Raw genomic sequence first — 72,089 nt, forward strand, 5'->3', positions numbered from 1 at the left:
TTCTCCCCCACTGACCCCAGTGTGTGATGTTCCCCTCCCTGTGTCCATGTGTTCTCATTGTTCAACACTCACCTATGAGTGAGAACGTGAGGTGTTTGATTTTCTGTTCTTGTGTCAGTTTGCTGAGAATGATGGTTTCCAGTTTCATCCATGTCCCTACAAAGGACACGAACTCATTGTTTTTGATGGCCGCATAGTATTCCATGGTGTATATGTGCCACATTTTCCCTGTCCAGTCTATCATCGATGGGCATTTGGGTTGGTTCCAGGTCTTTGCTATTGTAAACTGTGCTGCAGTGAACATTCGTGTGCATGTGTCCTTATAGTAGAACGATTTATAATCCTTTGGGTATATACCCAGTAATGGGATTGCTGGGTCAAATGGAATTTCTATTTCTAGGTCCTTGAGGAATCACCACACTGTCTTCCACAATGGTTGAACTAATTTACACTCCCACCAACAGTGTAAAAGTGTTCCTATTTCTCCACATCCTCTCCAGCATTTGTTGTCTCCAGATTTTTTAATGATCGCCATTCTAATTGGCGTGAGATGGTATCTCAATGTGATTTTGATTTGCATTTCTCTAATGACCAGTGATCATGAGCATTTTTTCATATGTTTGTTGGCCTCATATATGTCTTCTTTTGTAAAGTGTCTGTTCATATCCTTCACCCACTTTTGAATGAGTTTTTTTTTTCTTGTAAATCTGTTTTAGTTCTTTGTAGATTCTGGATATTAGCCCTTTGTCAGATGGGTAGATAGCAAAAATTTTTTCCCATTCTGTTGGTTGCTGATTCACTCTAATGACTGTTTCTTTTGCTGTGCAGAAGCTGTGGAGTTTGATTAGGTCCCATTTGCCTATTTTGGCTTTCGTTGCCAATGCTTTTGGTGTTTTAGTCATGAAGTCCTTGCCTATGCCTATGTCCTGAATGGTTTTGCCTAGATTTTCTTTTAGGGTTTTTATGGTGTTAGGTCTTATGTTTAAGTCTTTAATCCATCTGGTCAATTGTTATAGTTAGTGATTGACTTGGCAAGTGATTACTGTGCTTATTCTTATTATCAGAGACTGATGTAATACCTACTCTATTGAAGCCATTAAAGTCAGTCATTTTATTGCACAATGAACAGATATACCTATTTTAGTGCAACCAATGCACTTGATTAATGTGGGTACTTCCCTGATGACTTGTGAAATAGGAAAAAAAAAAATTTTTTTTTTAAATGTGGATAGAAATCCCAGGATCAAATTTTAAAGTCTTTTGCCACAGTTTACAGTTCTTAGATTGCACTGCCTTTTAAAAATCATAACTAATATTTAAGGATTAAGCATTTCAATATACTTAAACATTGTCCTGGATGGAAGTATTATCTCTTGTACAAGGTCCTTGAAACTTTAGTAGTTTGGATGATAACCCTGAATTTGCTCAACCAGCCCTCACTTTCGTGATCATCAAAAATCCTGTGGTGCTTGTTAACAGTGCTGATCTCTGGGCTCACCCCCAAATTCTGATTAAGTAGCTATTGGGAAAGTCTGCATTTTAATGAGATCCCCAGGAGGTTCAGGAGCAAGTGGCCAAGGGACTGCAGCGAGAAACACTGGGTTAACATATTTCATTCAAGCCTAGAAGAGTTCCTAAGCTGTAGTCAGTCATTTTTGGTCATATGCAAGTTTGAATTGGTCATTAAGACCCAACAAAGCTGTTAAAATCTAGAAAATCACGTGTTGACCCTTGGCTGCCAATGCCTGTAATTATAGGACAGATGTGTTGGTTTGCTCATCAACATTCATTTGTCAAGACTGTGCTAGTGTGTCTTGAAGGGGTGGCAGCAAAGTTAGAACTCTGGTAGACCAGACAGAGCTGGTAGCAAGCTGTTTCCCAGGGTGCCAGCTGGATGGGCCAGGCCTTTGAGCAGAAACATATTTGGGTTTGGCTGTCTAGTATGCTTATTAAGTAGGACTGAGAAGTGACTAGGGACAGACTGAGGACATGTGCGCCCCAATTGCTGGTGAAAGTCTGTTTTCTTCTTCTTAGGATAAGGACAGATGACTGAATAAATTATACTCTTCAGCAGAAAGAAAGCCAATGATTGGTCAGCACTTATTTAATCAGCGACGCTAAGTGCTTTCACAGAGTATTGCATTCGATCGTCATAAATTACGTGGTGGATAGGTGCCTTCATCATCACATTCCACAGATGAGGAAAGGGGAGGGTGGAGCAAGATGGCAGAAGAGAAGGCTCCACAGATTGTCCCCCACCCCCTCTGCAAGGACACCAATTTAACAACTATCTACACACACACACACACACACACACACACACACACACACACCCCTTTATAAGAACCAAAAATCAGGTGACCACTCACAGTACCTAGTTTTGGTTTGTATCACTGGAAGAAGCACTGAAGAGGTGGAGAAAACAGCCTTGAATCACCAGTGCCACCTGTTCCCGATCCCCTGCAGTGGCTGCATGTGCGGAGAGCATCTCTGGGTACCTGGGAAAGAGAGCACAGCAACTGTGAGGCATTGAACTCAGTTCTGTCCTGTTACAGCAGAAGGGAAAACTGGATCAAACTTAGCTGTTGCCTGCCCACAGAGGGCACTTTTAAACCAGCCCAAACCAGGGGGAACTGCTGATCCCAATGGACGAACTTGAGTTCTCACAAACCTTGCCACCAAAGTCTAAAGTGCTTAGGGTCTCTAAATAAACTTGAAAAGCAGTCTGAGTCACAAGAACTGCAACTTTTAGATGAGTCCTAGTGCTGAACTGGGCCCAGAACCAGAGGACTGAGAGGGCATGTGACCTACTGAGACATCAGCTGCAGTGTCTAAGGGCATGCTGGCATCACCCCTCCCCAACCCCAGGATGCATAGCTCCCAGCTCCAAAAGAGACCCCTTCCTTCTACCTGAGGAGAGGAGACGGTAGAGTGGGGAGGACTTTGTCTTTCATCTTGGGTACCAGCTGAGCCACAGCAGGATAGAGGCACCGATTAAAGTTGTGAGGCCCCCATTCCAGGCTCTAGCCCCTGGACTACATTTCTAGTGGGCCGGAAGGGAATCCACTGCCTTGAATGAAAGGACCTAGTTCTGGCAATTTTGGAGAAACGGGGATAGGTGACTTTTCAGACAGAGAATCCGAAATAGCCATTTTGAGGAAACTCGAAGAAATTCAAGACACCACAGATGAGGAAAGGGAAATGAGTGTATGACGTTTGCATATGATCACACAGCTCATAAGCATCACGAAGAGTTTGGCCCTTGGTCTTTTGTCTTTAAATTCAGTCCTTTGTGCAATAAACACTATACGGGGCAACATCTTGTATTTTGACTTTGTTTTTCCTCCCCAGAGGCAGCTATTCAGGAAAACATAGACACTATCTTACATGAAAGTGTAAAGCTAGGAAGACTGCGACATAAGCCTAATAATAGCCTCACCCCTTCCATGACTTTTGCCCAACCTAAATAGAATCCCATTGAGATATCAATTCACAATATTCTTCTGCCTTGTTTCCGATACAGAGGGACAAGATTGTCTATAAATTGCATGTATTAAAGCAAAATAGTGATTTATAGATACTACATGTATCCTTACATTGCTGCAGAAAAATCATTACATACCAATAACAGAGGATCTCAGACCCCAGATAGGAAATTCTTCTGAATTAAATTTTTATTGAATAATCTTACTCCATGGGGTTGAGAGGATGAATGAGATAATCCATCATGCTTGGCACGCTGGCTGGTACAGATCGAGTAATTGACACTAATATTATCAACAGTAATATTATCAATGTTAATTTTAGCCATAATTGTTTTTAACATATTATTATTGTGAAAGAATGTAAAAATACATTATCTATACGTTATTTGGTTTACTAAAAATGTTTCTTTTTAATTTTTCATTTTTGTGCATACATAGCAGGTGTATATATTTATGGGGAACATGAGATATTTTGATACAGGCATACAATGCATAATAATCACATCAGGATAAATGGAAGTGCTCATCTCAAGCATTTATCCTTTGTATTATAACAATCAAATTATATTATTTTACTTATTTAAAAATATACAATGAAATTATTATTGACTACAGTCACCCTGTTGTGCTATCAAATACTAGATCTTACTCATTTTTTAACTATTTTTTTGTGCCCCTTAGCCATTCTCACTTTCCCTGGACCACCCCCCACCCTTCCCAGCCTCTTATAAGCATCATTCTACTCTCTCTCCATGAGTTCAGTTGTTTTAGTTTTTAGCTCCTGAAAATAAGTGAGAACATACAAAGTTTGTTTTTCTGTGCCTGGCTTACTTCACTTAACATGATGACCTCAGGTTCCATCCATGCTCTTGCAAATGACAGGATATCTTTCTTTTTTATGGCTGAATAGTACTCTATTGTGTATATGTACCATGTTTTCTTTATCCATTCATCAGTTGATGGACACTGAGGCTGCTTCCAAATCATAGCCATTGTGAATAGTTCTGCAGTAAACATAGGAGTGCAGCTATCTCTTCAATAGGCTGATTTTCTTTCTTTTGGGTATATACCTAGGAGTGGAATTGCTGAATCATATGGTAGCTCTATTTTTAGTTTTTTGAGGAACCTCCAAACTGTTCTTCATAGTGGTTGTACTAATTTACGTTCCCAACAACAGTGTGCAAGGGTTCCCTTTTCTCCACATTCTTGCCAGCATTTGTTACTGCCTATCTTTTGGATAAAATTCATTTTAACTGGGGTGAGATAATATTTCATGGTAGTTTTGATTTGCCATTTCTCTGATGATCAGTGATGTTGAGCACCTTTTTATATGCCTGTTTGCCAATTGTTTGTCTTCTGAGAAATGTCTATTCAGGTGATTTTTTTTTAACCTACTGATTTTTGAATGCTGAACCAGTCTTGCACACCTGGGATAGATCCCAATTGGTCATGAAGTATAATTATTTTTATGCATTGTTGGATTCAATTTAATAATGGTTTATTGAGGATTTTTGCATCTATAATCATGAGAGATGTTGCTCTGTAGTTTTCTTGTAATGTCTTAGTGTGGTTTTGGTGTTAGTGTAATGATGGCCTCATAGGATGAGTTAAGAAGTATTCTCTCTGATTCTATCTTCTGAAAAAGATTGTAGAGAATTGATGTAATATCTCTCTTAAATGTTTGGCAGAATTCACAAGTAAACCTATCTGAGGCTTCTGCTGTTTTGGGGTTTACTAAATAGTATTTCAATTAGTTTAATAGAAATAGTGCTATTCAAATAGCCTATTTCTTTTCTTTTCTTTTTGATATAGAGTCTCACTCTGGTTCCCAGGCTGGAGTGCAGCGGCATGATCTTGGCTGACTGCAACCTCTGCCTCCTGGGCTCAAGTGATTCTCTTGCCTCAGCCTCTCTCAAGTATCTAGGATTACAGGTGCCCACCACCATGCCTGGCTAAATTGTTTGTATTTTCAGTAGAGACAGGGTTTCACCATATTGGTCAGGCTGGTCTCAAACTCCTGACCTCAAGTGATCCACTCCCCTTGGCCTCCCAAAGTGCTGGGATCACAGGTATGAGCCAATGTGCCTGTCCTCTGATAGTCTATTTCTTATGTTAGTTTTGACTTACTGTGTCTTCAAAGGAATTTGTCCATTTCAGTTAGGTTATCAAATTTGTAGGCATAGAATTGTGTATATTATTATTTTTTCTCCTTTTAATGTATGTGATTTGCAGTGATGTCTCCTCTTTTGTGATATTATTAATCTGTGTCCTCTCTCTTTTTTTTCTTTTTGCTTAGACAGGCTTATCAATTTCATTTATTTTTTCAAAGAACTTGCTTTTGGTTTTATTAATCATTGACTTTAGATTTTTCTCCTTTTCTAATATATACATTTAATGCTAGACATTTTCCTTATGGCATTCCCCAAATTTTGATATATTGTGTTTTTATTTTTATTTAGTTCAAAATATTAAAAAAATTTTATTGAAGTGTTTTTTCCCCATGTGTTATTTAGAAGTGTGCTGCTTAATCTCCAGGTATTTTGGGATTTTCCAGCTATTATTTTATCAACTTCTAGTTCAATTCCATTATGGTCTGAGAGGATGCATTGGGTAACTTCTATCCTTTTAAATTTGTTAAGTTGTGTTTTATCACCCAGAATGTGTTCTATTTTAGTGAATGTTTCATGTGAGCTTCTATGTATTTTGCTGTTGTTGGAGGAAATAATCTTACATGTTCATTGTATCCTATTGATTTATGGTGCTGTTGAGTTCAATTGTGTTCTTGCGGATTTTCTGCTTCCTGGATCTATCCATTTATGATATAGGGGTGCTGAAGTCTTCAATGGCAATAGTGGATTCATCTACTTCTTCTTGAAGTTCCATCATTTTTTGTCTCATGTATTTTGACACTCTGTTTTTAGGAAGATACACATTAAAAATTGTTATGTCTTCTTGGAGAAGATATAACATTTATCATTATGTAATGCCCTTTTTTGTCCCCGATAACTTTCCTTGCTCTGCAATTTCCTTATTCTGAAATTAATATAACTATTACTTTTAAAAATTAATGTTAGCATAGTATATTTTTCTTCATCCGTTTATTTTTAATCTATCTGTCTTTATATTTAAAGTCTGTTTCTTGTAGGCAACATATAATTGGATCTTGCTTTATGATCCACTCTGACAATCTCTGTCTTTTAATTTGTCTGTTTAGACCATTGACATTCAAAGTGATTATTGATACAATTGGATTAAGATATACTATATTGTTACTGTTTTTTATTTGTTGCCATTATTCTTTGTTCCTATTTTGTCTCCTTTTCTTTTTCCAACTTTTGTAGTTTTCAGCTGAGCATTTTATGATTCTATTTTCTTTGCTTTCTTAGCCTATCAGTTATATCTCTTTTTTCACTTTTTAAAGTGGTTGCCCTAAAGTTTGCAATATACATTTATAACTAATCCAAGTCTACTTTAAAATAGTACTCTCTACTTTTAAAAATGTATTATGAATATCTTATAAGAACAAAATAATTCTAATTCCTTCTTCATGTCCCATGTGTCATTACTGCCATTCATTTTACTTACACATGTACATAAACCTACATATGCATAGCTATCTATCTATTTATCTATCTATCTATGCAAGTAATCAAATACATTGTTACTCTCATTATTTTGGACAAACTGTTTTCATTTAGATTAATTAAGAATAAGAAAAATCAATGGTTCTATTTTCTGTTCATTCTTTGATGCCCCTGCTTTCTTTATGTAGACCCAAATTTCTGACCTGTATCATTTTTCTTCTCACTTACCACTTTTCTTCTCTCTGAAAAACTTTTAAACATATTTTTGCAAGGTATGTCTACTGGCAACAAATTCCTTCCAAGTTTGTTGGTGTGAGAAGGTTTTTATTTCTCCTTAACTTTCAAAGGATAATTTCAGAGTATAGAATTCTAGACTGGTGGTGTTTTTTTCTCAACCATTTAAATATTTCATTCCATTCCCTTCTTCCTTTCATGGCTTCTGAGAATACATTGGATATAATTCTTATCTATGCCACTCTATACATAGGTAGGTAAGGTCTGTTTTTTCTTGGTGTAGGTTTTTTTTTGTTGCTGTTGTTTTTGCATTTATCCTGCTTGGTGTTCTCTGAGCTTCCCGAATCTGTGGTTCTGTGTTCGGCATTGATTTTGGGGAAAGTCTCAGTCATTATTGCTTCAGACATTTCTCAGTTTCTTTGTTGCTTTCTTCTCCTTTTGGTATTCTCGTTACATATACTTTCATCTTTCCTCCTGTGCCTTTTTGTTTTTCTCTTGTTCATGAACTCTGTGAAGCAGAAGTTAAAATTGGTGTTGGGTGGTTAAGAAAAAGGAAAACTACCTCCAGTTTCTTTTCTAATTTTTCAATATCCACATTGTATTGGTCAAGCTACTTAATCTCTAAGGCTGATTTTTCACATATAAAAAGTAGGGGAAAATTTTAGAAATAGAAAAAATAGTACTTCTTCATAGGATTTTGAGAAGTAAGTTACATACATGCCATGCCTTGGTATATGTGATGGGATGGTTCTAGGACTTCCCCTCTACTCCCACGTATACCCAAATCCTCATATAGCCAAGTCTCTCAGCCCTGTGGAAGGAGTTTATAGGAAAATCAGCCCTCCAGATATTCTGGTTTTGTATCCTGCAAATACTGTATTTTCCATCTGCATTTGGTTGAAAAAACTCTGTATAAGTGAACCATTGCAGTTCAAACCTGTGTTGTTCAGATCTTTGCAGTTCAAGCCTGTGTTCAAGGGTCAACGGTGTATATATTTATATATATGACAAATATATGTTAGCTTTAAATCTCTGACCAGAGACAGTGGGTTTCTGTTTAGGGTTTCATGTAGCTGTGTTTCATCAAGGATTTCTGTTGTCTTACCATTTAGGCCAAGAAACTTTGACAGAAAATCACCTATATTCAAAAATTTCTGACTTTGACAATATTTTTCTTCACCGTATCTGTTGCAATCTCCCTATTCCTGGCCTTTGAGACTCCATGTAGTTTTGCTAATGTAATTTTATTATCACAATTATACCCCTCCAGAAGTGATAGTTCTTATATGCCAATCTTTTTTTTTTTCTTTCTTTCTTTTTTGAGGCGGAGTCTTCCTCTGTCACCAGCTGGAGTGCAGTGGCATGATCAGCTCACTGAAACCTCTGATTCCTGGGTTCAAGCGATTCCCCTGCCTCAGCCTCCCAAATAGCTGGGTCTACGGGTGTGTGCCACCACGCCCCTTTTTTTTTTTTTTTTTTGTATTTTAGGAGAGGTGGGGTTTCACCATGGCCAGAATGATCTTGATCTCCTGACCTTGTGATCCGCCTGCCTCGGCCCCCGAAAGTGCTGGGATTACAGGCGTGAGCCACCACATCGGCTTATAGGCCCATCTTCATTAACTAGTTTTCATTTATCAAAAGCCTTTCAGCTCATTTATATCTGTGCCAATTTTTTTTAAAGGTTTTTTGGCCGTAAGTTTATTCAATGCAAAATAATCCTCTCCAATTTTACTGAGGTGGCTACGTCCACGACCAAATCCGCCTCTAAACTGGAATTGTGTTGCTGACCCAGACCCCGCCTCGGCTTTCTTGTCGGCACCAGGCGGCACGGCACTCCATCTGTAGGTATCTCTGTCGGCTTCCCCTCTTGTGAGTCTTGCAGGTCACTCACCCTCCAGACCTTTAGGCCCAGGCCTGCCAGTTTCTGGATGGCTGCGGCATAGGGTGGCAGGCACAGTCTCCGGGGGCAGATGAAGGTAGTCACGGAGATACTGGATACCCTCATTGGTAAGGCACCAATAGAAACTCCTCCAGGCAAACTGTTCCTTCATGTAGCCTCAGGACTTGAGAGGCTGCATGGCCTTCATGACATGAAGGTTGGGCACATTGTTATCTGCCAGCTCCGGGTGCTTAGGCATGTGGGTATCCTTCTTGGCCACCATGACTCCCTCCTTAAAAAGGAGTTCATAAATGGCAATCCGGTTCTTCTTAGGCATCAACATCTCGGCAGCTGTAGGGTCTAGCGCCAGGGCTGGAAAGGCTGTGCTAATGTTTTAAATCAATTCTGCAGTGGGTTGATTTATCACCATAGAATCAGATGATCACAAAGGATTTCAGAAATCCTCTAGTCTTGCCCTTGCCCCACCCTAGTTCTGTTATGACACCATCCTTGATATATGGAGAGATTTTAATATTTTCCAATATTTACAGGGAAGATTCTAGCCTACAAGATAAAGTGAAAGAGATGCAGAGTAGTCCAACAGATTCTGCAGAGGAAATAGGAAAGGCAAAAAGATTAAAAACGGGGGTAAGGAAGGGATAATGAGTGGTGGGGACAGACTCTGCTATCAGGGTTTAGTGGATGATGTATCTTGACCTGACGTATTCACAACCTAGTCTGTAGAGGATCCCCATGTAATAACTGGGCATGGCTTTCGGTGCCCACCTCTAATTACTCTATTAGTAATTAGGCATTGTTTTGAAGACTTGGTATGCCTTTTATAGCCCATATTTCGGACCCCCCATAAAACATTAAGTCAGGAAATAAGTCATAAGCTAGATAACAGGAACTTTACAAATAATAATGGAGAAATTTGAAGCCAGTTCAGAACTAGACAGGTCAGGGCCAGATTTACCAAAGTGTTTTCTAAGAAAGGATAATAAGAAATGCCTGGCATCTGACTCAAACCCCAGGAAAGAAAGCAGGCAGGGGAAGAAATGCTGGAGTAGGGGAGAGGACTAGAAGCAGGAATGTCAGAAAAAATGTGTTCACTGTTCCCAAAGTTTTGTGATTGATTTTATCATTTTTTTAAAAAAGTAAGAAGTACTTTTAAAGAGAATGGTCAGCAGAGGGCCTTCAAATGAATATGAATGCTATAAAATATTCATGTAGGATCTTTGAGCTTTGGGTTTTCTTTCATACATATATATATATATATATGTATAGTACTTTGAGTTGCTGTTTTACTTATAGTTTTTTTTTAAGAAAAAAGAACAAAAATTTATATTTTATTGGAAAATAGTTGCAAAAGGCTACGGACCTCATTCTATGTACTGGCACTGATTTATAATTATTAGCAATATTTCATGGAGAACAAAATACTTCAGCAAAAAGTTAGTAGCTGACAAACTTCTACAACCCTTAGGTTGAGGAAGGCCTGTAATACATACAGGGGGTTCTTATTTCTTTTGGGGTATGAGTGGAGGTGGCTTATGTGTGTGTATCTGTGGTATGCTGCAAAAAACACTGAATGAAAAATAAGTCCCTTTTCAAATAGTTATGAAGACATTTACCAATTAAGCTAAATAAATATGCATTAGAATCAGCTGGTCAATCAATCTTTCTTGAGATTACATGTAAGTAACATGGTTATTTCAGTCCCTGTGGGAGGGAGGTTGAAATAGAAGCTTCTTAAATTCCTCGTCAGTCCTAGTAATGTGTGATTTCAGGTGTTCCATCTTGATCCTGAGTCTTACTTTTCCTTAATAAGCCAACCAATGTGTCATGAATGAAGTAGATTTAGGGGATTTCCAACTTTACACTGGTGGGGTAATGCTTGAATTTTACTTTTGGAAGACATTTTTTTGGGGGAAGATGTTGAAGGATAACAGGAACAGTTGAGTAAGTCCATTGGAGCACAAATAATATAATACTGTAAAATCACCTTTTGTTTCTTTACTGAAAACCTAGATTTGATGTTAAAATCTGTTTTTTTTTTTTTTTTTAATTCAAGGAATCCCAAAACGTAGATAAATTCTGGGGCAAAATTATTTCATCATTCATACTCTGAGAAAGTAAAATAAATTATTTCCAGCGCTAATAAGCTTTGCAAATGTTCTCTTTTCAATCTCCTCTATCATTGTCACGTTGTTCTTGGATAGGACCACACTATTACTATACTTCACACATGTGATGTGTTAGAGAGGTAGCCAGTCCCTTAGCATCCATTGGAAGTGGACGTCTGTTTTTATTCAATGTCCTCGAATCCCTTCTTTGAGAAATGACTACTCCTAAATCCATGTGATTCTGGCCAGACACAATCACGTGGTCCTGCCATCGCAAAGGGTGGGGAAGTGACTCATCATGACCATCAGATTCCTTTTTAGGGATTTATTTTCATGCTGGTGGTAGGGGGCATGAAAGATATCTTTTATTTCTGTTCTTGCTGAATTGGAGGGATATATAACTTTGGCTGCTAATGGCAGTCATGCCTGTTACATGTTCTTCAGTTTATTTTATCTGGTATTAATATGCCTACTCTAGCTTTTTTTGGATTACTTTTGGCATATTATCTTTTTCTGCTGTTTTTCTTCTTTTAACCTAGTTGTGTTTTTACATTTAAAGTGTGTTTCTTATAGATAGCATATAGCTGCTTTTTGCTTTTTTTTTTTTTCCAATTCTACATCTCTGCATTTAAATTGTGTTGTTAACCATTTACATTTAATATGATTATTTATATAGTTGGGTTTTTAGCTTTTTTATTTTAACAGAGACAGAGTCTTACCATGTTGCCCAGGCTAATCTCAAATCCTGGACTCAGGTGATCCTCCTGCCTTGGCCTCCCACAGTGCTAGGATTGTAGGCGTGAGCCATTGTGCCTGGCTGAAATAGATGGGTTTAAATCTGCTATCTTACTATTTGTGTTTATTTATTTATTTTTACCTCTTCTCTTTTTTCCACTCTCTTCCTCTTTTTCTGCCTGTTTTAGGATTATTTTTTATGATTTGATTTTGTCTCCTCTTATTAGCTTATTAAGTTATTAGCTATGCCTTTTTTTTAAGTGGTTGCTGTAAGGTCTGTAGTATATTTCTTTAGTTTAATACAGTCTATCTTCAAGTAATATTACTCATGAAAGAGACAACCTGCAGAATGGGAAAAAATATTTGCAAATATCTATCTGATAAGGAGTTAGTAGCCAAAATATATAAGGGACTCAAACTCAATAGCAAGAAAACAATAACCTGATTAAAAAATGAGAAAAGAACATGAGTAGACATTTCTCTAAAGAAGACATGTGGGCTGGGCATGGTGGCTCATGCCTGTAGTCCCAGCACTTCGGGAGCTGGGTAGATTACCTGAGGTCTGGAGTTTGAGACTAGCCTGGCCAACATGGTGAAACCCCATCTCTACTAAAAATACAAAAAATTAGCTGGGCGTGGTGGCGGACACCTGTAATCCCAGCTACTTGGGAGGCTGAGACAGGAGAATGGTTTGAACCTGGTGGGGGGGTGGGCAGAGGTTGCAGCGAGCTGAGATCAAGCCATTGCACTCTAGCCTAGGCAACAAGAGTGAAACTCCACTGCAAAAAAAAAAAAAAAAAAAATGGACATGTAAATTGCTAACAGGTATATAAAAAATGCTCTATATCACAAATCATCAGGGAAATGCAAATTAAAACTACAATGAGATATTACCTTATACCTGTTAGAATGGTTATTATCAAAAAGTCAAGAGATAACAAGTGCTGGCAATGATCTGGTGAAAAGGGGAACACTTGCACACTTTTGGCGGGAATGTAAATTAGTATAGCCATTATGGAAAACAGTATGGAGGTTTCTCAACAATTTAAAAATAGAACTACCTTATGATTCAGCAATTTTACTACTGCCTATATATCCAAAGTATATGAAATTAGTATGTTAAAAAGATATCTGCACTCCCATGTTTACAGCAGAATTATTCACAGTAACCAAAATACAGGGTCAACCTAAGTGTTCATCAATGAATAGGTGAATAAAGAAAATGTGGTATATATACACAATGGAATACTATTGAGTCTCAAAAATGAAAGAAATCCTGAAAGACATCATGTTAAGTGAAATAAGCTAGGCATAGAGTGACAGACACTGCATGATCTCACTTAAATGTAGAATCTAAAAAGGCCAAACTCTTAACAGCATAGAGTAGAATGGTGGTGACCAGGAGCTGGGTGAAGGGTGGATTGGGGAGATGTTGGACAAGGGATAAAAAATTTCAGTTAGATAGGAGGAATAAGTTCAAGAGATCTATTATACAACATGATGACTATAATTAATAACAATGTACTGCCTTCTTGAAAATTGCTGAGAGTAGGTTTTAAGTATTTTCACCACAAAAAATGATGTGAGGTAATAATGCATATCTTAATTCGTTTGATTTAGCCATTCCATGTTGTATACACATTTCAAAACATCATGTTGTACAATATAGACATATATTTTTTATTTGTCAGTTAAAAAATAAAATTTAAAAAGATTAGATAAATTTGGAATTCTTCTTTCAAGTTTCACCTCTCTCCAGTCCCACTGGGAATTAACATCCTGCAAACATTCTGAATTTCAAAACCCAGGAACTAGTTTTTCTTTTATTTTACTATTTATTTGTCTTTCTTAACAATGTTTTGTAGTTTTCTTCACATAGATTTCATACATTTTTGGTAAGATCAGTCCTAAAAAATTTATGTTCTTTGTTGTTATTATGAAGGATGTGTTTCATTCTTTTGCTTTTTCTTCTTCTTTTTTTTTTTTTTTTTTTAATTTTTTTAGGATGGAGTCTTACTCTGTCCCCCAGACTACAGTGCAGAGGCCTGATCTGGGCTCACTGCAACCTCCGCCTCCCGGTTCAAGTGATTCTCCTGCCTCAGCCTCCTGAATAGCTGGGACTACAGGCGTGTGCCACTACACCTGGCTAAGTGTTTTTTTTTTTTTTTGTATTTTTATTAGAGATGAGGTTTCACCATGTTGGCCAGGCTGGTCTCAATCTTCTGACCTCATGATCTGCCTGTCCCAGCCTCCCAAAGTGCTGGGATTACAGGTGTGCGCCACTGAGCTCGGCCATTTTATGCTTTTTCATATGACTGATTATTGTGGGCCTTTTTTGTGCATCTTTTTGCTAACTAATGCATTGGATATTCAGAAACATCTTCCTTTGAGATGGTTACTTGATTTGTGGGCTTGTGTTCAGTCCAAACCTAATTGCCCATCAGTGGATGAATGGATAAAGAAAACATGGTATATGTACACAATAGAATACTATTCAGCCATGAAAAGAAGAAAATTCTGTCATTTTGCAGCAATGCAGATAGGACTGGAGGGCATTATGTTTAGTGAAATAAGCCAGGCTCAGAAAGAGAAATATTGCATGTTTTCACTCATGTGGGAGTTTAAAAAGTTGATCTCAGGGAGGCAGAGAGTAGAATGGTGGCTACCAGAGGCTAGGAAAAGTGGAAGGGGGATGAAGAGAGGCTGGTTAATGAGTGTAAAATACAGTTAGATAGAAGAAACAAGTTCTAGTGTTTGATAGCACAGTAGGGTGACTATTAGTTAATAATAATTTATTGTATATTTCAAAATAACAAGAAGAGATTTAGGATGATCCTGACACAAATAAAGAAGTGTGTAAGCTGATGAATATCCCAGTTACCTTGATTTGACCACTGTACATTGTATGCATATATCACAGTATCACGTGTACACCATAAATATTTACAATTTTTATTTATAAATAAAAAAGTTGAATCATCTTTATTGGGGTGCTATAGTAGGGATATCCTTTCATTTTTCAATCATTGCTATAGGGTAATAGTAATATTACTTCAAATTTTTTGCTGCTGTAGTTAACTTGCAACCCTTGTTTTCAGAAACAAAGGTTGGAGACTTTTGCATTTTAAAATCTTCTCTTTAGATATTAAGAGCCACAGCCTGGAACTCTGAGAACACAGAGAACATAGCGTTTATGTTCTGAACACAGGGTGAAGAGGTAGCCAGATGATGACTCAGGAACAGACTTCCTACCACACAGAGAGGAAATAAAATTTCTTCTTGGGTTGGAAGAAACTGGGAGAAGAAAGCAAGAGAGCTTTGAAACTAATATGGAACCTTCTTCCTGGTCTTTCCTTTGGTTCAAAGTCCAAGAGGAAAGGCATATTCTGATTCAGTAAGTTAGGTTTAGAGGACCATGTTGGAGCCATTGATTGGTTGCTGCCCATGCTATGAGTATAGTTACATATTTTGACTATTATCCCTGCCTTCAGGAATATTTGTTGATCTAACAGCCGAAAAGCCTATGTCTCTGATTGCAAGGTGGACAGAAACACGTATTTTCGAGTGTCTTCTTTAAGAAAAAGCATAGGCCAGGCATGGTGGTTCATGCTTGTAATCCCAGCACTTTGGGAGGCTGAGGCAGGAGGATTGCTTGAGCCCAGGGGTTCAAGACCAGCCTGGGCAACATGGTGAGACCCCCCATCTAAATAAATAAATAAATAAAAATTCTGAATACAAAATTATACCTGAAAACAAATATGTATTGTAAGAAAAGTTGTAATCATAAATTTTAAAAAGTTGACAATTACCACAAATGTCACAGAAAACAGAGAAACAGTATAGTATTTCTATTAATTAACTGCCTGGTACACCACAGACTGACTAGCTTTTGGCATAACATATTTAAAACTTCATCTCCCCTCCGCTACTTTCATACTTCCAGTGCGTGGTGCTGTAGGGTATGTTCATATTGCAACACAACCTCTGTCCTCACATCTCTGGGCGGGTCAGTGGGCAGTGGTGGTGTGCCTCCAAGCCATTCCTTCATCACAATGGTTCCAGATAACAACTATACATAGAAGGGACTGGGAATCAAGTAATATATTCCACTAGACTCCAACTGAGTATAGCCCCAGCTGGACTTCCCTTTGGCCAGATTCTGAGATTGGCTGGTACTTTTCACATATTACCCAAGGAGAGGGAAGTGTGACAGAGGGGAAATTGGAGGGGAAAACATGACAGCATTTATTAACTAAAATTTTTTATTTTTATTAGACTTGTTTTGGAGTTTTGTTTTTATAGCAAATTTGAGACAAAGGTATAGAGATTTCCCAAATAACCTCTGCCCCCACATATGTACAGCTTGCCCATTACCAGCATCTCCCACCAGAGCAGCATATTAATTATAACTGATGAGCCTATGTTGACACATAATGCCCACCCAAAGTCCATAATTTACATGAGGGCTCACTCTTGGTGTGCATCCTATGGGTTTTTGACAAATGTATAATGACATGTATCCACCATTGTGGTATCATACAGAGTAGTTTCATTGCCCTAAAAATCCTGTCTGTGTTCCACCTATTCATCTTTTTCTCTCCCCTAATCCCTGGCGACCACTGATTTTTTTTTTTTCCTTACCATCTCCATAGTTTTGTCTTAAAGTTACTTTTGTACATTTTACACAAAAACATATAACCAGGTAAACATATAACCAGGTAAGCATATAACCAGGTAAGCACATAACCAGGTAAGCATATAACCAGGTAAACATATAACCAGGTAAGCATATAACCAGGTAAACATATAACCAGGTAAGCTCTTGGTGCCCCCATCCATATCCCCACAGGCCTTAATTTGGCTTGGCTTTTAGCAGCATCTGTATGTCTGAGCCTGAGAACTTCCCTCCGCAGATAGACCTGAGGACACATGGCATGTAAGAAGTTCCAGAAAATTAATTCTTACCTCGTGCTGTAGCAGTTATCAACCAATGACTGACTAAAGGTGGTGTATCAGAGCCCAGCACACTTCCTCCTCAGATGAGATAACATTGAGGCACGGAATTCCCCAACAGGATTAAGCCTGGTATCCAGAATAGTAACTTCCTTGATTATGCCCCTTGATTGGCAGCTTCCCCAGTCTCACTTTACTCCCCTACTGGTATTTTGTGGCATCGGCTCCTACATAAACTACTTGCCCTTTATCCCTGTGTGCTCCTGGGGGAACTGTAATGAAAACTCCCAGGGCAGAGGGCTGCGTGCATGAGGGGCCTTGAAGCTTAAGCTTCCTGAGCTTCATGGTACACTGCCTCCACCTGTTTGCTACTTCAGGAAGGCAACACGTGTGGACTGCAGCATGGTAATAATGGCAGCAAGACATGTTGTGGTAGAGTGGGCCTGAGATAGGCCTTCCACCTCCCCACCCCACAGGTTATGGAGAATATTTAAAAAGTTCCAAAGCTTTCCAAAGCAGAGTAAGGGGAGGGGAGCTGAGAATTGAGAGCCATGGGGATTTCTTAACACACCATGAGGCATGGACAGCCTACCCTGGGAACTATATAGAAGATATAGTTGATTATTAAAGGATGAGTCACACCCTCTAGATTGAGGTGGTAATCACCTCAGCAGGAGAAAACCACTGGGCTTCTTCCTGAGCAATCATTATACAAGGCTAGTGTTAAGAGAAGTGACACCAGCCAGGGAGACTGGGTAGATGCTTAGGAGAGGAAGGCAGATGCCCAAGATCATCAAGATGGGTATCGCTCAGCTTGAACAAAGGATGGCACCGATGAGCTCGTCTCCACATGCCCAAAGGATAGCATCATAATCAAGGCTCGTATGTCTTCCCCCAGACATGGACCCTGGCTGGGGAGGAAAAAGGGAGAGTGGGAGAGAATCCTGAGGGTGCACTTTAAGCCGGGAGTGACAGAAGTACCTTGCACTGGTAAGAGGACAGTTTTGAATAGTAATGGAAAGGGGAGCTTGAGACCTGGAGTCACAGAGAAAGAATATTCCAAAATAGTGTACCCTGAGACATCTCCCTTGTGATCAGTGAACTTACTATTTACCCTTGAGCATTTGTCTTTGCACAGTGGTATTTTTTTTTTCTTTTTTTTGGAGACGGAGTTTCACTCTTGTTACCCAGGCTGGAGTGCAATGGCGCAATCTCGGCTCACCACAACCTCCGCCTCCTGGGTTCAGGCAATTCTCCTGCCTCAGCCTCCTGAGTAGCTGGGATTACAGGCGTGCACCACCATGCCCAGCTAATTTTTTGTATTTTTAGTAGAGAGGGGGTTTCACCATGTTGACTAGGATGGTCTCGATCTCTTGACCTTGTGATCCACCCTCCTCGGCCTCCCAAAGTGCTGGGATTACAGGCGTGAGCCACCGCGCCCGGCCCTGCACAGTGGTATTTTTATTCTGTTGAATAAATTCTGAGAAATGATTTGCAAAATCTGTTGATTTTAAAATTTATTTCTTTTATCCAAACACCCATTTAATTCTATTATTAATTCAAAAAATGTTTCAGTTGACTCCCTTGGGTAATCCAGGCATATAATTACATCCTCTGCTAATTTTATTTTCATGGTCCCATAGTTATGTACTTCTGGCTTTTGTTCCACGTCTTGTTGAACTGACTAGACCTCTAGAACCACTCTCACACACAAAATCTTATTCTATTCCTAATTTCAGTGGTAATAATATGGCTTGGTAAGTAGTATGTACCGAGCAGTTATTGTGTGTCAGGCAATGTTCTAAGCACTTTACGTGCATTATCTTAGTTCATTGCCACAACACACTGTGGGGTAGGCATTGTCCTTATCACCATTTTACAGTGAGGACGCTGGCCAGACAGGTGAAATAACTACCTAAGAGAGGGAGTGGCCAAGCTGGGATGTGACCTCTGGCTCCAGAGCCTGGTGGGTCTTACTTCCAGCCATGTGTGTCAGTAAATGCTTAATATCAACTCTCTGAAAACAGCCCTGATCTGCAACATTTACTCATTTTTCTGGTGTAAATAGTCCCACCATGGCCGGCATGGCATCACTGAACACGGATTGGGAAGAGATCCTCACGGTTCCTTTTGAGATCCAGTGCTGGCCACTCATGCCAATTCCAGCACACCACAGCCTCTGGCGGTGTGTAACGAGGCAAGGAGGTGGCTGCTGCTTAAGATATCTATTAGTTGATGTTTGATTTTAAGAAGCAGAAATCAGTTAGAGCTGGTTTTAAGCAGTAAGTGCAACTTATGGTAGGGATACAGTCTTAGAACGAGGCAGGAGGCAGCAAGGCCTTGGGCTGGGCTGGGAATGAGGAACAGATGTACTGTCGGACTCAGTGGGTCTCTGATTCTCTGTCTGCTACAAGTCATCATTCTCTGTGTCTCTGGCCTACAGGGCAGAGCACTGCCACCCACTGCTCCTGAGCTTCCTCGCAGAACCTCCTGCCACCAGCAGAAACCAAGGCCCCTCTGAGTAGCTTGGTGGGTTCAGGGTCAGCTCTAGGTCAGCTAGCTATGGCCATGTGACTTTAGTGGGTCTGTTTGCCTTTGTTCATGATCATATTGGAGATATCAGTGTAGACCAGGAGCAGTCCCTTCTGACTCTCAAATTGTACTATACTTCAAACCCGCTGTCACACCATGCTGCTCTGGGCTCCTCACATCTGAGCCCTGACCAGCTAGCGGACATCATCTCTGTTGGTCTCCCCTTTGCTTGCTCTGCCATTCTGGCCTTCTTGTTGGGCCTTGAACCTTATAAGCTCATTCTCATCTCAGAACCTTTGAACTTGCTTTTCCGGTGTTTGGAAAGCCTGTTCCTTGGACCTTCTCATGGTTCATACTTACCCTTAATTCATGGTTCTTCCTCAGAGTCCCTCCTGAGCATTCTGCCCCAAGCAGTTCACTCCATCCCTGCCTACCATGTTACCTGCTTTATTTTTCTTAATCATGCTTAACATTACATGAAGTTGTATTATCTTGTACTTGACTATCTGCTCGTGATCTCCTACACTAGAATGTAACCCATGGATGGGTGCAGGGACTTTGTCTTGTTGATGGCTGTAGTCTCAGCATCTGAGACAGTGCTTGGCATGTAGTAGATACTCAAATCCACTTGTTGAATACATGATTAAGTGATGAATGAATGAATGAATGAATGAATTGCAGACTTATTATAAAGTACATATCTTAAAAAAATCCTTAACTATTGACTTAGTTTCCAATTGTGTTGTTGTGTTTTCTGTACTTGAATGAAATAGCATTTCTTTTAAAATGAGATGTAATTCAGATTTTTAATGGTCTGATTTTTTTTTTTTTTTTTTTTTTTTTTAAGACGGGGTTTCACCATTTTGGCCAGTCTGGTCTTGAACTCCTGACCTGGTGATCCACATGCCTTCGACTCCCAAAGTGCTGGAATTACAGGTGTGAGCCACTGCTCTGAGGCTGGTCTGACCTTCTAAAACCTGCCCATTAGCATACTTTCTCCCAAGCCTTCCCTGTAGTATTCTAAATTGGTGAGGTTTTGCAGTAATATGTTGAAATAGGGTTTTACTTTTTATTCAAAACAGGAAATAGTTGATGTTAATTATAATTTGATGACCATTATGTTTCTGTGGTAAGAAAGGGAGGGTCACAAAGAGCTGGGGTTCTATTTTCTGTTTTTAAAGGCCCTATGTATGCAGAAGATACTATCCATTTGTTTACAAGGCTATCATAGGTGATTTTTACAAAAGCTATCTTTAGTTAAACCCCAGTACGGTAACTCAGAATTATCATCAAAATAAGTACATGATGAAAAACAGCACTCTGCCTGAAAAAAAATTGAGAAAAATATATTTCCAAAAGTATTCAAGGAAAAAAAGATATTTATCTTTCTTATGAGAAATTCAGAGCAAGAAGGAAAATATTATTTTCATAACAGAAAGTATGCATTTAGTCCTAGACGAGCCTTTTTTTCTTTCCAAAGCTGGAAAGATTTTCAGCAGAAGAAAATTGACAACTTTGTTTCCAGGCTGAATTTTATAGTTTTTATCAGCAACAGCTGTGTTTATGATGGCCGTACATTGCCCTGAACAAATTTGAGATTAACTGTAGGATTGGTGTTCTCAGAAAATTGCTTACAAAATGAACATTTCTCTTACTGTTTTGTGCAGCTCCAGGCCTAATGTCCTTAACTTCAAAAAATTACCTCAGAAGTTCTTTCTTTTATAGACAGAAGGTGATATAATCTGGTAAAATAGAATGTTCATATTGCTAAAGCTGTAATTTTCAACCTTAGCTGCGTGATAGATTCACCTAGAAGCTTAAAAAAAAAAAGATAACCAACCAACAACCGAATGCCAGAGCTCTATTCCAATCCCAGTAAATCAAAGGTGGGGCCCAGAAATCTTGATTGCTATTAGGTTTTGATTATTTGACAGGTGGTTCTCATTTGTCTCTTGAGTGCTTGTCATGGTGTGCAAGGATCCACCTGGATGGGGCTTTCCGGTGGGAATACTCACCTATGCTGCCCCCAGGCCTGGGGTCTCCAAACCCCTGGGCTGCGGACGGGTGCTGGTCCAGTCTGTGGCCTGTTAGGAACTGCGCCGTACACAAGAGGTGAGTGGTGGGCGAGGGAGCATTACCGCCTGAGCTCCACCTCCTGTCGGATTGGCAGAGGCATTTGATTCTCGTGGGAGTGTGAACCCTATTGTGAACTACACAGGCAAGGGATCTAAGCTGCAGGCTTTTTATGAGAATCTAATGCCAGATGATCTGAGGTGGAACAGTTTCATCCTGAAACCATCCCCGGCACCCATCTGTGGAAAGATTGTCTTCCACAAAACTGGTCCTTGGTGCCAAAAGTTTGGGGACTGATTCCCTAGGACAAATTAGGAAGACAGTTAAGGTTTCCTTCACTCTCTCACCTGCCTTTCTCCTGTGATTTTATCCTCTCTGTGCCTGCAGTTTGGCTATCAGTTAAGCTATTCCTTGCTAAAAAATAATTCCACAAAGCTCTCACCCTTTCTAGTGTACTATTATCTCTTCCCTGCTCTTCCCAAAAGGAACCACACCATGTAATGCAAAAGAAATACAGAATGCCGTGTAATGTAGCCGGTGAGTTAGAAGTAAAATTGAGGAAAGGAGGAAAGAGTCCTTGGCTTCTATCAGGTCACTTTTAGTAAACAACGGTCTACTCCAAAGGGAAGTTCTGCTAGGTGACTCTGGCAACTTACTTAACCTTTCTGTGCCTCAATTTCCTCATCTTTAAGATGGGGATGATATTAACACTGACCCACAAAATCATTGTGAGGATTAAATGTGTAAAACATTTAAAGAATGCCTGGCCCACAATAAACAGACCATGCACATTGGCAATTATTTTTATAATTATTACCCCTTCAAAATCCTTGAATTCATAACTGCATTAAGAAGAGTTCTACATGGAGCTGGCAAAATAAACAAAGAAGGCATTAGGATTGATTTTCTTTTGAAGCTAACTCACTCTGATAGATTTTCAACAAATATTTTGAGCTATGGCATTCTCATTGGCAAATACACATAGTTCCTGTATCCCAAGGCAATGCTTAATTTAGGCCATTCATTTAGATATATAAATACCAACAGCTCTTGGGAAAAAAAGTCATTTTCTTTACTGTATAATCAACCTTGTCTATCTAAGACTCCTGGGAAATGATGGAAATGAGGGTGAGCAACCGCATAGCTGGAGAGAAACAAGTGTCTCTCTAATTGACTAGTCAACTCAACACATTAATTAATTCAGCAAACATTTAATGATAAACTCTTTGCCAGCTGTCATGCTAGGAAGCAGGAATACCACAGGAGGAAGACATGGTTGGTGCCCTCATGTAGCTCACAGTTCATTGAGCTTATAGAACAGGGTTTTGTGAAATTAAATTTCAAGTCGGAGTAGAATGGTGAAGATGTATCTTTGGCTCCACTATTTTTAGTGTTCAAAGTTCTCCATCCCACTTTTTGTTTTTTAAGCCTTCCAGATTGACCACAATAAGTGAGGACACCATGAAAATGGGTTGGATTTGTTTATCCTCTCAAGAATCTAATTTTTTCGAGAAGGTTGGCTAGTCGAACAATGTATGTGTTCTTTTGGTGGAAATACGCTTCTTGCCTACCACAGAAAAAGTAAGAAGAGTACTCACAATAACTGGGAGTAGATATGGCCAGGGATAATCTAATAGCCTTCTGCTCTTGGAAGAAACATGTATTTTTATTGCCTGACATTTCAGCCTTGTTATCTTCTTAGTTACTGATGTGAACGCATTCAATGTCAAATTCAGGTGGTGTTTTTTCCTATTTTTTTCTCTTTTTGGAAGCTTCCCATAAAAGGCAAAAAAGGGGTCTTTTTATTTTGCTTTGTTTTAAAGCTTTACTAAATTCTTGGGAGCTTCTGGATTGCTTAAAACTTTTTTTGGATTATGCTAAACATGGAGCTGCATTTTACACAAAAGTTCTTAAAAATTGTCCCAAAAGCTAATTTTTATAAGTGGGATAACTTTTGAATTGAACATACATAAGATTCCTTTTATTTTTCAGGAGCTCTAAAATCTACATCATAATCTAAGAAGTCTTAGTTTTGAACTTTAATTCACAATGATCTTGCACACTTGACATTAAAGTGACCTAAGTAAGCTTAGTGTTTAATGTAGCAATACTGTGACTTTCCTTTAGAAACTCACTTTTATTTATCTCCAATCTACTTTTTTGTCTATTTTTTTTTCTTTTGGTAAATAGCATTTTTTAATTTTGAGACAGAGTCTCATTCTGTCACCCAGACTGGAGTGCAGTGAAGTGATCTTGGTTCACTGCAACCTCTGTCTCCTGGGTTCAAGCAATTCTCTTGCCTCAGCTTCCCCACTGAGTAGCTGGGATTACAGACGAGCACCACCATACCTGGCTAATTTTTGTATTTTTAGTAGAGACGGGGTCTCACCACGTTGGCCAGGCTGGTCTTTAACTCCTGACCTCAAGTGATCTGCCCTCCTTGGCCTCCCAAAGTGCTGGGATTACAGGTGTGAGTCACTGCACCCGGCCCATCTATTTGTTTTCTAAAATCTAATTTTCCTTTTAAAACCATGGTGAGGTGGCAAGTCTCAAAGATGGACCCCAAAGGACCACATTCATGCCCTTGTGTAGTCCTCTTCTGTATTAACTCCAAGCTGGTCTATGACTTTAACCAACAGAACCTGTTGGAAGTGATGCAAAGCCAAATCTATGACTAGCTTTTAAGAAGACTGGCAACTTCTGTTTCCTCCTCTTGGGACAATTGTTTTTAGGAGCCCTGGGCTCATATGACAGAAATCTCTGCAGTGTCCTGCTGAAGAGATCATGTGAAGATGCACTGAGACTATATGAATAGGGAGCAAGTGTCTATCTCAGTGTCCTAATGGGGACTCCAGATTACTCCAGTCCTAGGTGTCCAAAATGTAGTTCAATTTCAAGGACATGAAAGATTTCAAAAGGGAACAGCAGAAGAACCACCTAGCTGAGCTCAGCAACCCACAGAAAAGTGAGACAGTAAAATGACTGTCGGTTAGTCCCTACGTTTTGAGGCACTTAGTTATGCAGCAATAGTTAATAGCACATATAACAGGCTTGTTAACCATAAGACTCTAAAGATGTCATTTCTTTTTACCAAAGTGATTTCCTTTTCTCAAAGTAATTCATATATCAGTTTGAAAGATTTTAAGAGTAAAGGAAACTTTCAATGCACTCAGTATCTAGGTTAATGAATAGCATTCTTATTCTCGATCAAAAAACTCATCAAAAAGTGGGATTCTCTCTGTCCTGGTCCTCACCAGTGCTCGTGGCTTCTTCTCATCTTTCCCCAACTCATCTGAGTCAGAGCTGGAACTGTCCCAGAGAAGCTGTCCCTGGGTCTCTTGTTCGTGAAGCCATGTTTCCATTTTGCCAGTTTTCCAGGGACAGTAGTCATTCACTGATTGATGTTTAAAAAATTGTGCATTCTGTGAATTTCCTACAAAAAAATTAAGTTTATTTAATTTAATTTTTCCCCAGCAATGATTTATTTATTTATTGTCTAGCTTAATAAACAATCTGCTTGGTGGTTTTTCAAACTATACATACATAGTTTGAAAAATTATATATATATAACTTGAGTTACATATATATATATGAATTCAACTGGTGTCTCTGTAAGCATGAAACATTGTTTTAGTTATTTTTTAAAGGATTTAAATCTTCCAGAAGTCACAATAATATATCCAATACGTTAACATTTTGCCACCATATTACTTTTATCATATATATACATCAAAAAATGTTTTTTATATATATATATGCATGCTTTTCAACTGAATCATTTCACAATTAGTTGCAGTCACCTCCCTGCTAAATATATCACTACAAATCTCTTAAGACCAAGGGCATTTTCTCTACATAACTACAATACAATTATTATACTTAAGAAATTTAACATTGATATAATTTTCTAATATTTGGTCTATTTTCTAATATATGGTCTATATTCAAATATCCACGGTTGTCCACAATAATGCCCATTATAGCTGCTTTTTATTTGCTGTTTAAGTTTTATTTTTTAGGTCCAGAAGCCAATCTAGCATCATACATTGGGTTTTATTTTCTCATCTCTGTTTCCTTTAATTGAAGAATACTCTGCTACCCTTTCTTCTCTCTCTCTCACAATCTCTATACCCCTCACTGTTTCTCCTCTTTTGTCTCCTCTTCCATCTTCACTGTCTTTTTCATTTTTCCTAATGCTGACATTTTAAAGAATCCAGGCCAATTATTTTGCAGAATGATCCTAAATAATGATCCTAAATTTCAGCTTACCTTATGGTTTCCTTATGCTTAAATTGAAGTTAAACATTTTGGGCAAGAATATGACACAGGTGGCATTGCCTAGTGTTTTTTATTGAACATCTACTGTGTGCTAGACACATAATGTGTACTTCTGACATGCACATCGACTCTGGCTTCATAGCAGAATCACCTGTGCAGGCTTTTAGAAACAGATGTCTAAACTGTACTCCAGACCCATAGTACTGGGAAGTTCACTGTGTCAGGCATTCTATTTTACTTTATATTTTTTATTAAAAGAGACAATTTATTTTTAGTTTGGGATTTGATTTATGTGCATCTGTATTTACCTTAGCTTTTTATTTAAGCCGTGCCCAGCATTCTTTATAATGCACTCCAGAAAGCAACAGGAGCTTTGTTCAAGGAAAGCTGGCTTTTAAGGAAACAAAATCTTCCCAACCACTTTGGAGCTAGAACAATAATCCTAGGTCAAAGCCCAGAGTTTCCCACTAGACTGGTTGAAACGACCAAACTTTTTAGATGTCTTCTTAATGATAATTGTTTATTAAATCTTTTGGCATAGTTTATGTAAGCCCTTGATATCTGAAGTTGTGTACTATTATATAAGAAAATTAAGCATTTCTTTTTGCCCTGTGCTGTGCACCATATCTTAAAAAACTACTTTATTGAACTATGATTGACATATAAAAACTATACATATTTAATGCACACACCCTGATGAGTCGGAAATAAGCATTTTAACATGAGAATTTATGCCTTGTGATTTGTTGGGCCTCAGTGAGAGGCTACCAGCTTTTCCCCTTGAATATTATTATAGTGATTGTAGTTGCCTCTTTAGATAGCATTGGCAGATAACCACGTTGATTTATGTCTGCGGCCCTGGTCACTCTCCTAAGCTACAAAGGATGGTTTGTAAAACCGGACACCTCCACTTTGATGTCTACTTGGCAATAATACAGCGCCCCCTTCTCTCTCACAAAGCTGCTTCTGCTCCCAACTACCCTAATTCAGCAAATGGTACTGCCTTTACTCCATTATCTGCCTAATTCTTCAAGAGAAACCCAGGAATCCACCTGGCCTCCTTACCGTCTCCATGCCCTTACATCTAACCTGTCACGGGATAATTCTGATCATGCTGTCTTCTAAAGATCTCATATCTGGCTGCTTCTCTCCTTCCTCACCATGACCCTACTCTCCTGGTCCCAACATCATCTCCCACTTGTGCTTTTGCTGTGTCTTTATAATTGTTCTTCCTTTATCCTCTTAGTTTCTCCTCCCACCCGTTTTCCACAGTCTAAACAGAGTGATATTTAAAAATATGAACCTGCTTATGTCACTATCTTGCCTTATCAGTGGCTTCCCATTGATCTTCAGATAGAGTTTAAAATTATTCTCTGACATGGCTTACAAGACCCTGTGTGATTTGGCCCTGCCCATGTCTTCAGGACCGTTTCCAGTGACTCTCTGAATCTCTCATCCACCTAGAGTCCGTCGTGCTCCTTCCCACTGCAGGGCTTTTGCATATGCTGTGGTTAATTACCATTATGAACATTCCAGGACCCATGGTCCTCACACTCACATGCCTTCCTGCCCCCTTCATCCAGCTACTTCTTATCTCAGTGTAAATGTCCCTTCCTCATGGAAACATTCCTTGACTCCACAGATACTAGGTCTACCCGTTATGCTCTTGTTAAACATATGTTTGTTAAACATCTCTATACAAGCTCCACAAACCAGGAACCACATCTACCTGACTCATCACCATACAATGAAACTACTACACAATGCCTGGCTCTTGGTATGTGCTAAATAAATACATGGTGAACAAATAGATGAATAAATGAACGAACAAACGACCAATCAGAGAATTTTGGGAGATGGGCAGTGTTGGTAACTAGGACATAGGAAAGGCCCCATTCATTGGGGCTCCGGAGTGCAATCATCTCTGCTCTGCAAATAAGTCAAGAACTACCAGAGGCATCACTTAGACTGGGAACAGGAATTTTCTAGAACATCCAGCTATAGGCAGGAGCTCTGAAACAAAAGAGCATGTTTGTTTGTGGTGGGATCTAATGAAATATTAATGATAGCCTGAGTCCCACAATACCCTTGATGTTATGAAAATTCAGGTCTAATGTATGAGACAAAATTCAAATATTTAGATTCATCCTTGAAAATCAATCCCTTGTCACTCATAAAGTATTACATACATAGTTTTGTGTATATAGCATTAAAATTTGAGAGCAGTTCAACTAGATTTCTTATAGCTTGTTACATTTTTGTAAATCCCTGTTTACTTCTCTGTGGTTTATAGACTTTAAAAAATAAAAACACAGTCTTTAAAAACCTAAATGGGTTTCGGGTGAGCAGAGTAAAGGAAAGTGTATCCTACTCCAAAATTAATTTAGGGAGAGAGGAAAGCAACAGATGTCAGTGGGAAAAATAGGACGTGATGTAGGTAGTAAAAGAATCACTTAAGCAGGAAAACCGTTTGATGGCTGTGTATTTTATAATATGTGTTTCAGAAAAATGTATCACTACTATGTCAAACCCAGAATTTCACATTCAGAGCTATATTAAAAAATAAAACAAGATTCTTTATAGAAAGATGGTGCAGGTGGCCAGATAAGACCAGAATTTTGAAGGTGACATTCAAATAATGGATTCAGAGTGACACGTCCCCGAAGCATATGAGTGTTTTCACTATAAGACATCAATTCTATCCTTCTTCAGTTTTGTCTATATTCCCTTACATTAGTATGGCACTTTACTTTTTTTTTTTTTTTTTTTTGAGACAGTTTCTTTCTCTGTTGACCAGGCTGGAGTGCAGTGGCATGATCTCGGCTTACCGCAACCTCCACCTCCCAGGTGCAAGTAATTCTCCTGCCTCAGCCTCCCCAGTAGTTGGGATTACAGGCATGCGCCACTACTCCTGGCTAATTTTTTGTATTTTTTGTAGAGACAGGATTTCACCATGTTGTCCAGGCTGGCCTCGAACTCCTGACCTCAAGTGATCTACCCTCCTCAGTCTCCCAAAGTGCTGGGATTACAGGCATGAGCCACGGCCTGTAAAGTGTCCAGCCATACATTTACATTTTACATGTGCTTTCATTCATGTTGATTTTTATATAAAACTTACATGGTATATAATACTTTATTCCCATTTTACAGACGTGGAAACTGAGGTTCATGGAGGTTAAATAACTAGAATTTAGCTATATTCGTTCTCTCTCGAGAATAAAATTATATAGAAAAATATACAGTTAATATTTATTCTAGGAACAATAATAGGTCCCTGCCTTCATGGAGCTTACTTTGAGTAGATGCACTACTGAGGCTCAGGGACATGCTTTGAGGTCAGTTCCAGTGCTCTTGCCACCCACGATGTTCCTTCATACCACGGCTTCAGCAAAGGGTAGGAACCACATAAACACAGTAAAGCTCATAGACTTGCACACCAAGAAGGATGACGTTCACTATGTGTTTGTTATATATACTTTGTGTCATATGACTATGTGTTTAATTTATTATATGAATGTATGTAAAATACATGTAAAGCATGGGTGATTTCATTTCAAAGATGCCATAGAAAGCAGCGACTGACTTTTATCTCACAAGAGAGCCACAACGCTCATTTCACCTTTCAACAGGGGAACAAGAACGGGCAAATATGACTTTAAGTAAGAGGAGACTGCTGCAGAGAAACCTTAATGAGCAGACGCTGATAGTAGAATGCTTATGTAAGTGTATGATCTTAGCTACACTTCGCTTGTAGGAGAAACTGAACTACTTTTAGAAGGCAGGGAAAGAAATCAAAGATGCTCTCTGGGAATAAGTAAAAAGGAATCACTGCTAGGATAAATGCCAAGCACAGAGGTGAAGAATGACGGCTCAGGAGTTGGGTGCCCTGTCTCCTGAGTCACGTGCATCCCAGAGCAGCTTCACCGTTCACTGGCTGCTGTGACCTTGCACATGAGATTTGACCTCTCTGGACCCAGTCTCTTCATCTGTAGAAGAGAGGTGGTAATAATTTTCACCTTGTAGAATTAATATGAGGATTAAATGATGCATTTAAAATTCTTTTTTTCTTTCTTTTTTTTTTTGAGATGGAGTTTTGCTCTTGTTACCCAGGCTGGAGTGCAATGGCGCAATCTCGGCTCACCGCAACCTCCACCTCCTGGATTCAGGCAATTCTCCTGCCTCAGCCTCCTGAGTAGCTGGGATTACAGGCATGCGCCACCATGCCCAGCTAATTTTTGTATTTTTAGTAGAGACGGGGTTTCACTATGTTGACCAGGATGGTCTCGATCTCTTGACCTCGTGATCCACCCGCCTCGGCCTCCCAAAGTGCTGGGATTACAGGCTTGAGCCACCGCGCCCGGCCGCATTTAAAATTCTTAGAAGCACTTTATAAATACTAGCTGTATCCATTGTTATCCAGATATCCTACACTTTACATGTACAGTGAAAATTGAAGCACAGAACAGAATGATATCCTTTGTAGGCATTGTAATTTCTCCATCATCAAACAAATTTCCAGTGATATTTGCCTTCTCTTTCCAACGACTTCAATAATAGGCAATAGAGTTGATGCAGACATGTCATTCTGAGAGTCTAGTTAATTATATCATTACAACGGGAAGAGTTAAAATTCTCTATCTCATGCTAGCAAAATCCACATTTTCTAGGCTCATTTTGTCATGTGTATCTACACACACACACATATACACACACACATGAGTTGTTACAAAGCAAAAGGTTCCCAGAAGATTAAAGTGTTGAAAGGGCTCTCAAGGGTTATGTAGTCCGTCTAAGTTTGGCTAATGTTCAAAATCACTTGAGGAAATTTTAAAAAGTAAAATTCTTTCACCTTCAACCTAGAGATTCAGATTCAGTAAGATGAAGATGGAGACAGAACTCGGTGTTTCTTTTGTTTGTTTGTTTGTTTTGAGATGAAGTCTTGCCCTATTGCCCAGGCTGGAGTGCAGTGGCATGATCTTGGCTCATTGCAACCTCTGACTTCCAGGTTCAAGCTATTCTCTTGCCTCAGGTTCAAGCGATTCTCTTGCCTCAGCTTCCCTAGTAGCTGGGATTACAGGCACCCATCGCCATGCCCGACTAATTTTTGTATTTTTAGAAGAGATGGGGTTTCACCATGTTGGCCATATTGGTCTTGAACTCCTTACCTCGGGTGATCTGCCGCCCTTGGCCTCCCAAAGTGCTGGGATTACAGGTATGAGCCACCATGACTGGTTCTAACACTGGGTGTTTTTGAGAAGCTCTTCAGGTCGTTCTGCTTATATCCGAGCTTTTGTGCACTATGGATGCAGCTATGCCTTTCTGCCTGGCACTTGAATTGGTCCCTGCCTGAGTTACTCCGCCTATCCTCCCTTCTCTATACTCTGTCACTTCCAGGAGAACACGAGCACCAAAGTCTACCAGCTGCTTTAACTTTCCTTTCAGAAGTCTCAGGGTGCAGCTGTCTCTTGAAAATAAGGTCAAGCAGTTACAACCCCTACATTTGCAAACTTTTCCAAAGCTGTCCTTGACAGGGTTTCTAGCCCTTGGTGTGCTGGTGGGGCTGGGTGAGAGTGCAGGTCAAAAAGACCTGGCCTTGAATCCTGGCTCTATCGCACTGGGGCTAACAGTAACTCCTACCTTCTAGGCTGTGTGAGAATTAAAAGAGAATGCATATTAAAGGCAAACCACAGTACCTGGCTGATAGTAAGCACTCAACGAACCTTAGCTTGAACAAAATGAAGCAGCTTTAAGAAGCATCAGGAGAGCAGAGGAAAACTCCTTTCTCCATGTGCCAGTTTCTCCTTGGTCCCCTCCAGGTCTGAGACATCTTCCAAGGACTTTGCCAATGCTGGTTTTTCTTGGCCTGCTCTCAAGTGATGACTCTTAAGTGTCTAACTTTAGCTGAGGCTTTTTTTCTTGGTTGTTTTGCATATATTTTTTAAGGTATTGTTTAAATGGTAAAAATTGTTTATGTGACTACAAAGCATATTTCATTCTGAGACCTGGGAGTATATGTTAAACAGATGCCTCAAGTAGATTTTCAATTATTCAGCCCTTTCTTATTTAATTAACATATTGATTAAGCATCTTGTTTCTCCGAGCAGGAGCAGTGTCTCTTTCAGCAGGCAATTTTGCATCTTAGAAGTTCAAGACCTCCAGAGACGTAGCCAGCTTTTCTGCGGCTCTCTCAGTGGTCAGTCCGTCCTGCTCCTGTGGGGATTTGGCCCACAGCATAGCAATCTATGTGTGTGAACAATATTGGAAATTCCAACTGTGGGTTTGCCCTGGGGAAATACAAACAAGGGAAACTTAATGGGGCTCTAATTGGTGGGGCAATGTAGCGTAGAAGCTGTGGACAAGCCTGTCCATTAGAAAGCATAGAGTGATCTGAGAGTGTAGAACAATTTGGCCTGGCTGAAATGTGGGGGCTGAGTGTGAGAGCGGCAGAAGATGAAGCTAGAAAGACTAGGTAGGTAATGACTAGATCCTGAAAGGTTTAGAGTCACATGCTGAGTTTTTTATTTTATTTTTATTTTTGAGACAGGGGTCTTGCTATGTTGCCCAGGCTAGGTTTTGAAATCTGGGCCTCAAGTGATCCTCTCACCTCAGCCTCTTGAGTAGCTGGGACTACAGGCATGAGTCACCACACTTAGCTCCGTGTTAAGGAGTGTAGATGTTGTCCTCAGGCTGACAGAGAATCATGGAGGATTTTTGTTTTTCTAAGTAGGAGAGTGACACAGTCAGATTTGAATTTCATAAGATTACTCTGATGTTAGTGCAGTGCTTCTAGAACTTCGGCGTGCACGAGAATCATCTGGCAATCTTGATAAAATTCAGGTTCTTATTCAGTAGGTCTGGGGCACGATCTCCAATTCTGCCTTTCTTAATAAACTCCCAGGTGATGCTGATGCTGCTGGTCTGTGGTAATACTTTAATCATCGCATAGCGTTAAGAATCACTTAAAGTTAAGTGTTTCTTAAACTTTAAGGGCATCACAATCACCTGGAGGGTTGGTTAAACCCAGAATCAAAAGTTTTTGCCGTTTTTGATTCAGTCACTCTGGCTGGGGCCCTAACAGGTTCCCAGGTGATGCTGATGCTGGTGATCTGGTGACCACATGGAGAGCTATTGAAGTGAAGGGTTGATTGATGGAGAGTAAGACCCAAGGGGAGGGGCCCAGTCAGGAGACTATGGCTGGAGTCCTGGTGTAACAGGACCAGGGCCGGATCTAAGGCAATACTACTGGGAGTGGAAGAGAAAGGGCAGATTTTACTGCTGGTTGACATCAGCAGGGCTTGGTGACTGACCAGCTGTAGGGAGATAGGGAAGACTGACATTGGAGGCCTTGTCCACTGAGCCAGTAGATCAGCAGGAAGAGGAAGCTTAGGGTGGGCAGTGATTGATTCTAGAAATTCTGAATGTGCCAAAGAGGGTTGACCTGCAGGGAAAATGGTGGAGTCAGGGAGAGAAGTGTCTGCATATGGTACCAACCCTGCTGAAGCAAATTTGCCCTGTGACTACAGGCAACGTATATCCATGTGATTCATTCTGTTTAACCACAAGATGAGGCTATTTTGCCTTTTTTCCTTCTAGGGTTGAGGCAAGGCTTGAAACGATGCATGCAAAGCATATTAAACCCTTACAAAGAAAGAGACATTTAATTACCGAGCTTAAGCTTCTGTCTTTTCCTGCCAGCCATCCAAAATTACATGACAACATGCCCACTATATTCTGGGAAGTAAAAATCTCAGCAAGAACTCAAAGCTGTTTGCTGTCTTCTCACCACGCCCCCTCCTTTGGTAGTTTATTTGATGAAGCTTTAAAAACACTTGAAATATTCTACTAAAAAAATGTACATGACTCACCGGGACCTCTGTTCAAGATTTCATCAGGCAACATGGTTAGAAGGCCACGGGCATCATTTCTTGGGGTGCTTCGAAGGATTTTCTTGGCTTTATGGTCCCTTGGACTTTGCTTATTAATTCTTGCCTCCCCATGAAGACTTTCCTTTAACTCCATTTGGGCCTGAAAATCATCAACCATAAATGATCATGTTCTTCCCAAGCTACTTTCACCAGAATAAATCGACAGATCAGCCACTTTGCAAGTTGTAGACATCTGCAGTCTTCTAACCAGAACATGGTTTTCCTTTTCCTATTAGAAGGTTTAGGAACTTTCTTTATTCACAGGCTTGTTAGGAGAAAGGTGAGTGTGCCCAGTCTCAAAAAGGTATGGCTCAATTAGGATGAAGACCCTTACAAAAATGTGTTTCTGTAGGCTAGCTGATGTGACTGGAGTTGCAGAGAGCAGTAACTAAAGACTCATTTCCTAGAGGGAGGAATTTGGAATATGACAGTTACAGGCATTACTGGTAAAGGGGTTTTGTTAAAAAACGTCTTTCTCGTTAGGTAATTCTATGGCATGAATTAGAGAGAGAGGCCTAGGTATTAGAATGAAGAACAACTCACGCCTCCTTCACTAAACCAAGAAAAATGATCTAGCCCCATTTTCCTATGTCCAGAATGTCATAGGAGCTGTTTTTAAAACTGTTGTTAAAAATGGAGATTTGAGACATCCAGATACATCCTTGATAGGACTGAAAGCTTAGAAAAGACTCAACAAGCTTATTAGCAGAAGGAATCTTCCTGATTCTTCTCAGCTTTAGTAGTTGAACTTTCAACCTCAATGACTACATTTGAAATGCTAAGTAAAGACTGGCTGTCTATGCTTGATATATTCATGTGTCAGGGCAGTGATTATGTGATGAAAATTTGGTAAATATAACACTCTTTTCTCTTCTCATATTTACCTCTTGTCTTTTACGGATCATTTCCAGCATTTGCATCTTATGTAAATATTGTCTGTTCTCAGAAGTGTACATTGGAACCTGCATTTTCTTTTCCAGTACCTGCTATGAAAGACAACACACTTGTTAGTATGGGGTAATTTGTTACTGACTCTGCAATTCGTAAGCTTAGATCCTTCTTGAAACAGAGTGAGATCTTAATCAGTCATAACCCAGAGAGATATCTTGTGATGGCAAAAGCGGACCATTGTGTGTCCCTGACAAGTCCTTTCTGTCACTATCAATGAATGAAGTGGCTCTTTGATGTGTATACATGTAGTTTTTAAGGTTGCTATAGAGTTTTATAAAGCTTAAATGGGAATATCTTTCCACATCTCATTTTTGATAAGATATCACTTCCCTTGTAAACAGATGCTTATTGTTATCTCCCCAGAAATGTGTTCTGGTTTGAGGAAACCTTTCTTTTTCTCCCTGCCTCTTCTACCATTGACAAATTGGCTGGCTATGAAATGAGAGGGAATCCACTGAATGGTGAAATGGAATCTATTTCTATAGAGTGCATTTCCATATGCCAGCCTAAGCCTTGGAGAATATTGCAGTTTAGGGAGGATTTGAGGTTATTTGTGACTCTGAATGTCTCCCTGCCGGTGCATCATAAACTCCTTGGGACAGTGCAGACGGTTATTGAGGGCAGCCAGAGTGAACATACCTTCATTTGTCATTTGCTGTCGCCAGGAAAGGTGATGTGTTTGGTGATACCTTTTGTGTTGCCGTGTGGATAGTGACTGTCAGCTGATGTGAACTCAGGGAGGGGCCATCTCCCCAGATGCTGTCAGCATCACAAACTTGGCCTTGAGGACCTGACTGTACCTGGACGTCTTTACCAAGTCAGCCAGCCACACAGCAGCACCTAGCTAGCTCCAAAACAAATTAGAAGTGGGAAGTGTTGAAAATCTGCTTCTACCTCCCAGCTTTCATTTCTGTGTGAGGGGAGTTCTAGTCAACAGAGCATTACAAGTGCATAGCAGGGAAAAGATATACAGAAGACATTTCCCAGGATTACTTTTTGGTAAGGTTGTGGCCAATAAATTAGAAATAACTTGCAGATAAGATTTCTCCGGCAAACTGAGAACAAAGAGCAAGTTTTAAACTGAGGGGAGGAATGAAAGGGAGGACTTATGCTGAATTTTTCACAGATTTGAAAACTTTCAGAATCAACAATTTCTAAGTAAAAGTCTTCTCTCATCCACAATGCCATTTTCAACACAAAGCAGGAAAGGGCGCAGAATTCATGAAAGAGGTAAAAGCCACTGCCAGTTGGAGGCATGCATAGAAGAGAATAAATAGCTTTGAAAAGTTCTTACTCTGAATGACTTAATAGTTTGATTTGAAACTTTGAACTTTTCCGTGCAGAGAGTGCTTGAAAAGATCAGCATGCTCCAGTGCCCCAATCCTGCGTCGTCCACCTTCAGTTCACCTCCCTGTCAGGTTACTGCTGCAGCTCACCTTTGCTTTGTACATTGTCCTGGCTTCTCGCTGGCTCAGGAGTCTTCCCGAAGTAATTACTCGTGGCAAGTCAATGGGTTCAAGCTTCTAGAAGTTAAAGGTTTAGAGCGGTCAGCATTCCTCATGCCGTGAGATGATCAAACACAAAAGCCAGACATTAAACTATCTTAACACTTTGCAAAAGCAGCACTTATTTCTGAGAGCATACAGGAAAGGTGATTCCAACAGCATTACAGTTATATTGGTGCAAAAGGCTTTTCAACCTATCTGGGTTCTTTATTGTTCTAGTGTACCGTCTCCAGTGCCTTATTGATGTAAATGTTGGTCAGAGAGTTAGGAGACTAGGAATCCTCTTCCGTCTGCATTGAGGGACCATGTCCAGAGTTATCAAACCACCAGGATCTTAGAATACTAGTGATAAAAGAGGCACTAGGAAGTTATTTTATTTTACATATCCCTTAGGTACCCAGCTGAACTATTCCAGCCCTTAGGGAAGCAATCTGTTTGAAAGATCCCTAGAGAATATTTTTGGTAGTGATTACTGGTGATTACGAGACACATTTAAAATGAAAGTGCAGTATACTAACACATCTTAGGGCTTTTTCTAGAAGGGGCTTGGCTTGATAGAGATCATGTTGGCGTTTCAGGGGGTCACTAGGACTGGGCAGCAATCCATGTCAACAGGTCTGCCTCCAGCCCTTATTGCCTTAGAATGAGTACTGAGAAGTGACCAAGCAGGTTTGGGAGACAAAGCCTGGTCTCCTTACATTGACATGCAATGAGGAATGTGGAGTTGATCCGTTTCTTCAGTGACTGCTACATGCCAGACATGGGGATGCAATGGTCAGCAAAAAAGGACATGGCCCCTCATGGGGCTTACAATCTATGCATAATAGATATTCTTTTGCTTGTGTGATTATTCAAGTGATAATTACAAACTGTAGTTAGTACTTTGAAGAAAAAATCTGCAGGGCAGAACTATGACACTATATAACTGAAGGACTCAAGCTGAAAAATGGGGTGTTAGGCGTTGAATGGTGCCTCCCCACAAAATTCATATGTTGAAGCCCTAGCACTCCAGAATGTGAACTTATTTGGAAATAGGGTCATTGCAAATATAATTAGTTAAGATGAAGTCATACTGGAGTAGGGCAAGCCCCTAATTCAATATGATCGTGTCCTCATAAAAAAAGGGGAAATTAGAACAGACACACACACAGGCAGGACACAATGTGAAGACAAAGGCAGATGTTGGAGTGATGGTTCTTCAAACCAATGAATAATATCAAAGAGTGCCAGAAAACTACCTAAAGCTAGGAGAGAGGCATGGAACAGATTCTCCCTCCCCGGCCTCAGAGTGAACCAACCCTAGGGACACCTTGATCTCAGCTTTCCAGCTTCCAGAGCTGGAAGGCATACGTTTGTGTTGTTTAAGCCACCCAGTTTGTGGTACTCTGTTATAGAAGCCTTAGCAAACTAATGTAGAAGGGAAAGGGCTAGGGAGGCAATTCAAGAAAGTGCCCTAAGGTAGCATCTTTTCAGTAGAAATTGCAAGATTGGGAGTTTTTAGGGGATTAAGGTGTGCTATAGCCCTGAAGTGAAGAGTGATCATGATCTGTTGAAGGAATGGAAAGAAGTCGGTTGGCTGCTGTTGAGAGTAAGTGAAACAGCAGCTTGGAATGAGCTGGGGAGGTGAGGCAGAAGCCAGGGCACACAGGGCCTGGCAGGCCATCAAGATGGTGGTCCCTTAAGAGCAATGGGAAGCCACTGGCATGTGTTAAGCAAAGGAGTGACATGATTACATTTGGTTTTTAAAAAAAGGTCACTCTGGCTGCAGTGTGGAAACCAGAAAGGAGTAATTATGAATGTGAGGAGATCAGTTCTGAGGACAAAGATGATGGACTGGGGTTGAGGGAGGGAAATTATGACCTCTACAAATATTTAAAGCTGACCAAACAAGATTCATTATGGTTAGTAAAGCGGAGTAGAGTCCTCAGTGCAAGGGAAGGAGGGCGTTATCATTCACTGTGAAGGGCAATCCAGAGGAAGACCTAGATTGGGTGGGATGTAGAAGGGAAATACAAATTTGATTTGCAGCAGATTGAGTTTGGGACACCTTAGAGAAAGGCCAGTGCAGATGTTGAGTTATATAGGGAGCTCGAGAGGAGAGGTCTGTGCTGGAGATTTTGAGGGATAATCCCAGAGTAGAGCATGAGTGAAGCCAAGGTCATGGGCAAGGTCAGGAGTGAGAAGAGAAGAGCCAACAACTGCAGACTCCAGGAGTTCCAGTGGTGAGGCTGGTGGCCAGGGACACTGGAAAATGATGGCTCAAGAAGTAGGAGGAAAACCACGAGGACATGATGCTGCAGCAGAGTGTGAGCCCCACTCACACCGTAGTCCAGCGCTGAAGGCGCATGCTAATTTACTTTAAAATGGTTTTGTTTTGGTATGATTTATTATATTACTAAGGGGCAGATTTGGAAGTCAACTTGGCTTTCAAGGTGACCAGGATAAAAAGAGAGAGTGGAACCATGGAAGATAGATACTAGATATTCAGCACTGGTAATAGGGAGCATGACCTGGGTCCCCCACTACTTCCCTGTAGAACCATTTCTATGTCCCTGGTCCTGGACTGGAGAGCACCCAGCAGTCCTTTCTGCTGGAGCAGCTCAAAGTACACCTGGTGAGGAAGAGAAAAGGGCAAAGGATATGGAGACAGAGAAGAGACAACAAGGGGAAGAGCTCATCTTTATGTTAGACTTGTTGCAGGTAGTAATTTGCATTTGTGGTGGGAAGTGGTTTTTGGTTCCATTCTCACCTCAGAGGAGGAAGTGGGTCTTTTAACATAGCTTAGCAAAGATGTAATGAGAGGTGATCAATCCTAGTAAGAGGAGTTTCTTTGTTCCCCTGGCTTTTAACTCTTCAGGACATGAAGATGCAAAGCAAATGGGACCTGCTGGCACAAGAGGCAGCCACTGGTCAAGTCAGAACACTTCAAGAAAAGGAGGAGAGGAAGGGAAGGGAGGCCAAAGGAGAGGGGCCCCTCGAGGCACCTATGGGAGGAAGAATTAGCAATGACTGAAGGGGAATTTCTAGAAGTTGGGGAGAACAAGTGTTTGTGCCATGCTCTGGACAGGGAGAGTGTTCAGGATTTGGTTCTTTCTCATTAGGCATATATGCCTTTACAGCCATTACCGTACACACCATGTCCAGCATTATAAATATGTCATCTCATTCAATCCTCATGTGAACCCTGTGGATAATTATGATGAGTCCCCATTGCAGACAGGTTGCTGATTTGTCTAAGGTTGCACAGCTAGAAAGTGGCATCTCCAGCATTCAAGTGCAAGTGTGTCCAGCTCCAAATCCAAAGCTCTTTTCGGCACTATATGTTCTCCAAAATGGTTTATCATCAGATTTTTTGGGGATTAAAAAAAGGAAAAGAAATTCCTGGCCCATTCACTAGAGATTGAGATTCAACAGGTCTGGGATATGTCCTGGAAATATGTATTTTCAAAACTCTCCCGGGGATTTTGATGACTTTTTTCTAGGTTGGGGGCTATTGACTTCCACATTGCCTCCAGTGAATAAAGGAATGACATCAAAATAGACTACTGAGGATATTTTGTGGGATACTATTGAAAAACCGAGTCTGAAAAAGCCAAGAATTTTTAGCTTTAAAAAACTCATTTATCCATAAGTTCATAGACCAAGTTTTTGCTTTGATAGTATAAATATGTAATTAATCACAGATCTCTTTCTTCTATTTTCAGTCTTTCTATTTAAACACACAATTCTTTTCTTTCATTATTATACTTCAAGTTCTGGGATACATGTGCAGAACGTGCAGGTTTGTTACATAGGTATACATGTGCCATAGTGGTTTGCTGCCCCCATCAACATCTACATTATCAAGTCAGAACACTGCAGGAAAAGGGGAAGGAGAGGAAGGGGAAGGGAGGAGATTTTGAGTAATAATCCCAGAGTAGAGCATGAGTGAAGCCAAGGTCATGGGCAAGGTCAGGAGTGATAGTATAAATATGTAGTTAATCACAGATCTACATTAGGTATTTCTACCTACATCAGCTACATTAGGTATTTTTTCTAATGCTATCCCTCCCCGAGCCCTCCATCCCCTGACAGGCCCTGCTGTGTGATGTTCCCCTCCCTGTGTCCATGTGTTCTCATTGTTTGACTCCCACTTATGAATGCGAACATGCAGTTTGGTTTTCTGTCCATGTGTTAGTTTGTGGAGAATGATGGTTTCCAGCTTCATCTATGTCCCTGTAAAGGACATGAACTCATTCTTTTTTATAGCTGCATAGTATTCCATGGTGTGTCTGTGGCGCATTTTCTTTATCCAGTCTATCATTGATGGGCATTTGGGTTGGTTCCAAGTCTTCACTATTGTGAACAGTGCTGTAATAAACATACGTGTGCATGTGTCTTTATAGCAGAATAATTTATAATCCTTTGAGCATATACCCAGTAATGGGATTGCTGGGTCAAATGATATTTCTAGTTCTAGGTCCTTGAGGAATTGCCACCCTGTCTTCCACAATGGTTGAAGTAATTTACACTCCCACCAACAGTATAAAAGTGTTCCTATTTCTCCACATCCTGTTGGTTCCTGACTTTTTAACGATCACTGTTCTAACTGGCATGAGATGCTATCTCACTATGGTTTTGATTTACATTTCCCTAATGACCAGTGACAATGAGCTTTTTAATCATATGTTTGTTGGCCTCATAAATGTCTTCTTTAGAGAAGTGTCTGTTCATATCCCTTGCCCACATTTTGATGGGGTTGTTTTTTTCTTGTAAATTTGTTTAAGTTCTTTGTAGATTCTGGATATTAGCCCTTTGTCAGATGGGTAGATTGCAAAAATTTTCTCCCATTCTATAGGTTGCCTGTTCACTCTGATGCTCGTTTCTTTTACTGTACGGAAGCTCTTTTGTTTAATTAGATCCCATTTGTCAATTTTGGATTTTGTTGCCATTGCTTTTGGTGTTTTAGTCATGAAGTCTTTGCCCATGCCTGTGTCCTGAATGCTATTGCCTAGGTTTTCTCCTAGGATTTTTATGGTTTTAGGACTTACATTTAAGTCTTTAATCCATCTTAAGTTAATTTTGGGTTTGTGTCCTGTTTTATTTCATTAAGCAGTGGTTTGTTGTTCTCCTTGAAGAGGTCCTTCACATCCCTTGTAAGTTGTATTCCTAGGTTTTTTATTCTCTTTGTGGCATTTGTGAATGGGAGTTCATTCATGATTTGGCTGTCTGTTTGTCTATTATTGGTGTATAGGAATGTTTGTGATTTTTACATGTTGTTTTTGTCTCCTGAGACATTGCTGAAGTTGCTTGTCAGCTTAAGGAGATTTTGGGCTGAGGTGGTGGGGTTTTCTAAATATACAGTTATGTCATCTGCAAACAGAGTCAATTAGACTTCCTCTCTTCCTATATTAATGCCCTTTATTTCTCTTGCCTGATTGCCTTGGCCAGAACTTCCAATACTATGTTGAATACGAGTGGTGAGAGAGGGCATCCTTGTCTTGTGCTGGTTTTCAAAGGGAATGCTTCTAGCTTTTGCCCAGTATGATATTGGCTGTGGGTTAGTCATAAATGGCTCTTATTATTCTGAGATACGTAGCATCAATAACTAGTTTATTGAGAGTTTTTACCGTAAAGAGTTGTTGAATTTTATCGAAGGTCTTTCTGCATCTATTGACATAATCATGTGGTTTTTGTCATTGGTTCTGTATATGTGATGGATTATGTTTATTGATTTGCATATGTTGAATCAGCCTTACATCCCAGGGATGAAGCTGACTTTATCATAGTGGATAAGCTTTTTGATACGCTGCTGAATTTGGTTTACCAGTATTTCATTGAGGATTTTGCATCAATGTTCATCAGGGATATTGGACTGAAATTTCTTTTTTGTATGTGTCTCTTCCAGGCTTTGGTATTGGGATGACACTGGCCTCATAAAATGAGTTAGGAAGGTGTCCTTCTTTTTTTGTTGTTTGGAATAGTTTCAGAAGGAATGGTACCAGCTCCTCTTTGTACCTCTGGTAGAATTTGGCTATGAATTTGTCTGGTCCTGGGCTTTTTTTTGTTGTTGATAGGCTATTAATTATTGCCTTAATTCTAGAACATGTTATTGATCTATTCAGGGATTCTACTTCTTCCTGGTTTAGTCTTGGGAGGGTGTATGTGTTTGCGAATTTATCCATTTATTTTTGATTTTCTAGTTTATTTGCATAGAGGTGTTTATAGTATTCTCTGACGGTAGTTTGTATTTCTGTGGGATCAGTGGTGATATCCCCTTTATCATTTTTTTCTTGCATCTATTTTATTCTTCTCTCTTTTCCTCTTTAGTAGTCTGGCTAGTGGTCTATCTATTTTGTTAATCTTTTCAAAAAATAAGCTCCTGGATTCATTGATTTTTTGAAGGGTTTTTTTTGTCTCTATCTCCTTCAGTTCTGCTCTGATCTTAGTTGTTTCTTGTCTTCTGCTAGCTTTTGAATTTGTTTGCTCTTGCTTCTCTAGTTTTCTTTTTTTTTTTTTTTTTTTTTTTGAGACGGAGTTTCGCTCTTGTTTCCCAGGCTGGAGCGCAATGGCGCGATCTCGGCTCACCGCAATCTCCGCCTCCTGGATTCAGGCAATTCTCCTGCCTCAGCCTCCTGAGTAGCTGGGATTACAGGCACGCGCCACCGTGCCCAGCTAATTTTTTGTATTAGTAGAGACGGGGTTTCACCATGTTGACCAGGATGGTCTCGATCTCTTGACCTCGTGATCCACCCGCCTCGGCCTCCCAAAGTGCTGGGATTACAGGCTTGAGCCACCGCGCCCGGCCGCTTCTCTAGTTTTCTTAATTGTGATGTTAGGGTGTTGATTTTAGATCTTTTATGCTTTCTCTTGTGGGCATTTAGTGCTATAAATTTCCCTCTAAACACTGCTTTAGCTGTGTCCCAGAGATTCTGGTATGTTGTGTCTTTGTTCTCACTTTTTTCAAAGAATTTATTTATTTCTGCCTGAATTTCATTATTTACCCAGTAGTCATTTAGGAGATGGTGTTCAGTTTCCATGTACTTGTGTGGTTTTGGGTGAGTTTCATAATCCTGAGTTCTAATTCTAACAAGGGTTAAGTGGTGTATATCTTCAAGAACTCTCTCCAGGCTGAGTTTCTTCTTGGCCTTTGAAAAGAGCCTTAAGGAATCACACTATTCCTTCACAAAAGCCACTAGATGGCAGCAACTAACATTGCAACTGGGATCTCTTCGTTAAATCATTTGCCACTTGATTTGAGCACTACAGAAAAAATTGTTGGTGAAATTGGCTTCAGCTAAATAAGCCAGTCAGATGAAATTGCCTCAGAATTCTGGGTTTATATGCATGTTCCTTTTCCCTGTCCAGGAAGTGAGATGTCTCACTTCATCATCTTCAAAGAGAACACAGTGAAAGGAACTATTGGAGAATCGATTAGAATGACATCTTATTTTCATTTTATAATTTAAGTTATCATTTGTCTTAAGACTTCTGGATTATTTGACTTTTCAAACAAAACAAATGGTCAGCACAATCAGTTGAAGCGTCTGCTAGAAGATTTGGGACTCTGGTGAAGGGCCAAGGAAATCAAGAGTGCTGACATGAAAGTTGCAATGTCAATTGATTGGCCAGGGTGGGTCTCATAGGGACAGTGAGATTTGAACAAATATTTTGAGATGAAGGAGTTATTCAAGGGATCATTTGAGGACACACTACATGTGTGGGGAAAACACCTCCAACTTAAGCTAGACTTGAAATGGTTGGATATGAAGGTGATCAGGCCAGAGGGGACAGTACTAATCAACTCTTCAGTAAAATGGTACATTTGATTTGGGGTTCCCTGGTGGAGACTCTCAGAGCCTATCAGCTCCAGGTTGGATAATGCTAGTTCATGACTTTCTCTTTATTTGAGGAGTAGATGTTTAGGAAGTAGAAGGTGCCAAAAATATAACTCAAATAATTTAGCATACAATTAGATTTGGTTTAATAATTAAAAATACTTTGAGAATTTTCTTTGGCAGAAATTAGGCTATTAATTAGCATGTCATGAGGGCCCAGCATGTATTATTCTCTCAAAAACTCATTTGTGCTGGAAAATGTGCCGAGCTTCATTTGTGAAGATAATTATAGCTGATATCTTTGGGAGTGTCTGCCAAGTTTCTAGCGATTTCCCTCCTCTTTGGGAGCTGACTCCAGAGTCTACAGGGGTGACTCCTCTGCCCATGTATCTACTGCATGAGCACATCCCCTGGATATAGCTCATTGGAGCAGAGCTGGAATCATGAGCAAAGCTGAGCCAATATCCTTTCTTCTAGGAATCTGGAATTGAAGTCAAGAAGGCCAATCTATCCATTTGAGTGAAACTAAAAGATACAAGCTCAGGGTGGCCATATTTCATTGTGTGCCTGTGCCTGAGGAATAGAGAAAACTGATCATTGGAGAGTAAAAGTATAGCAAATACACAGAGAAGAGCTTAGGGCAGACATTTAGAGAGTTCTGCATTTCAGGTTCCAAGTCACAATTCTTCCCTGAAGTTTAAGTGTCTCCCACAACTTCGGTTCAATAAAACATTTCTATATCCTTCTAATTAATCATGTTAGTTATTTTTGCTAGTCAATGAGACTTCTAATACAGAGATGTTACAGTGATGCTACAGACTTCTAATACAGTGATAACAGGTCTGCAGTAGCAGGAAGTGCACTTTGAGTGTTTTTTTTTCCCCTCTTCCAGCAAGGATGATGGGTCTCATTGTCATTCACTCACTCATTCATTTCACTCACAAACTTTTGTGGAGCTCATATTAAGTATTAATGGCTGAAGACATAAGACTGAATAAGGCATAATCTTTGCAACCTAAGAATGGAAGAACATTTTTGCAATCCATCCATCTGACAAAGGTCTAATATCCAGAGTCTGCAAGGAACTTAAACAAATTTACGAGAAAAAACCAAACAACTCCATTAAAAAGTGGGCAAAGGACATGAACAAACACTTTTCAAAAGAAGATATATGTGCAGTCAACAAACATGAAAAAAAAGCTCAACACCACTGTTCATTAGAGAAATGCAAATCAAAACCACAATGAGATACGGTCTCATACCAATCAGAATGGATTATTAAAAAGTCAAAAAACAACAGATGCTGGTGAGGTTGTGGAGAAAAAGGAATGCTTTTACACTTTTGGTGGGAATGTAAATTAGTTCAAACATTGTGGAAGATAGTATGGTGATTTCTCAAAGGCAGACATACCATTTGACCCAGCAATCTTGTTATTGGTTATATACCGAAAGGAATATAAATCATTCTATTATAAAGATACATGCATATGTATGTTAATTTCAGCACTATTTACAACAGCAAAGACATGGAATCAATGTAAATGTCCATCAATGATAGACTGGATGAAGAAAATGTAGTACATACACACCATGGAATTCTATGCAGCCATAAAAAGGAACAAGGTCATGTCCTTTGCAAGGACATGAATGGAGTTAGAAACCATTATCCTCAGCAAAACTAACTCAGGAACAGAAAACTAAACACTACATGTGCTCACTTATGAGTGGGAGCTGAACAATGAGAACACATGGACACAGGGAGGGGAAAAACACACACTGGGGCCTGTCAGGGTTGGTGGGGAGGGAGAGCATCAGGAAAATCAGCTAATGGATGCTGGGCTTAATACTGAGGTGATGGGTTGATCTGTGCAGCAAACCACCATAGAACATGTTTACCCACGTAACCAACCTTCACATCCCGCACATGTACTCCTGAACTTAAAAGTTGGAGAGAAAAAAAGACATAGTTTTTTCATTGAAATAATTCATGTCTTGATTCTTTGTTTTCAAGATGGCTGGTTAGGGTGTGTGCATATAGGGGTGGTGGTGCAGTGTTTGACTCTGAAATACCAAAGTTCTCTTTTTGACCTTGTTTGACTATTGGGAGAATCAAAATCTAACCTTCTTTGTTTAGAATTGATAGACATAAAAAGTACTTTGTGAACTATAAAGTACTAGACAAATATTTTTCACTAGAGTAATATCTTCTATTTGAACTAATCAGCTTAGAGGCTTCACAGAAACTATTAAACACACTCCTTTGAAAGGAAGTATTTGATTTAGGAATAAAACACATTTTAAAACTGTCCTGTTTACCTAGAGGATTTGTAAAAACTTGTAAATTAGATATTAATTTGTTATATTTCATTTTATTTTTCTTTATCTAAAGAATAATTTTGTAGTTTCTAATATTAGGGGAAAAGATACTCTTTTGGGACCAAATGATATAATCACTTCAAATAATGGTTGTGAGCTTCTATAGAAGACAGGTAAATAAAAACCAACTGAGACAGAACTAATCCCCAACAAATGAACTCCAACACACCTGGGATTGGTCCAGGCATCTGAGTGAATTGTGTAGCAGGTGGAATTTGGCTTCAAATGTCAGTGATAGATCCTGCTCACAAGAAAGCCCCAGATCTTCCTTTCAATGATGCTCATTTTCAAGCATCATTTTTTTAATGATGCTTTAATCTATCAATTCCCTTTTTAGGTTGAGAGCTCTTAAAATATATAGCTATTTAGAGAGAACCCATTAAATATTTATTAAGGTGAATGCATTTAAAGCTCTTGCTTTGCTTCCTTGGGATCCAGTGTCCCCAATTTAAACAACCAGTTAACATTTAGAACAGTAAAAGATTAAAATAGACGGGCTATAGAAATCACTTATGCTTATAGTTAAGAATACAGACTTTGGAGATCTGGTTGATATCTGGCCTCGGTGAGTCTTTGGGCTAGTGACTGAACTCTCTGACTAACAGGTATAAAACAAAGAGAATTCTTCCTTTTTCATAGATGGCTAAGAAGATTAAAGGAATGACGTAGATTAGATTGTCTAGTATAGTACCTGACTTGTAGTGGGGTAATTAAGTATTAGTAGCTGTTATTATTTATTACAAGTTATTTTCCCATAGTCACCCAGCTAATCAGTGCTAGATTCAAGCTCCTTGAGTTCCATCACACCTATGTCCTTGCTACTAAACTTGCTTCTTTCAGTTGCCAGTCTTAAAAAGCGAAATCATTGCTAAAGGAAATCTTAAAGTAGCATTATCTTTGCAATTGATGACATTTTCTTTAAGAACATTCTCATTAATAGCTTGGTCATTATCAATATCTCTCTTTGATGATTATAGCTTAAAAAGGGATGTTACCATTATATCCAAGAAATTCCTTATGAAGCCTTTTAAATTCATCTTACTTGCAGTCTTTGGGGTGGATACCTTTTAATAATACTTGTTTCTTTGTGTTCCAATGGGATGTCAAAATACACATCTCTGGATGCTTGAAGGATTAGAGAAGAAACAAGAATAAACCATTAAATATAATTTACGATTACACCAGGCAATCATTAGTTACTAGAGTTTGTCAATATAATTTTGTACCTTTTCAGTTATATATGTCTAACATGTGGGTTGAATGTGGAGATGAAACATGGAAAGCAGGGAACCCACATTAGTGCAAATGACACTATTTTAGTCTAGACCCAGGATTTAATTTCTGCTCTCTTAACTTCCTACTCAGGTTCATATGTAGGGAAAGAGTTACAAAATTACCAATATGTTGACTGCAAATATTTTTCAAACAGAATTTGGCCTGGAAAACAGACATTTACTGACTTGTTTTAATTCCATAAAATCTCCTCCCCAAAATATAAGACATCAGAAAAAACATGTAACTTTAAAAAATGAAAATAATCTTCTCAGATAAAATAGATGATAGATAGGTGATTGCACAGAAATGAGAAAGAAATGGTGTATGTGTAATCACAATTAAATAGTCCCTTTAACTAGGAAAGAAATTTCCACAGGTTGCCACTATACTACAACATAGCAATATTCTTTCCTGATGAAACAGGCTGGGGATACAGAGTTAAGCCTCTATTAGGAAACAGAGAGGCTCAACGGATCCATTATGGATTTTATTTTCCAGCTTGATTATCCTGAGCTCTTGGGAGTGCTACCATGACCAACGCTGCATGAATGAAATTCTTGTCCTTCCCTTTTAACAATCTGGGCACAGTCTGATTTCTAGATTGTTTCGTAGACTATTTTACAGTCCCACTTTGCATTTTAAATGGAAAAATCCCTGGGTAATTATGCATCTCTATCCTTAAGACATGTGAATGACCATTTTAGGAACTTTGTTCTCTCTAACTTTTAGTGGGATGGAAACTATGTCCTTATTTTCTTTTGAAAAGATGCCAGTGTACTGAGCAGGACAGAAACAACAACAAACATATTGGATTTAAAAATGTAAGTATTTTCAGCTATTTTTTTCAGAAGCCTTCCTACTACTTATTTTTTTTTAATGATTTTAGTGATATTATTTCATTATTTAATTAGATTCTCCTCAAATGGCATAGGCTATGTCAGGCATTTATTTTTACCCTTGATTACAAGTGAAAAAAAAATTGATGAAGTAACTTCCCCAAGGTCATACGATTTGGTATTTGATGGAGCTGGGGTGAGAATATGGAAAATACTTATCAGAATCCTCATGATCTCCTTGTTATTTATATTTAATGTGATTTTGTCATTTCAAACATAAGCACATTTTCCAGTTAGGACTCTAAAGCACATGAATCAGCTTTCACCATTTATTCAGTTACCAAAACCTTTTTTTTTTTTTTTTTTTTTTTTGTTTGACATAGAGTCTCTGTCACCAAAATCTTAAAACTCTGGAAGGGGGTTTGTATAAAAAAGGAATTCCTCAATAGGAGCATTGCAGACTCTTATTACACATTCATGCTCCATTTTTAAAATCATGTCTAATCACCTATCCATCTATCTATCTATCATTAAAAAAAATCTTAACAGGAAAATTCCCATCCATGTGCTTAAGAACTTGGAGAGTATAAAGAACATAAAAATAGGTCATATAGAACCAACCAAAGGTTATCAATTCTGCAGACAGTAGCCATAAAAAATCATTCCAGGCAAGATTTACTAGGTACCAAAAGAAAAAGTGAGGCTTTCTGAACAAGGCATCCAATAAGGGAAACTTCTGTGTGTTAATGATCCAGAAGGTGAAGAAAAGGGAAAAGGATATACACATATACCTATGTATATATTATAAACATATATTTCTCTTTCTAAGTGAGAATATCTGTTTAATTATCATTGTGGTCATCATAAAACATTTTACATGGCTTATAAAATATCCCAGGATAATTTATAGCCGCTTCAGGCTCAGAGCTTCCAATCATAATGGGAAAGAATTCTGTTAGTTCTGCAGACGACCATGAAGAATGTGGGATTGGGAAAGGTGACTCATCCACTCCTCTGTACTACAATAAATCAATTCTGTTTAGGATGGTTTCAAAATTCATGTTAGAGTGACTTCACTCCTAAAGTGCTGCTTGCAAAACCCACAAAGCCTCGTGAATTAAACTGTACTGGAGAGAATGATTTAAATTTAGAATCTAACTGAAACGTGATTGCTATCGTTTATCACATTAGTATCTATATAATTTTAATGGTCTGGCAAAGCTAGGTATAAACATTGAAAGCATTACAAACTGAGCTGAAACAAAATGATTTTTCCTTCTCATACAGAATAGTGAAAAGTCCTTTGTACAGTTTATACTCCTATTCTAATGTACCCAGAATACTTTCAATTGACATTCAATCTTCATTGAAAGATCTGTTTGAGTTTTCAAAGCTAGCCTTTACATTTCTTTTACATTTCAGTAATTTAGGAACTTTCTGAGATCATGGAGACAGTCAGATAAATCTATTAATAATGCTCCTTGGTCCAGATACACACATCTCATGCTGGGGTTTATGTTTACCTGCAGAATATCTTCCACACCAGGTTTCTCGTAAAGGTGGCAGCTGCCCTTCCAAAGCTTTATTCCGGTCCTGCAGTCTTGCCAGCGAATATGAAGGCTTTTCTTCCAAATTCTGATTGAATGCAAAGTCCACAGGGCCAGCCGAGGGAGTCTCTACCTCTTTGTTTTGCAAAGGTGCTACTTTGATCACCCTAGGGTGAGCCTTAGAGTGACTCAGGCCCATTTCATGTGAAAGACATTCAGAGGAAAGCTGCAGAACAAAGTGGTTTTGGGGTCTTTAATATAGCTTGTTTTAATCAAGGCATTTCAGAAGTTTACCCTGGCTTTACAAAGCAGTCATTTCCTTCTAGCAGGCATCCTTCTAGCTCTATTTCACTGCACACTAACCCTTCTGGCCACTTCCTGGGAGGCTGGTTTCCATGGAGACTTCCTTCAACTTTGCCACTTCAGACCCAAGGAATCCAGTTAAACATTGACTTGGTTATGCTACTTTCCGAAATACTCAGTGATAGGAAAAGAAACCACTATTGATTATTAAACAAATATCTAACACCAGGAAGGTTATTAACAGAGAGAGAGAGAGAAAGAGAGAGAGAGAGAGAGAGAGAGAGAGAGAGAGAGAGCTAGCAGAGGTTTAGAGAAGGCTAAAGTTGACCCTTGCATTGCAAATACCTTTGTAAAAAACTAACAGCTAAGAATAGCTAAGCCATCTTTGGAATTAAGTGGATGCATGCCAATGACCAAGGCTTTGTTAATCTTTAATTTTAATTAAATAATTTGTCCTTCAAATATGAAGGAAAGCAGCTGAGTGGCTAAAGTGTCATTTGATTTTTCTGTTGATGAGTTGCCTTTGAAGGGGATGAATGCATTGCAGGTCAGGAGGATAATAGAAAATTTTTTCCTGGGGACAAGGGGACAAACTTCTTTAATAAATGGTCTAAGTAAACCTTGAGTTTTTAAAGATAGCCTATTTACTATGTTTTTAAATTAAATTAAATTAAGTGATTTATTTTTGAAACAGAGTCTCATTCTGTCACCCAGGCTGGAGTGCAGTGGCACAATCTTAGCTCACCTCAACTTCCATCTCCCCAGATCAGTTGATTCTCCTGAGTCAGCCACTCAAGTAGCTGGGATTACAGGCACCTGCTACCACCACACCTGGCTAATTTTTCTATTTTTAGTAGAGAAGGGGTTTCACCATGTTAGCCAGGATGATCTCAAACTCCTGACCTCAAGTGATCTGCCTACCTTAGCCTCCCAAAGTGCTGGGATCACAGGCATGAGCCACCGTGCCTGGCCTATTATGATTTTTAAAATAGAAAAAAAGACTGGAAGGAAATGTGCTGAAATATTGAGTAGTGATTTTTGAATGATGGGATTATGGGTGATTTTTATTTTATTCTTTATACTTAGAAGTGGGACTAAATTTCAAGTTCTAATTGTTCATGACCACAGATTACTTGTGTTTACATTGCATCTTCATAGAGAAATTAAAAGAAAATTTATTTTTCATATTTGCACAATCCATTTCCTAAGGGACTAATGTGGTATTTTGTAAGTCTTAATGGACAATAGCATTTATCTAAAAAGATGCCTGAGTTTAGTTTTTTCCTACTTACTCTCTTTGCAGTTTCTACATCATTTTCTCTGCAGCAGAGAGATTTATAAGTAAAGACTAATATATTAACAGTATCTGCAAACAAAACCACCTCTGGTAACTACAGACTAGTTTAATTATAAAGATAAAAATACTTGAACCAGATCTATTAAGATTCATTTTGGGGTACTATCAATTTAAGTATTTCTAAGGGCAGGGGAATGTATTGTGAGCTAACAAATGAACTAGACGTTGTACTAAAAACTGTGGACTTCATGGATCTGGACGAGTAAGAGCAATTCAGCTCTTATTTTTTGTTTTATTATTATTTAATTTTCAGACAATATTTGTGGAGAACATGAGCCTTCATTGAGAAAGTTGGTTAGTTAAGAAATGATTAAAGAAATAAAAATGCATTTCTGTGTTTCTTTCTCTTTTCATTACTAGTGACTATCAAGCTTTGTGACTTGCACAGATTACTCAATTTCCTGATCTGTGAAATGAGGTCAATAATAATACTTTGAGAGGAATGAACCTGATTTCATTTATAGCTCTTAGAATAATACCTGGCATGCAGTAAGCTCACAGTAATCATTAGCCAGTATCCTCCTTCTCTGATGAAGTATTGCTGCATATGGGCATGTACATAGGATAGTCCTTTACTGCCCGTTGGTCAGACTCTATTAAAATAGACATATTCCTGTCTAAAGGAGTTTGCCCCTAGGTATAAAAAAGACCAGTGAGGAAAGGGTAAATTAATGGGGCCAATTTAACTGAGAAAACCACCATGTCTCAGGATTATCATAAGAAAACATTCATACATTGAAAGGATTTTATTAAAATGATAGTGAAACATTTGAATTTCATTAAAAGAGAAAAGGGAGGTTTAATTTCACTCACAGAGTGAGATATAATATGTAATTTCTTATTATTAGGGTTGTAAAATATTAAGTTCTCACTCAACTAGAACCTTGACTACTTCTCAAACACTTTGTGATACTTTATAATGACCACTCTCTGGTTTGAGAATGACTATGACTATACAATATTGTGTGTAAAAATGATAAAATATGCGGTTATTTGTAACAGTCAGAATTCATGAATATGGATTGAGAATATTAATTTATAAAACTCTTAAGATGAAGCTCAGAAGGGATTAGCTAAACTTTTCTAAAGCTGAAGATAGTGTCCAGAGAAAAATGTATTAAGAGAAGGTGGTGAGACCCCAGAGGAGATGGGGAGGAGCAGGAACTCATAGCCAAATGAGCTATTTCTGCCAGGAAGAATCAAAGCCCCCAGCCTGGAGCAGCTCCACAGGCAATGTGACCTTGAAGTTCCCAAGAAATAGCTGTGTTCAAGCTCCGAGTGCTTGGACCTTTCTTGACTTCTGTAGAAAATGCCTTCCTTCAAGAAACAGAATGAACCAAGCAAAAAATGAGAAGGCAAAATATAATGTATATTTCAAGATATACATTCATTTTGAAGTTCAAGGTCTTAGTTTTTGTTCTGAGTTCATTCCTAACTAGCCTTGGGAGCAAGATTAATAAGCAATTTTGTTTAGTGGATTTAAGTTCTATAGAAACTCAATACGTATTCATAATGAGATACTTGGTTTTTTCTGCTCTCTAGTAAGAGAAAGTTACATTTGAATGATGGGAGGCAAGATCCAGGTCTTTTAAGTGTGAGCTTGGCATCATACTTAAGAGAGTAGGTGCTCTCTAAGTTTCCTTACAACCTTCTACAGCTTGATTTACACTGTAATATCTACTCAGAGCCAGCAAAAGGAGAGGAGCTTTTCTTCCTGTGTAGAAACATTACCTATGTTTTTCCATTGGATTGTGGTTTGATAGTTCTTGCCTTAGTTTTGATGGATTTCCCAGAGTCATCTGCAATCTCCTTCCCCACACCTTGGTAGGATGACTGCCTGGAGATAAGGAAAATGCATGGAATGAACAAAGACAAGGAAAATGCATGGAATGAACAAAGACATCTATTTTCTGCAGATAGCTTACCAGCTAACAGGAAATTGTGACTGCAGTAGCAGTTCTGAGCAGCTACATAGAGAAAACCATGCAAACACTTGAGGAATAGTAAATCTTAAAGTTTAAACAACCTAATATTGGATAAACAAATTTCTTTTTAAAATGAGCTGTGGGCAATTTTGTTTGGATGTTTTATATTAAGCAAGTGACGAAGGCTAAGGTGATATTCCTTAGGATCGGGTGGTGGTAGTCTGGGTCAGGTTGGTTAAATTGCCTTTTGATCCTTCGGCATACAGTTTTCTTGAGAAGGCTTCAGAAGGGATTTCAATCAACGTGTATATAAATATTCCATATGGTTGGACTTAATTCAGTCAGTGGGGCTTAAATTCTAAACGCTTATAGGGTTCCTAAATTATGCTTCTAATAAAGTTGCAGCCTTTTTCTGCAATTGATCTGTAATGGATAAGCAATCACTGGAGGCTTTTCAGCAGCAGTGTGAATTATAGGTTTGGGTGCTAACTAAGCAGAGTTGATGTATGACCCAAACCTTAATTTTCCTTCCAGTGATTATTTTCCTCCCTATTTATTTATATATTGATGTAAAGGTGACAGTATAATCAGACCTACTTGGTTTGGAAGTGCTCAAGCAAAACAAATGGAAAAAATATGAACTGAAGCTTCTTGTATAAACTCTTACATGAGATCAGTTGTATACAATTTGTATATTTACCCTTTGAATGCAATCTGCAACTGCATCATTGAATGAAATGCTAAAATCATGCCTTCACACACTATACTACTCTGAAGACAGCCAGTGCATGAGTTTCTTAAAATGTATTGCCAATGGATTTAACCTAGATAAAATAATATTTGTATATTGTATATCTCAAAGGAACATCAACCTTTGGTTATCATAATCCTTTTTTTTTTTAATTTTAATTTTATTTCTAATAGACAAATACTTGTATATATTTATGGGGTACGGTGTGATGTTTCAACAAATGTATACTTTGGAAATGATCAAATCAGGTTATTATATCTATCACCTCAAATATTTATCATGTTTTCTTAGTGAGAACATTTAAAATCTTCTCTTTCAGATATTTTGAAATATACATTATTAATTGTAGTCATCTTGTTGTGCAATAGAACACCAGAACTTATTCCTCCTAACTGTAACTTTGTACTCATTGACCGATGTCTCATTTCTCCCTGTCCACCCCTTATCACCTCATTCCTCAACTCCACCTCCCCATCCCCAGCCTCTGGCAACCACCATTCTACTCTCTACGTCTATGAATTTGACTTTTTTAGATTCCACATACAAGTGAAATCATACGGCATTTACCTCCTTCCTTTCTTTCTTTCTCTCTCTCTTTCTTTCTTTTCTTTCTCTTCCTTTCTTCCTTTCTTTCCTCTTCTTTCTTTCTTTCTTTTGGTGAAGTTTTGCTCTTGCCCAGGCTGTAATGCAGTGGCACGATCTCGGCTCACTGCAACCTCTGCCTCCCAGACTCAAGCAATTCTCCTGCTCCAACCTCCCAAGTAGCTGGGATTACAGGCACTTGCCACCGTGTCCAGTAAATTCTTGGTATTTTTAGTAGAGATGGGGTTTAATCATGTTGGACAGGCTGGTCTTGAGCTCCTGACCTCAGGTGATCCACCCGCCTCGGCCTCTCAAAGTGCTGGGATTACAGGCATGAACCACTGTACCCAGCCGGCATTTACCTTTCTATGCCTGGCTTATTTCACTTAACACAATGTTCTCTAGATTCATTCACATTGTTGCAGATGACAGAATTTCCTGTTTTTAGAGGCTGAATAGTAGTACTCCACTATGTATATATATACCGTATTTTAAAAAACCATTCATGATAATCCTTTTAAAGACATCTTTAGAAAATCATTTTCCTTCCTCCCTGCCCTTTCTTAAAACAAGGTTATGTTTTAACTGATAGTCCATGAATGTTTGTGTCAAGAATTCACACTGAAATTTAATCTTTTTTTTTTTTGAGATGTAGTTTCGCTCTTGTTGCCCAGGCTGGAGTGCAATGCCACAATCTTGGCTCACCGCAATCTCTGCCTCTCATATTCAAGCAATTCTTCTGCCTCAGCCTCCTGAGTAGCTGGAATTACAGGCATGTGCCATCACACCCAGCTAATTCTGTATTTTTTGGTAGAGACAGGGTTTCTCCATGTTGGTCAGGCTGATGTCTAACTCCTGACCTCCAGTGATCCGCCCCCCTTGGCCTCTCAAAGTGCTGGGATTAGAGGCATGAGCCACTGCACCTGGCCAAATTTAATCTTTAGTACATGGTCTCTGTCTGGTCTCAACAGTCACTCAGGATACAGACCTAAATAGAATAATGTGCATTTTTCTCCTAGGGGAAAACACCTACTCTTACTGATGGCTAGCTTAGTAAAAACTAGAGTCTTTTTTCCTTTTTTTTTTTTTTTTTTGATACCTTTAAATTATGGACCCAGAAGTGGAGATCCGAGCTTCCACCTTCCAAGCAGCATAAAACCAGGGTGGAGAAGAACATAGTAAATCAGATGTTCCAACGGTCAGGATCAAAGTGGCCAGAGTGAAGCTTCAGTTGGTTTCATTGAACTAAATGTCAGCATGGCCAGTAGTAGAGCCTGAGCTCCAGAAACCTCAATTTTAAGTTATGTGTTTTAAAACACAGCAGCTCCGAGTCTAGCTCAAGTTAGGATATCTCTCTGCTTTGGGAAAGTCTGTACTTTGATTTTTAAAATTTGCATTGAGATGAAATTTAGAGGGCACGAAATAAAATGACCTATCCAAAAGGTTTCCCTTTCTTTTCATTCCTTCTTTGTTCCTCTTATTTCCAATCAAATGCAACGCCAAGCAATATCAAGATATCACCTTCATTGCTCTGGCCCTCTGCCTGGCGTTACACGTTTGTCCAGGTGACCCAGGGCCCCAGACCTGGCTCAGATCATTTGGCCAAGCAGTGAAGGCTTCCTGTTACCTGTGGCTGAGCTTCTGCAGGGCCAGTCAGATGACTGCTCTGGCCCCATTTCTTACTTTCCTCAGGGCAGAAATTATATGTCCATCATGACATCCAGTCCTAACTATGATCTCTTTTGGAACTCTGTATGGCAAGTTTCTGCTTGTTTTTGCTATTTAAACAGAAACAGAAAGGAAATCGGCATGATTGCTAAACAAAAGGATACAGTCAAAAGATTTGCTAATCTTAGGCTTACTTCTTGCTACCAATTTGCAGCCTAGTGAAGGACACAGATCCTGAGGTATCTAGCTTTAGAACAATAGAATAGTAGAACAATGGTCTCAGTCTCTTTATTTCATCTACTTCTCAGGAGAACAGAGAGAAGTGTCAGGGGGTCTTAGGTATTACTTGGGAGATTTTCCCCAAGTACCGTCCACAAGAATATCCACTTGGACCCATGCCCTTTCTGACATATGCAAGTGCAGCATGCAAAGCCATGCCGATGGTTTGGCCAGTTGTCTGATGTTACTTCTTCCTGGCGTGGTGTGGGTCCCCTCAAGCATGCTCACGGGCGTGGCTATTGAAGAGAGACAGAGGGCTTAGGATTCTCTGTGTTAGAGCAGTGCAGTCTTCCATGCGTCTTTTTCAAAGCTTTCCCTGTTATCCTGTGGGAGGTAGGTCTCCTTGGTGCTGGACTCACAGTGGCCAGATGCTCCCTTAGACCTTAATCCCTTCTAGATATCTCCTGCTATTACTAGCATTTTGCTGTCTGCAGGATTTTACGCTCAGACTTCAGACATCTTCAAGCAGAAAGCAACAGTTACTTTCTATTTAATTATTTGCAGCCAATGTGGCTACAATGCTTAGAATGTGTATTACCAAGGTCTTGGTGGGTACTTCCAGCTTTCTTGCCTGTGCTCCTGGTGGGAAGGAGATGAGAAGGCTCCTGTTGAGGAGAAGCTGAAGGCAGCCCCTGGTGCCAGGCACTATGTGGGGAGAAGCTGAGGTGAATGAGACACAGCACCTACTTCTCTCACTGGATTCAAAATCTAGCTCCGATGACAGAAAGGCAAAGGGGGAAGACAGAGCTTGGATCTCTAGAATGACATTATTAGCTACTGTTTAACGGGCACTTCAACAGCTTCCCATCGTCCTTAGGAAAAAATCTAAACTCAGTTATGTGGTATCGCAGTTTGGGTTCCCTCAGATGTAGCTTCAAGTGTAAGTGGTTTGGGAGGTCATCTTAAAAGAGGCAGCAGGTGAGGAAGTGATTCAGGTGAAAGACAAAAAGCTGATAAAGGAGGTGTCTTTCAGCTTGTTCCACTGTGAGTATAATTTAATTCTGCTGAAAAATTCTGGGAAACAGTATAGAATACACACTTCAAAGATACCCCACCAGAGGGGTAAAGGAACTGGGATAGCTGTCCCCCAACTATCAGTACCTGGCTGAGAACTGTTAAGGGAGGGGGCAGAGGGGTATGAATTTCCATGCATTTCCCAGAAGCATTAGGACAGAGCAGACTCTGACAGTCAAAGGAAGTCCTAAGGCAGGGAAATGTGAGTGCTGGCAGTGTGCCCTGAAGTGGGAGGGGCCCAGGAGACCAGGCAGCATCAGCCAAGTGTGCTTTTACATCTTCCTACACAAGCAGGCCTCTGGCTGCTTCTCCAGCCTTAACTCTGGAAAAGGGTGTACATGACAGGGATGTGTGCTGGGGAGAAGATATTTCCCACAGGATAGGTTAGGTATCATTATGCAGAGAAGCTGGTAGTGGTAAGCAGGAAGGCCAGGACAGCACCAGACCAAGCTGTTAGGGACGGATACAGGTACAGCTTATCCCACAGGCACAGCTTGTTAGGCAGTGGATCTCTAGGGCGATACCAATAGCTGCCGTTGATGAGTGCTTAGTATGCACTGTGTACTGTGCTGAAGGCTCTCAAGCACTTCTCAGTGGATCTTCACAACAGCCCCCTGAAGTAGAATGCATTATTCTCTTTCTGCAGGTAAGGAAATAAGGCTCAGAGAGGTTATGAACCTGAGGCCACATGCCTGGTTTTTTGTTTGTTTGTTTTGGGGGAGGGGGTTGTATACTGAAATCCCAAATATTTCAATCTCAAGCAATCCTCCCACCTTTTTCATGCCACTGACTGGTTATCTGATGGAATATCTTGTGGATTTGGCATCTGAAATGGTTTGGCTCTCACCTTGAATTGTATAATGATCCCCACGTGTCAAGGGAGTGACCTGGTGGAAGGTGATTGCATCTCGGGAGCAGTTTCCCCCACGATGTTCTCGCTGTGTGAGTAAGTTCTCACGAGATCTGGTTGTTTTATAAGTGTTTGGCAGTTCCTCCTTCATTCTCTTTCTGACCTGCCGCCGTGTAAGATAGGATGTGACTTCTTCTCCTTCTGCCATAATTGTATATTTCCTGAGGCCTCCCCAACCATGCGGAACTGTGAGTCAATTGAACCTCTTTTCTTTATAAATTACCCAGTCTTGGGCAGTTTTTTATAGCAGTGTGAAAACAGACTAAAATAGGGTCTGATTAGTTTCTCCTGGTGTCATTTTTTTTTTTTTAATCTGTGCCTCCAGTCCCTAGATTTTCTTAAACTGGGAAGTAGTCTAACTCTAAAAGGCTTCTGACTGGGCATGGCACCTGTAATCCCAGCATTTTGGGAGGCTGGGGTAGGTGGATCCGTTTCGGTCAGGAGTTCAAGACCAGCGTGGCCAGCATGGTGAAACACCATCTCTACTAAAAATACAAAAATTAGCCGGGTGTGGTGGCACATGCCTGTAATCCCAGCTATTGAGGAGGCTGATGCAAGAGAATTGCTTGAATCCGGGAGGCTGAGGTTGTGGTGAGCCGAAATTGTGCCATTGCACTCCACCCTGGGTGAAGAAGCCAGACTGTTTCAAAAAAAAAAAAAAAAGCTTCTTAGATGTGGTCATTTAGCAATACCATACCCAGCTGGTGCTGTATGCGTCCTATTTCGTAGTGTGGGGGAGGCCGGGTGCTAAGATTGCTCAGTGGATTCAGGTGGTAACAGTTGAGCCTTCCATTGTAAGACTGCACTTTTCCCCATTTACAATCAGTGAGTAATCCATGGGGTGATACTGTCGAAGCCTGTGCTCTTAACCATAATATGCTAGAACTATCTCCACATCAGTGTTTCAAAGTAGGTGTTGGTCATACAATCAGGGCGCCCAGCCCAAGCTGAAAGGGTCTCAGACAGCCTTGGCCTTTTGCAAAGACATGAAGAAGAAGCAGGCTGGGTATGCCCCCTTGATATTTCCCTAGACCTAGCCATGGTAGAGGCCTTACGACCTTATCTTTTCAGGTTCCATGTGGAGATAACAATTAGGCTCTTGCTGACTGCAAAGGTTGAGCAACACAAGGACAAGACAGGAGATGTTGGCACAGAGCTCTTTACCTGGGGACACTGGCCATTGCTCTCACCTCCCTTCCAAGGCCTGCTAAGACCTAGATGCAGCCCCTCCTTTCCTGCACTTACTCAGATTGACTCCAGATGATGCTGGGTCCTTCTTTCTCAGGTCAGCTGCTGCAGGACCTGAACAAGCAAAGACACTGCCAGCTTCCACTTCCAATTATGTCAAATGAGCCTATTATGCAATCAGATCTGGTTGAGCCCCCAGATAGACCCCAAAGCACCAAGTGATTTGATAACATTCACACACGCTCTGTTCTTATTAACCCTCGCCTGACCTGGCGAGCTGCTCTATGACATCAGGTGTGTGCTGGGGTCTAAACTATGCAGGGACTGCCCGGGACTAAATTGCTGCAGCTGCCTCCTTGGGGGCACTGAGGCGATGCCTGTCACTTTCCCTGCACCATCACTACGTTTCCTTGACATCCAGGTCTAAGGAAACAGTTGGTGGACCCCTTCATTTGCAAAAGCAAGATGCAACCAATAATAATAATAATTGTGGCTGCCCTAAATGGCAAGTACAGGAGTTTGAAGCGTATGAATGCTGGGCCAAGAGATTCCTAATATTTTTTCCCTCTCATCCCTAAACCTTGCTGGGTCATCAGAGGGCACATGGAATCATCTCTAAGAGAGAAACACTTTTCTAGACTTTTGGTCAAATACCTGATTTTATTTTCTTCATGAAGGGCAGGCCCAGTTCTGCCTAAAAGAGGCAAGTTTTACAGAAAAGTTTTGAGGCTAAATGAGAATTCAGTGTGAATAGTGAAAAACTGGCATAGGCAGCCCTGTGGTCAGGGTAGAAGGGAAGCTCCAGGAAGCCTGCTTTTGTATTTGGATAGATACAAGGCCCTTGGAAACAAGGCCATAAAATCAGATGCGGAGCGAAGAGAGTGGCCAGCCCAAAGACATAGTGGGGTCAGGATGTGTGGTGGTCTAGAAACAGGGCTGGAGTTTAGATAGCATGGAAGAGGAGACTAATCCTTATTTTTGGAGAACTTATAGCTATCCTTTCTTTTAGAATGTTTTATAAAACTTCCAATCTTATAGGAGACCAAACCCCTTCAAAGTGTATCCCTATTCACAGAACTAATTTGCATCTTTATGAATATCCATTATTAACATGATTTTCATCTGTTTTTGGTTATTTACAATAATATTAACAAATAGCATTCAGCGAGCTGAAACTATGCACTAGGCACTCTACAGAACTTTTTAAATGCATGGCTTTGTTTCATTCCCACAACAGTGCAATGATGGCAGTCCTGTCATTATCCCCATTTTAACAATAAGGAAATGGAAGCTTAGACTAAGTAATTTGCCCAGAGGCACACAGCATGCATTCGCTAGGATATGACCTCAGGCACTCTGCCTAGTCTAGAACTCTAGCTCTATCTGTGCCTTACTGTGTAGTAAATCATAATTCCTGAAACATAGCGTGATACACTGCTTTCATCTTTCTACTGTCTCTCACCCCAACCCTCCACACACTTAATGAAGAACCGTCCACAGGTGGGCCTCTGTAAGTATTTGTTGGAAGAATAGATACCTTACCCCTATTTCCCCTCTCTTCTACCTCATGCTCAGGGACAGAACCCTGGGTTTCTAATTAGTGCTAGATCTTTAGAATAACATAAAGAAAAAAATCCTTAAATTCTCATTAAGCTTCTCATGAGTTTTATTATAAGAACAAAGAGGAGTGCCATTTTGTATCTTCCAGCTGTTAATCTATAATTGTCTTTATTGGTGCATACATTGTAAAGATTCAGGTGAAGCTATTTGAGTCCCCACCTTTGAAGAAAATCTCTTTGGAGGCAGAAGCTGCGCTTTAGAATTCAAAATACGTGCTAGGGAATTGTGTCGTGAAGAACGTGGCATGCCCCTTACCCAGAAAGGTGAACCCTTCCCGTGGTTGGTCTGTGCTATGCTGACCCCCACCCCCTCTGCTCCCTGTGATCTTTACTTCCATCTTCAGCCCTTGTACTGAGGCTGCTAATGAGGATATCCTTTTGACGAGGTGGACACCCCCTCAGAAGGTGAAGGGGTGATCCAGTACATTTCACAGCCATTAAATGAAGGTGATTTCTAGCTGCTCTGAGCTAAATGGAACCTAGTGGAACACCAGCATGGCCTGGATGTGTTGTATTCTGTTTTTGAATACCCATCGTGAGCGGCTATAAAATGCATGAATCAATAGTGTTGCAATTGGGAAATTGAATTAAAAAAACCTCCATATGACCAGAAAGGCTACCAAATGTTGACTTATGATATCCCTGTGCTATACGATACTTGGGTTAGCCTAATTCCAGCAGAACAAAAGAGCTCAGAACATGCCTTGGGTTGGGGTTTGACCTATGGGCAGTGAAGTTCCTGCATTTGAGAAGTTCTCACTTTGAGTACTTTGGGCCCTGATGTCCTCCGCCATGTCAGTGGCCTTGTTTGTTTTTTTTTCCTTCTCCAGGATAGCTCAGAACAAGGTGACTAATACAGCATAGTGTAAAGGAATGAACCTGGTCACCAGGAAGCCTGCATTCTAGTGCTTGCTCTTTCTGTAACTAGTAATGAGTTCCCTTTTTTTCCCCACCTCTTGCCGCATGCACATACTTTACATGGACTAAATTAGAGGTAGTGGACTGAGGAATGAAGAGCTTGGACCCAGGAGCCAGCTGTCTGCTTTGAATCCTGGTTCCATGACTTTCTAGCTGTGTAACTATGTCTTTGCATGCCTCAGTTTCTGGATTGTAAAAAAGGGACTAACAATAGTTCTTACTCCATAGAGTTTATTTGAGAATTAAGTGAATTAAGTTAATATGTGTCAAGAACTTTGAAGAGTGATTAGCATGGTAGATGTCTATGAGTTCATTAACAATGACAAGAATAAAATAAAACCTAACAACTCTATGAAGTAGTCAGCTTTCACTCCTATTTCAAAGATGAGGAAATAGTGGTTCAAAGCAATTTCTAAGCTACTAAAAGATGGAGTCTGGATTCAAAACCATGATGTTACCCACAACACTTCCCTGGGCCTCAGTTTCCTCAAGTGTAAAATAAGGGGAGAAGGTGGGCTCTGCGGTTCCTTTCAAATCCTAACATTCTATAAGCTGCCCTCTATCTCTGCCCTCTCCATAACATCTATTACTTACTTCAAGTGCCTTTTTCCTTTCAAGTATACCCAGACCTCCCTTAGTCTAAGAATTGTTCGTTGTACCTTTTAGGCCTTGCCAACTTTGATATTCCTCTTCTATCTTTAAAGTCCAAGTTATAGGTATAGAGACCACTCCCGCCAATCTCCCATCATCTTCCTGCCTCTGCTGCTCAGCTGGTAGCGCTCTCCTGAAGGTCAGATGACTGACTTAGTATCTTTGCCGTAGGCAACATGTCAAAATGTAATGATGGGTAATGGTCTTCCAGGTTCCTCTCCTCCAGAACACTTCTGCATTTGGAAGGTCTCTTTCTCTCTCCCTGTTCTTTCTCTCTCAAAAACATAAACTGTTTTATATAGTTCATAATATTGTGACCCTTCTCCCGCTTGATTCAACATTATATATTGGAGATCTTCCCATATCAGTCGTTGAAAACTACCTCATTCTTTTGGATGGCTATGGATTATTTCAGTATGGATACATGTGATTATGTATGGACATAATTTCCCTATGGATGGACATTGACATTGTTTTCAGTTCTTTGATTGCAAACAATGCCACCATGAACATCCTGCGTACACTTCTTGTACAAGGTGTAAGTGTTTTCCTATGGTAAATACTGAGATGGACTTTCACCTTTTAGCTCAGCCTAGCTCAAATGCAAGACTAAGGCACTCTCCCAGATAGGGAAGCTATTAGATCCTACTTTATGATTTAAAAAGTGAATTTTGCTGGTGCCTTGCCTCTGACCATAGTAATTGATTTGCCTGAGCTTCTGCTTTTGTTTCCTTTCCTGCCTCTGATTTATCCTGATTTTCTCTGTGTCAATGTGTCTGAATCTTGCACCTATACCTCTGAGATATCCAGTATCTACCTATTGGAATCTCCTCCAATTACTTCTCTCCTCTCTTCACCCATCACACTGACCTGGATAGACTCCACCAGCTCTTGGTCTCTACTCTGTCCTTGAGTTGCAGGCTTCTGACCCCACGTGTCCTTCTTCCTTACTCTAGTGTCCTGGTGTCACAGATCCCATTAGAGTCCATATTCTCCAGCTCCAGATGTGAGATCAGCAACATAAAATGATCCATTTTAAGCTTCCTGCTTAATTGTGAGGTTCTGTCTGGGCTTAGTCACCTCTTGATCTGGTGGCTGCCCAAGCTCTCTCTATTAGGGAGTTCCATATTGTCACACAGTACTGATTGTTTTTCGTCTCTAACCATATATCTGGATTTTTCCCTGGTAAAAACACTTTCTATTTCTTTTTCTTATTCCTTGATATTCTTCAAGGCTGAGTCTTTACCCTGCTTTTTTTAAGCACTCACTTTTTCAATATTTACCTAATCTTACCATAATAGACTCAATGTAGTTTATTTCCAAATCTACATATCTAGCCTTCCCCATTCCTTGTGTTCCATCACTGCATTTCCAATTGTCTCCATAATGTCTGTTGGGATATTTCCCATCACTTCAGCTTCAGTATGTCTAAATGCAACAGAACCATCTGGTACCATCCTATCCCATCTGTTCCCTTGCCAGTTTTCCCTGTCTCTGTAAGTGACACTACATTTTCCTAATGACCCAGACTAGAAATCTTGGAATAATATATCATTTCTTCTTCTTCTTCTTTTTAACCTCTTATATAAAATCCATCATTGAATCTTACTAAATTTTTTGCTTTTAAAGATAATATAGTAGGTTAATTGTAGTTGAAAAGTAGATTGTGTACATGCCTTTATCTCTGCTCCTTTCTGAAAAGTCCTAAGATGGCAGTAAAGATATATTTTTAAAGGCAAAAATCTATGTAAAAAAGGGAAAGGAGAAAACCATAAGTTGAAAAGTAGATGAATGAGCAATAATTGATTTAGCAAACTTGAAAAACCTAAACCATAAGCCAAGAACAAAAAAAAGTCTTAGGAGCATTCCAATTTTTACATCTCTGAATAACTCATTGGAGACAGTCTTATGTGGGGTACATTAAGAAGTGAGAGTAAAGGAAAAGCTAATGAGAAAGAGAATTTGAAAGTCTTTTAAAGGCAGTTAGAACCCTGGTTACCCATCCATAGTCCTTCCCACTCCAGAATACGACTAGAGGTTTTTTCTCCAGAACAGTGGATTTCTGGCCTTGGAATATCAGTAACTGTTTCAGGTAGGTGCTGATTACCAAATACGGGGTGATGAATTGTAATTTTGTATACTACATGCTGAGACCTTTGCTTCTCTTTCCCCACTATCCCCCAGAGCTCAAGATTGTCTGAGGCAGGAAATGTCTAGGGACTCTGGCTAACTTAAGAGAAAAGACCAGGAGATGCTGATACTAGAGACAAAAGCTTGGAAAAACAGGCCATGCAGGAAGAACAAAACTGGGGGGAAAAATTCTCAACCTTCTATTAACATTCTTAAAGATTTACGAGAATATTTTATATCCATGAAACAAGAATACAGGTGCTATGTTAAAAAAAAAATTCAGAAAAAAAAAGCTGTTATCTGAATTTTTAGATGTTTGGATGCTGGGAAAGTAGGTCTACACTATACATTTAATCTGCTTCTCTGCCAACCCATTTCTCTCAAATGGCATCCTCCTTCACGCTGTGCCAATTTAATACCAACATTTCCTTGGCCCTAAGCTAGATGCCATGTAAATTAAAAAGAAAAACCTTAGGTAATGTTGTGTAGGTTGTTGGTGTGTCTCACTCTTGGACTAGTGACAAACCTTATGGTCTGTTTAGCAGAGATTTTGCTTCATCACTTTACCCAATAAGGATACAATGGTAATAACTGAAAAATAAAGCCTGTTTAATTAAAGACAAATTGTTGGCTCGAGATTATGCTTGTTTGCTAAATGTAGCAAGCAGAAAGTAGAAATTTTTGCAACTGATCTGTCTTGAGAACTGCCAAGTTTTTTCTTATACATGTTGGTCAAGTTTGGGTAGAGACAGAGCTTTAGTTGTAGCTCTATTTTCTGGAATTTGAACGTCGTTTCTTTGGAATTATTTGTCTTAGAGAAGATGAGCCACCTGTATATCTGAACACATTTTCTCATTTGTAATATTTGCCCTGAATACCTTTCACAGGGTTTTGAACTTTGATAACAGAAGAAAAACTATATTGATGTTAAGCTGTATGAAAGAGTAAGATAATAGATCAGTCTCCAGTTCTTTATCTGTGGAATGAAGTACTTTGTTGTGGGTGGTACTGGCCTATGTAAGGTCAGGGAATGTATCAAATCCTCCAAACAAGAGCTGAAATATGATCTCTTCAGCATGACTGATGTTCTGGCTTCTGGGAGCATGTTTACTGGCTATAACAACGTTCCAGAGGCTGCTGCTGAGCAATTGTAATTACAATCCATGAATGATTTGTGAGGAGTGTCTGAGCATGCTAGGATTATAGCAATTTGTTCTGCTGCTTTTTTTCCCCCGATCAACTTTGTTGTGGTGTAGTTTACAAACAACAAAATTTATAAACGTTAAGTGTGCATTTCAACAAACTTAGACAAATGTATACACCTGTGTAATGGGCACCTCAGTCAATATACAGAATATTTATAACACCTCAAAGAGTACCCCTGTGCCCCATCCTAGCCATGATTCTCCCCATCCCACCCACCCCTAGACAATGTGCTTTCTGTAGCTATGGATCAGATTTGTTATGTCTAGCGTCCCATGTAAATGGGACCATATAGTACATACCCTTTTGTGTCTTTCTTCTATAGCTAAGCGTAATGTTTTTGAAATTTATCCATGTTGTGTTGTCGTTTGTTTGGTTTTTGTGTTAAATCATTCCATTGTATGAATATACTGTAATTTGTTTATCTGTTCGCCTCTTGATGTGGTCATTTGGGGTTGTTTCTGATCATGGGCTACTATGACTAGAGCTGCTATGAACATTTCTGTACAAGGAGGTGTGTGGACACAGGTTTCATTTCTCTTGGGTAAATGCCTAAATGTAGAATTGTTGAGTAATATGTTGAGCGTATGTTTAACTTTTTAAGAAAATGTCAACTGGCTTTTCATTTGTTGTACTATTTTTCATCCCCACCAACAATATATGAGAGTTACAATTGCTCTACATCCTTGCCAACCTTGGCATTTACAGCCATTTAAACTTTAGTCATTCTTGTAGGTGTGCAGTGATATCTCACTGTATTTTTAATTTGCATTTCCATTTGCTTATTTTATATCTATTCCCTCTGGTGATGTATCTTTTCAAATATTTTGCCCATTAAAATTGTTTTTTGTCTTTTTATTGTTGAGTTCTAAGTGTTCTTTATGTATTCTGGATGATAAAAGACTTTAACCAGCTGTATACTTTGCAAATATTTTCTCCAGTCAGTGGCTTGCCTTTTTATCTTCTTAAGAGTATCCTTTGAAAAGCAACAGCTTTTAACTTGGGTGAAGTCTAATTTTTATATTTGTGTGTTGTGTGTGTGTATATATTTGATATTCTGAGAAATCTTTGCCTGTTTCACAAAAGTCTTTTATTGATCAGAATGAATTATTCACAGATGAAATTACTCTGTACCTAAAAAGAACAAAGCAATCAACAATTATGAGAGCTAATGAGGAAATTAAATAAGGGGACCAGAATGAGATTCAGATCTCAACCTGTTTTCTTAATCCTTGGCCAGGGAGATTGCTCAGGTTCTCATCTTTATATATTTTTATTTTATTTCAATAGTGTTTTGGGGGAACAGGTGGTGTTTGGTTTCATGGATAAGCTCTTTTGTTGGTGATTTCTGAGATTTTGGTACACCCATCACCTGAGAAGTGTGTATTGTACCCAATGTGCAGTCTTTTATCCCTCACTCCCTTTCCCCCTTCTCCCTACCGAGTCCCCAAAGTCCATCATATCATTCTTATGCCTTTGCATTCTCATAGCTTAGCTTCCACTTATAAGTGAGAACATGTAATGTTTGATTTTCCATTCCTGAGTGATTTCACCTAGAATAATGGTCTCCAGCTCCATCCAGTTTGTTGCAATTGCCATTATTTCATTCCTTTTTATGGCTGAGTAGTGTTCCATGGTCACATTTTTTTTTTTCTTTTACTTTAAATTCTGGGATACATGTGCTGAATTTGCAGGTATGTTACATAGGTATACCTGTGGCATGGTGGTTTGCTTCATCTATCAACCCATTATCTAGGTTTTAAGCCTTGCATGCATTAGGTATTTGTCCTAATGTTCTCCCAGCCCCCAACAGGCCCTAGTGTGTGTCATGTTCCCCTCCCTGTGTCCATGTGTTCTCATTGTTCAACTCCCACTTATGAGTAAGAACATGTGGTATTTGGTTTTCTGTTCCTGTGTTAATTTGTTAAGGGTAATGGTTTCCAGCTTCATCCATGTCCCTGCAAAGGACATGAACTCATTCTTTTCTATGGCTGCATTGTATTCCATGGTGTATGTGTGCCATGTTTTCTTTATCAGGTGTATTACTGATGGGCATTTGGGTTGTTTCTAAGTCTTTGCTGTTGTGAACAGTGCTGCAATAAACATATGTATGCATGTGTCTTTATAATAGAATGGTTTATAATCCTTGGAGTATATACCCAGTAATGAAATTGCTGGATCAAATGGCATTTCTGATTCTAGATCCTTGAGGAATCACCATGCTGTCTTCCACAATGATTGAATTACACTCCCACCAACAGTGTAAAAGCATTCTATTTCTCCACATCCTCTCCAGCATCTGTTGTTGACATTTTAATTATCACTTTCTAACTGGCATGAGTAGTATCTCGTTGTGGTTTTGATTTGCATTTCTCTAATGACCAGTGATGATGAGCTTTTTTTTCATATGTTTGTTGGCTGCATAAATACCTTCTTTTGAGAAGTGTCTGTTCATGTCCTTTGTCTACTTTTTGATGGGGTTTTTTTTTTCTTGTAAATTTGTTTCAGTTCTTTGTAGATTCTGGATATTAGACCTTTGTCAGGTAGACTACAAAAATTTTCTCCCATTCTGTAGGTGCCTGTTCACTCTGATGACAGTTTCTTTTGCTTAACAGAAACTCTTTCATTTCATTAGATCCCATTGGTCAATTTTAGCTTTTGTTGCAATTGCTTTTCGTGTTTTAGTCATGAAGTCTTCACCTATGCCTGTGTCCTGAATGGTATTGCCTAGGTTTTCTTCTAGGGTTTTTATGATTTTAGGTTTTATGTTTAAGTCTTTAATCAATCTTGAGTTAATTTTTGTATAAAGCATAAGTAAGGAGTCCAGTTTCTGTTTTCTGCATATGGCTAGCCAGTTTTCCCAGCACCATTTATTAAATAGAGAATCCTTTCCCCATTGCTTGTGTTTGTCAGGTTTGTCGAAGACCAGATGGTTGTAGATATGTGGTACACACCACATTTTCTTTATCCATTCGTTGATTTAAGCTGGTTCCATATCTCTGCAATTGTGAATTGTGCTGCTATAAAATGCTTGGCAATCATCCCAGCACCTTTTGTTAGGTAGGGTGTCTTTTCCCCACTTTGTTTTTGTTTACTTTGTTGAAGATCAGTTGGCTATAATTATTTGAGTTTATTTCTGGATTCTCTGTTTTGTTGGTCTATGTGCCTATCTTTATATCAGTACCATGCTGTTTTGGTGAGTATAGCCCTATGGTATAGTTTGAAGATGGGTAATGTGATGTCTCCAGATTTGCTCTCTTTGCTTAGTCTCGATTTGGCTATGTGGGCTCTTTTCTTGTTCCATATAAATTTTAGAATTATTTTTTCTAGTTTTGTGAAAAATGATGGAAGTATTTTGATCGGAATTGCATTGAATTTGTAGATTGCTTTTGGTAGTATGGTCATTTTCACAATATTCTACTCATCCATGAGCATAAAATGTGTTTCCATTTGTTTGTAATCTATGATTTCTTTCAGTGGCATTTTGTAGTTTTCCTTGTATAGGTCTTTCACCTCTTTGGTTAGGTATATTCCTAAGTATTTATTTTTTTTTTGCAGCCACTATAAAAGGGGCTGAGTACTGGCTTGGTCATTGTTGGTGTACAGCAGAGGTACTGACCTGTGTACATTGATTTTGTATCCTGAAACTTTACTGAATTCATTGATCAGATCTAGGAGCATTTTAGATGAGTTTTTAGGGTTTTCTACATATACAATCATATTATCAGCAAACATTGACAGTTTGGCTTTCTCTTTACTGATCTGGATGCCCTTTATTTCTTCTCTTGTCTGATTGCTCTGAATAGGACTTCTAGAACTATGTTGAATAAAAGTGGTGAGGGTGGGTTTCCTTGTCTTGTTCCAGTTCTCAAGGGGAATGCTTTCAACTTTTTCTTATTTAGTGTAATGTTGTTTGTGGATTTGTCATAGATGGCTTTTACTACCTTAAGATATGTTCCTTCTATGCTGATTTTGCTGATGGTTTTAATTGTAAAGAGATGCTGGATTTTGTTAAGTGCTTTTTCTGCATCTATTCAGATGATCATGTGATTTTTATTTTTGATTCTGTTTATGTGGTATATCACATTTATCAACTTGCATGTGTTAAACCATCCCTACATCCCTGGTATAAAACCTATTTGATTATGGTGGATTATTTTTTGATATGCTATTGGATTCAGTGAGCTAGTATTTTGTTGAGGGTTTTTGCATTTATGTTCACTGGGGATATTGGTCTATAGGTTTCTTTTTTTGTTGTGTCTTTTCCTGGTTTGGGTATTAGTGTGATACTGGTTTCATAGAATGATTTAGGGAGGATTTCATTTTTCTGTATCTTTTGGAATAGTTTCAATAGGACTGATACCAATTCTTTTTAGAATGTCTGATAGACTTTGGCTGTGAATCCATATGCTCCTGGATTTTTTAGGGGGTGGCAATTTTTAAATTACCATTTCAGTCTTGCTGCTTGTTATTCATCTGTTCAGACTTTCTATTTCTTCTTGGTTTAATCTAGTAGGGTTGTGTATTTCGAGGAATTTGTCAGTCTCTTCTAGATTTGCTACTTTGTGCATGGAAAGATGTTCATAGTAGCCTTGAGTGATCTTTTGTATTTCTGTTGTATTGGTTGTGATATCTCCTGTTTTGTTTCTTATTGGGCTTATTTGGATCTTCTGTCTTTTCTTGGTTAATCTTGCTAATGGTCTATCAATTTTGTTTATCTTTTCCAATAACTAGCTTTTTGTTTCATTTTTCCTATGTATTTTTAGTTTGTTTCAATTTCATTTAGTTCTGCTCTGATCTTTGTTGTTTCTTTTATTTTGCTGGGTTTGGTTTGGTTTGTTCTTCTCTAGTCCCTTGAGGTGTGACCTTAAATGGTCTCTTTGTGTTCTTTCAGACTTTTTGGTGTAGGCATTTAATGCAGTGAACTTTATTCTTAGCGCCACTTTTGCTGTATCCCAGAGGTTTTGGTAGGTTCTGTCACTATTACTCAGTTCAAAAAGTTGTAAAATTTTCCTCTGGATTTCATTGTTGACCCAATGATCATTCAGGAGTAGATTATTTAATTTCCAGGTATTTGCATGGTTTTGAGGGTTCCTTTTGGAGTTGATTTCCAATTTTATTTCACTGTTGTCTAAGAGAGTACTTGATATAATTTCAATTTAAAAAAATATGTTAAGGCCTGTTTTGTGGCCTATTGTAGGTCTATCTTGGAGAACGTTCCATATGTTGATGAATAGAATGTATACTCTGCAGTTGTTGGGTAAAATGTTCTGTAAATATCTGTTAAGTTCATTTGTTCTAGGGTATAGTTTAACTCCATTGTTTCTTTGTTAACTTTGTGTCTTGCTAAGCTGTCTAGTGCTGTCAGTGGAGTATTGAAGTCCCCCACTATTATTGTGTTGCCATCTATCTCATTTCTTATGTCTAGTAGTAATTGTTTTATATATTTGGGAGCTCCAGTGTTAGGTGCATATGTATTT

The 72,089-nt window shown here is 39.3% G+C and overlaps 1 protein-coding gene and 1 pseudogene across 3 annotated transcripts; both read right to left on the reverse strand.

Annotated features, from left to right (window-relative positions):
- Nucleotides 1-8,937: 8,937 nt before the first annotated feature.
- LOC105716438 (small ribosomal subunit protein eS10-like) lies at nt 8,938-9,525 on the reverse strand (annotated as a pseudogene).
- Nucleotides 9,526-19,140: 9,615 nt separating this feature from the next.
- Nucleotides 19,141-50,455, reverse strand: CCDC198 (coiled-coil domain containing 198). 3 transcript variants are annotated; one of them, XM_064365908.1, is made up of 7 exons: nt 50,088-50,455; nt 47,496-47,578; nt 36,192-36,278; nt 34,689-34,790; nt 33,745-33,904; nt 24,856-25,034; nt 19,141-21,683 (listed from the first exon to the last, which is right to left on the reverse strand). In XM_064365908.1, exons 1-7 carry the CDS (start codon nt 50,308-50,310, stop codon nt 21,663-21,665), a joined length of 855 nt encoding a protein of 284 aa, XP_064221978.1. In that variant the 5' UTR covers nt 50,311-50,455; the 3' UTR covers nt 19,141-21,662. The 3 variants fall into 3 exon arrangements, with proteins under 3 accessions (XP_064221978.1, XP_012306402.2, XP_012306401.2); XM_012450979.2 differs by lacking the exon at nt 19,141-21,683 and having other exon boundaries at nt 23,459-25,034; nt 34,689-34,787; XM_012450978.2 differs by lacking the exon at nt 19,141-21,683 and having other exon boundaries at nt 23,459-25,034.
- Nucleotides 50,456-72,089: the final 21,634 nt, after the last annotated feature.

The sequence above is a fragment of the Aotus nancymaae genome, unplaced genomic scaffold, assembly GCF_030222135.1.
Source record: "Aotus nancymaae isolate 86718 unplaced genomic scaffold, 86718_ANA_hifiasm-v0.15.2.pri h1tg000062l, whole genome shotgun sequence".
Taxonomy (NCBI): Eukaryota; Metazoa; Chordata; class Mammalia; order Primates; family Aotidae; genus Aotus; species Aotus nancymaae.

Excerpts from the sequence above, each read along its gene's own strand:
- CCDC198 (XM_012450978.2), bottom strand. The coding sequence starts at position 50,310 with ATGGGCCTGAGTCACTCTAAGGCTCACCCTAGGGTGATCAAAGTAGCA. Across the intron at positions 34,791-36,191 it reads GGACAATGTACAAAGCAAAG|CAGGTACTGGAAAAGAAAAT; the intron begins GTGAGCTGCAGC and ends TGTCTTTCATAG. Across the intron at positions 33,905-34,688 it reads TGATCCGTAAAAGACAAGAG|GCCCAAATGGAGTTAAAGGA; the intron begins GTAAATATGAGA and ends GATGATTTTCAG.